Source organism: Euphorbia lathyris, chromosome 8 (assembly GCF_963576675.1).
Source record: "Euphorbia lathyris chromosome 8, ddEupLath1.1, whole genome shotgun sequence".
NCBI classification, from domain to species: Eukaryota; Viridiplantae; Streptophyta; class Magnoliopsida; order Malpighiales; family Euphorbiaceae; genus Euphorbia; species Euphorbia lathyris.
In genome coordinates, this window is record NC_088917.1 from 36,144,973 (window position 1) to 36,217,061 (window position 72,089).

At 39.8% G+C, this 72,089-nt stretch overlaps 2 protein-coding genes across 2 annotated transcripts; one reads left to right on the forward strand and one right to left on the reverse strand.

The window, feature by feature from the left end:
* Positions 1-11,220: 11,220 nt before the first annotated feature.
* Positions 11,221-23,650, reverse strand: LOC136202318 (omega-amidase, chloroplastic). Its single transcript, XM_065992863.1, has 10 exons — positions 23,325-23,650; positions 23,119-23,235; positions 22,607-22,831; positions 22,312-22,405; positions 21,447-21,521; positions 20,642-20,720; positions 20,175-20,190; positions 11,868-11,948; positions 11,699-11,781; positions 11,221-11,620 (listed from the first exon to the last, which is right to left on the reverse strand). The coding sequence occupies exons 1-10, from the start codon at positions 23,598-23,600 to the stop codon at positions 11,542-11,544; spliced, it is 1,125 nt and encodes a 374-aa protein (XP_065848935.1). The 5' UTR covers positions 23,601-23,650; the 3' UTR covers positions 11,221-11,541.
* A 23,649-nt stretch (positions 23,651-47,299) lies between these two features.
* On the forward strand, positions 47,300-48,840 carry LOC136204223 (uncharacterized). The gene is made up of 6 exons (XM_065995434.1): positions 47,300-47,674; positions 47,750-47,858; positions 47,939-48,120; positions 48,196-48,251; positions 48,326-48,475; positions 48,639-48,840. The coding sequence occupies exons 1-6, from the start codon at positions 47,326-47,328 to the stop codon at positions 48,792-48,794; spliced, it is 1,002 nt and encodes a 333-aa protein (XP_065851506.1). The 5' UTR covers positions 47,300-47,325; the 3' UTR covers positions 48,795-48,840.
* The last annotated feature ends 23,249 nt before the right edge of the window (positions 48,841-72,089 follow it).

Consider the following 72,089-nt stretch of genomic DNA (forward strand, 5'->3'; position numbering starts at 1 on the left):
TTATAATACTGCCACTTCTTATTTACAACCCATGCCACTCACTATTTACAATCATGCCACCCCTTTACCATTAACCCAATTTACCCTTTATCTTTATATTTTAATTAGTTATGTAATTTGCCCTTTTATGTAATTTGGCAACTAGGTTTTTGACATGATATAAATACATCTCTTTCCATTGTAATCTCTAACTTTTTATCAATCAATATTATATCTTCTTCCTTGTGAAGTTTGTTAAGGTTTTCACCTTCAACAATGGGGATTTCATTATTCCTATGGATTTAGTCCATAAATTGGGATTAACTCCTTCAAGTTTAGCTTGAGAAGAAATATCTTTATTAGTTTACGATTAAAACTAACACGTCCCGAAACCGATCTGTATCAGTTGGTATCAAAGCCGATCGTTTTCCTTAACGGAGACTTCTTTCGACTATGGTTCAACCAAATTCATCTCCAAGATATGAAGAAACCTTCAACAAGGGGTTGGAAAATCTCAAAGCCATGGTGAGAAGGTATCAAGCGAGTTCTAGGGAGGATTTTCGGGTGATCAACGAGCTAACGAGGAAGTTTGTGGCATCTTTGGAGAGTCGCAATCAAGGAGACCGAAATGATTCCCAATCCACCATAGAAGTTCCTCCTAAAGATCCATCACCAACCTTTTCTCCATCACACATGGTAAAGGTAAATCCCAAACTTCCAATTTCTAATGTTGAAGTTATGGATAGTCCTATTGTTAGGAAGAAATTGGATGTTGGTGATGTTGTTTGTGATGATGAAGTGGATTTAGATTCTTCTTGTGAATTTATTGATAATGAAATTGTGGAGGAGGATTTAGATTCATTTGTGGATAAGGAGGAAGGGATGCTTGTATGTGAGAACATGGGGGAGGTTGAATTTGTGTGTAGTAACATTGAGAAAACATGTCACACCCGACCCTAAACGACCTCAATCGGCATCGGGCGTGAAAATAGAAAGATCACAATCAACACTTAATAGTCTCCAAATATCATAAATATCACTTTTCTAGGTATTCCTCTTAAATGTATATTCTAAAAAAATCTGTATTTCTATTACATTAAAACCTCAACATATTTACCAACTTCATCATATTACAGTTAAATACTAAAGTTCTAATAATAATTCTAACAATAAGCAACTACTTCCGATCCTCGCCTAATCGGTCGGTAACCTTCTCTCTATCCTGCACTTTCTCACCTAAAAACATTAAAACATTTAAAAAGGTGAGACAGAAATCTCAGTAAGCAATTATCAACCACATAAAGTACTTATACTCAAAATAACTATATCTATAGTTTAAATATTCAAAATGCATCATATAAAATTCATATTCTTAAAAACGAACACTGTATGGATTAAACCATAATAAAACACTCAAAACAATGCTTTTAACCAAATATGCACTTTAAAATATCATAAGCTTGTTATAAGCATTATTTCTCAAATATCACACTTGGTAAAACTGTATTAAAATACTTAATACAAAACTTGTATTCAAAATAGCTATATATATTTATTTGTTTAAAATCTCAACTAAACAAAATCAATAGGTTTGCAATTAACCATTTACTCAAATCAACCGTAAATCAATAGATACTTCATAAACCGTATCTCAATAAATACTTCATAGTTGTATATCAATAAATATTCCACAAATCGCATATCAATAAATACTTCACAAACCGTATATCAACAAATACTTCATAAATCGTATATCATAAATACTTTATAGACCGTATCCATCCGAGAGATAATCCCTGTATGTATCAATCCTCACAATATAATAGAATCGAGATATCTCATAATTTGCCTATCCCGCATGGTCTTACTCAACACTTCTTTGCCATACCCGATAGGTCTTTCAACTGTGTACACAGACCGTATTTCTCACTAAATACGGACTTTAATTAAAGTCACCTATCCGGATTACTCTTGATGGATACTAAAAACATTATAATTTCATAATATAACTTAAAATCGGAAATATATCATAAATCAACATCATAAAGTTTCCAAGTACTTTTCTCAATCAATTTCTAAAATATTCAATCATACTTTATTATTGAACTAAAATCACCAATAAATAATTTCAAAATATATTTATCAATAATAACTTCAATTTCTTAAAACTAAAGACATAAAATCATCATATATATACTTTATTTCAATAAACCATAATTTCATCAAAGCTACTATTTTAACAATCTTTAATTAAAACTAAAATTTACTTTGAGAAATAAATTTATTGAAAATCACTTAATATATAGACATATACTTTTGTACATAAAGCAATTTCAATAAATTTTCTCAAAACTCTTTTCTTTAAATTCTACTCTTCAAAATATCAAATCTTACACAAATATTAATCAAATATATCAAGTTCATCAAAACAAAATCCAAATCATATATACATTAATATATATTATAGGTTAAAATTAACATGCAAATACATATATAATTACTTTGAACTTAACTTTAAACTCATGTTAAAAACTAATCCATAGAAACTCCAATTAATCAAATGCATATAAAAAATCACCACAAAAATTCAATTTTCTGGAAAATATAGAGTTATATATACATATATATACATAAAAACTCAAAAGGATAGTTGATAATTACTTACATTAGCTATAATTGAGAGAAAAACACTAAAAACACCACTTCTTCACTATGATTCTGCCTAGGACGAATCCCATGATAAAAATCTCCAAATCCAAATCACACCGTCTACAATGTGTATTAGGATGTCTAGAAGCTACTGTAAAAAAATCGGCTCAATCGGACCACGTAAACTCCGGATATCAAATGATCATTACAGCTGGGTAATTCTAAGATGAATGAAGAAAAATGAAGGATAATATGGAGATGGTTTATTGTTTTTTTTTTGGTGAATTAATCAAATTATCACCATTGAACCACGAAATTGCATGTCTTGGATGTTGGAATTTATGTTCCCAATAAGGAAAAATATCCCTTTTGATCCCTCGAAACTTTAGTTTCTTTTAAAACTTACCCTAAACTTTTAATTTTACACTTAAAGCATGAAATTAGTCTCCAAACTATATCCATAATACCCAATTAACTCTCCAATTAATAAATAAATATAATGTAACATAATGTTAGGGTATAATAACTAAAATTAGGGACACGGATGTGACAAAACCCATGTGGCTAGTGATGCTCTCCAAGTGTTTGATGAAATGCCTCTTAAGCATAACTTTACTTGTATGTGTGAGGAGAGTGGGGGTGTTATCCTTAAGGAAGGGGAGAGTGAGTTTGGACTTATCAATCTCTTTGTGGAGGATGAAGAAACCACTTGTTGTGTGGAGGTTGATGACTATGGAGATGGGAGAGATGTTGGTGGTTCAACCATGTTGGGTGGTTGCATGTCTTTTGAGTCAAGCGGCTTGGCACGTGAGTTAGTTGGCTTGAGCTATAGAGAGAAGCAAATGGGAACGAGAGGTCGTGGGAAGAGACAGATTCAGGACGAAGGGAAAAGCGAAATTGCATATGATCATGAAGAAGATGAGATAGAGAATGGAATTGAGCAGGATGAGCGCCGAAATGTTGAGTGGAACCGGTATGGGGCCGCTTATGAAGAAGACGAAGATAAAGTTTACTATGATGAGGGCTATGAGCATAATGTATACCTAGTGACAAGGGTGCTAATGCCTAGTAAGAAGAGGAAGACCACCTTGAGGGCTTGTCCAACTTGGAAGTTGAGTGAGAATGGGTGCCTTGGTCGCACCGAAGAAACATCGGTTTGCAATGACTTGGGTTTCGTGGATGATTTACCTAACCTTTCTCTTAATAAAGTTAAATCTAAGGAAGGGAATGAGGTTGAGAAGGAGAGGAGCCTCCAAGACATTGTGACAAATTGGTTTGATCAACTTCATCGAGATATTCCATTCGATGTCGGTCAGATATTAAGGCGAGCATTACGGGGGATAAGCACCGGGGGCAAGACACGAGTTGAGGTGTGGGGAGAGTTCATGAAGAGAAGGAGAAATCGACAACATATAGAGTGGATAGCACCTACCAAGCACCATTCTTGTTCTATAGTTGAGTTGGGGACCGACTCTTTTGAAGAAGAGGAGTATGATGAGGGCATTTGGCACTCATACGCGGGGCATAAGATAGAACACGCGGAGCGTGAATCCGGAGCCGAGAGAAAGGAAGAAAACCACGCGGAAGGGAGATCACTAGGGCATTCCACGTGGAGCGTGTTGTCCAGTACGCGGAGCGTGGATCGAGCCTTTGGGGAGAACCAGTTCCAGGAGGGCATATACGCGGGGCGTACACCCAAGGGCGCGGAGCGTGAAGACCACCTTCGAGAACCTTCAAGTCTAGAGATGCACTCACGCGTGGCTTGAGAAGATATACGCGGGGCGTGCCTTATCCGAAGAATACTTCCTCCCCAAGTTCTTCATGCTATGGACCACTCCTTATTTACAATACTGCCACTCCTTATTTACAACCCATGCCACTCACTATTTACAATCATGCCATCCCTTTACCATTAACCCAATTTACCCTTTATCTTTATATTTTAATTAGTTATGTAATTTGCCCTTTTATGTAATTTGGCAACTAGGTTTTTGACATGATATAAATACACCTCTTTCCATTGTAATCTCTAACTTTTTATCAATCAATATTATATCTTCTTCCTTGTGAAGTTTGTTAAGGTTTTCACCTTCAACAATGGGGATTTCATTATTCCTATGCATTTAGTCCATAAATTGGGATTAACTCCTTCAAGTTTAGCTTGAGAAGAAATATCTTTATTAGTTTACGATTAAAACTAACACGTCCCGAAATCTATCTGTATCAGTTTACGGTTTACTGTTCCGAAAAACATTATTGTTCTAATCGCGGTAGAAGGTGCGTAACTCACAAACCCTATTTTTGGCAGCCGTCTTTAGATATGGACCTCACCATCATGAATAGATATTTTAAAAAATCTCGACCGAGCAAACTGCGAGGGGATGAAACAGGTAGGAAGGCGACGCGTGGCATGCACGCACTGCCCTCAATCACAATGTGCGGAGATCTGCACTCACCAAGTGGCGCGTTGTGGTTGGTCTACATGCGGACGCCATATGGAACTGAAGTGGCGAGACACACCTTTAGGGCTAGAGGGAACAACAACTAATGTCCCAACAGTAGAAGTCTCAGCCACATCTAAAGCCACTAGAAATTTAACATTCATTCTTCCAGCCATCATAACTAATCGCTTCTATCTCATTTCATACAAGCACAAGGACTCAAATTAGAAGTCATGCTTACAACCAAAAACATAAACAGCGAGCGAAGTTAAAAAAAGGAATCACCTTCGAGAATATCTTTATAACGATCCTCTCCAATAATATAGACAGTTCCATCCTTATCTTTCACAACACAAAGTCACCTTTCTTTGATCAACTCTAGCATTTTTGTCTAGTCTAGAAGGTGGGAAAAGCAATGATTTCTTTAAGGGGTTCTCTTTCTCATGAGTTAAAGCCCCATTGACAGGGACTGTCTGGCGAGCCTTTCTTTGCCCCAAATGAAACCATTTTTGCTTGAAGTCTTTAATGTTGTCTACCTTGTCAGATAAAAGTGCGGATGTTCAATTCCCAAATGTCTAATAACAAACATCATCTCTCTTTCTTTTTGTGGGCTTCCAGAACCGGCGAAAGATTGGCCCGTTAGCACCAAATCCAAGTAGGCACAAAAAATTTCAGGGCCACAAGCTCCAGCCAAGCATTGGGGTATAATTGGTGAGGGCATAAGAGAAATTCATCCAAAATGTTGTCAATCAACGCTGGAAGGGGGAACCTCGTGTCATAAAGTAACAATTGAATGTCGACTTCGATGAAGTTGTTATAGTTGCCATCAATACATTGGCTGGGATGGGTAGGTGAATCTCCATCCCACCAAGTTTCGGGTAATCTCAAGCCAACTCCACCAACTATAGTTCCTTTAGGGACAATCCTCGTTCCCAGGCCTTAGAATTTTGTTACTTTTCAATAACCACCTTCTTGCTTTTACCTGTGTTCTTCTAGTTCTGCTTCTATTATGGGGCTTGGTCTCAGAATCACTGGATGGGGCTTGATCAATGATAATAAGTGTCTTCGGATTGTAAGAGTTCTCGCTTCTCAACACTTCCATACAATAAAGAAAGAACTAGGAGAAAAGTGAATTTGCAGATTTCTAGACAGTTATAATCAATGTTATCAGGCTCAGATCGGGCCGGTCGGTTCGACCAGTCAAATAGGAAACTGACGAAGCATCCGCTTTGAACCCCTCTGGTTTATTGAACCTTCAACAAACCAGAGAGACCCGGCGGTTCAGCCGGGAACTGGTGTGACCCCGAGTCTGAAAAATTAGACCTTAAATCAACACCCTCCAAAGTGCAACGGAGGACACTAAACTAGGCTATAGGCCTCAATGGTCTAGCTCAGCCTAGGTAAGTATGACTAAAGGTTGCACGAGGCTTCATATTTATAGCATGTTATTTTCTCTCTGACTTTGTATACAAACGATGTGGGATTTCAATTTCATTGTATAACATTAGTTTAACATTTTCCTCTCCTCCGCCCTTTTCTACCTTTCCAATATTCATATATTTATAGCATGTTATTTTCTCTCTGACTTTGTATACAAACGATGTGGGATTTCAATTTCATTGTATAACATTAGTTTAACATTTTCCTCTCCTCCGCCCTTTTCTACCTTTCCAATATTCATTATTGTTTTCTTTTAATTTTTTTAGTATTATATTTTTTTTACTACTTAAATCTCTTAGTTTTATTATTATTATTATTATTATTATTATTATTATTAAATCTTTTAGATTTTCTACATACAAATAATAATGTAGTTCATTAAGCTAAATTTGTCAGCAAATATATAAAACACCGAGGGATCTCATTTCGTCCACGTCTATTAAACCTCAAGTTGACAAAAAAATAACAAACCAAACGTTGTTTATAATTTGTTTTGGATATATAATTTATAAAAATAATTTTAAATTAATTATATATATTTAATATATATATATATATATATATATATTATTTATTTATTTATTACGTCATCCGGTCCGACCAAGTGATCCGTGGCCCATTTATAAATCTGGTTTGATGTCCGGTTCGGTTCTGATAACATTGGTTATAATGGATGAGAAGTCGAGAAGAAATTCAAAAGTGATGAAGAGAAAATGTGTTGTTTTTATTTTCCTTTTATAGATTTAGTTGGAAGGATGGAAAAACATTGCCTTCGGTAGGGATTTGTTATGGTGGTGCTTCTTGGAACTCACGAGTTTACTTATGAGTAGGGCACTTATGGATGCGTGTCATGTTTCTGGTGGAAATGAGAAACAACAAACATAAACACTTATAACATTAATGACATGCTTACTATGGGTGACTTCATTCTGAGGAAGCACGATGAGACGTCTCACCTACTAAGCAAATGGCAGAATCAAGTGCGGCGCCAGGAACACCATGTCATTTCGGTAAGAACACATAAAACTTAACATAAATAGTGAACCAAACCTTTCTCTAGAGCTTCAAAGGGCCGAACGAATCAACAGTGACCGCAACCCTAAAAGTGCTTTTGAAACAGGTACGGGGACATTTGATATCACAAGAATATATCACAAGTAGATGTGTCTTCATATGAAGCAAGGAGAGTTGTACGACGCAATGAGAACCTTCAAACCATATCATACTAAAATGGATAACCACTAGGGTATGTGGACCTATAAGTTGTCTTCCTAATCTGCTACAAAGAAGGGCGGGCCCTCGATTCACACCTAGATTTTAGGATTACAATTTTCTGTATTATTACAAACTGTCTAGATTATAACATCCAGTTAGGAGTCCATATTTGTACTCGAAGAAAGTTAGGACACACAACTTGCATTGATTACCAGATTTTCTCTTGACACCATATAAATAGAACGCAAGATTACAACCAATATACATACACACATCTATTGAAATTGTCATTCAATTGCTAAGTACTCTCTTCCTAAACTCTGTTAACTTCAACATCAGAATGAGGTCGTCGGTCAACGTTGTGGTCTTGATCCTTTTTCTGTCTTACTCCAAACGTAGAAAGGATTTTCAATGTTTTCGGAACACTCCATCCAGATTTAGTTGTATTAATTGTGACATCGGTTCTATTTATATGGTGCCACATTTGGTAATCAGTTTAAGGTGTACGTCCTAGTTCATTTTGAGGACAGATGTTGACTCGTAAATGATAAGTCTAGTGTAAGTAGTTTATAATATACCGAAACTTCAATCCTGAATTTCAGGCATGAATCAAGGGTCATTGTCTCGAGTGAATTTGGAAATTATTTTAGTGATTCATGGGTTCCGATGGTTATTCGCTCTAATACAGTACTCTTTTTGCTTTGTAAACTTTTGTTTTAGATAAAGACATATATTTTTCATATATTCTTATGATATCAAATAGTAAAAAAAAACGGGTTACATATGATGAATAATAGATCCGGATTTATTAAAATCTATAGTGAAGATTTAAAATATTCTAAAGCTTAAATTTAATAAATATGGATGAAACGGTGAATAACGAAAGATTTGTGTGAATACTGGCTATAGTGTAAAGACAAGTGATAAGATGGTGGAGATAGATATAGAGTAATGGAAAAACGTTGATATATTGTGTAGTAGAGACAGGTTGAAAAGAAAGAAGAGATTGTCTTAAGAAGCATGTTTAGGATCTAATCGGAAGGGAACATAGAGACAAACGTGGGCCGTACAGCTCAGCCCCGTCAGCTGGGTGGCACGTGAGAAAGAATGGGCAACACACCTGTCCTCATCCATCACCCTTTTCATGCAAATGTGGTCCTTATAGTATAGATGAACGGTTGGATTGGCATCCCAAAATGGTAAGAAAGAAAAGGGGTCAAAGCAAAGGAAAGGGGGAAGTATGGGATTTGAATTGAAGATCCCGAGAATTAATGAAGAAAGTAACATAAATTAAATATTTATAATTAAAATTAGAGTAAATTGCAAAATTAGGTCAAATGAGAGGTTCATTTATATATTTAACTCATTTACTCAACCTATTACATATCTAGACTGTTTTTGTGTGACTTTTTCATAATATTCTCGATATTTACGGGCGGCTGTCTTCCTCCGTCTGACTTCGCAGAAATTAGCATATGCGAAGCCTGCGAAGTAAATGTTTGGTTTAGTTGATGATTTTAATTAGCATATGCGAAGTCTGCGAAGCTAATGTTTGGTTTAGTTGATGATTTTAATTAGCATATGCGAAGCCTGCGAATTGAATGTTTGGTTTAGTTGATGATTTTAATTAGCATATGCGAAGTCTAAATGTGTTTTTAACAAAATTCGCTAAGTGGTATATAACAAAAAAGGGCAAACAACAACGGATTCTAACATTAAAATCATAACATTATCAAAATTTACAACAAAATTGCCACAATAACAACATTAAATATCACTCAAAGCCAAAATTAACATTAATCAGAAATGGATACTCTCTGTTTAAAAACGGGGATTCACGGTATTGCTCCGCCGATCTCCATCGGTGGATCTTTGGAGGCTCGTATAAACATATTGCATGTAAGTAAGTTGAATCGAGAGAAATCTACTGTGGCTGCCGCTCAGCCTCAGAAAGCGGCGTCTAAATTCTCTTTTAGGTATTCTTTGCAATCTTTATGGTCCGACGGAGGTAAAAGTAATAGGTTTAATGGATTGGCTGTAGACAACGTTGTTTTAGTCGAGAATGGAGAGAGAGAGGTGGGGAAAACGTGTTGAAGATTTTGTAGGTTAGATCCCCGTGGAAGAAGGAGGAGGAGGAGGAGGAGCCATTTTGGGTGAAGAGGAAACCGCAAGGAAGAGGAAGAGGAAGGGGAGGATGAAAGATTGGGGTATTATGAAAAAGTCACACAAAAACAGTCTATATGGTAGGTTGAGTAAATGAGTTAAATATGTAAATAAACCTTCTATTTGATTAGTTTTATAATTTACCCTTAAAATGAAAATGGTTTCAGTGTCTTCACTGACAATAGAACAGAGTCTGACTGAACCCACTTGCACTCTGTTCCATGTCTTGGGCTCTTACTTTCATCCATAGGATTTCCTCAAAAACACCTGCCAAATATATTTACTTCACGTTCATCTTATTATTCTTTTCTTTATTTCATTTATTCCTTGTCATCCTCATCTATTGCTTTGTACTAACATATTTCTCTTAATTTATTCAAATTAATTTTTTTTATTCATCAAGGTCATCTATTATTTAATACTCCCTTCCATTCCCTTCTACAAATTATTTTAGGATATTTTACCTAAATTAAAAAATTTAATTAATATAACATTGATTAAGTATAAAAAAGATTAGTATATTAAATTAAATAAATTGGATTAAAACAGCATTTATACCCACAACAAAAATCATGCTTTAAGTACTAAAATATTTATATCCACTAACATAAAAGCAAAAGCCATATTCAAAGGACTAAAACAGCATTTGTACCACTTAGTGATGAATTGGTTGTTGTATAAAAAAAAGTAATAAACTAAATTAAATTAAGTAACAAGTAGTCTAATGGTTACGGTTGGTTTTTACCGATTTTCATTTAGTAACAACGAAATCACACCTTCGTTTATTAATCTCATGTATTGTTTTGTAACATTCTTCTCTTAATTTATTCAGTATATTGGTCAGGTGGATTTTGTAATGTATTATTATTCAATACTCTCTCCCTCCGTTCCATAATATTTGTCTTTTTAGATTTTTTCTTTTGTTCCACATAGTTTAAGTTGGACAATTTAGCGGAACTGTTAACTTACCCCATATTAATTGAGATATAAGGAATCAGCAGGAAATAAATTCTTACTTATCAGCAAGGAGTTCAATTTCTAATTGGGTAATTTAGTTTGATTTTTTAGATAATTGGTAAATTCCAATAATAATAATAACAATACTTGGTAAAGGTCAATTAATATGCATAAAATGAAACAAAACGTCATGTATTATAGAACAAAAAAAATTCTATAGAAAGACATCTATTATGCTTTTAGTGTCTTTCCTGAGTTTAGAAACGAATGGACTGACCATAAACCATAACTTTAATTTATTTATCCCATAAAAAGGAAACTTAGAAAGGCCTGCTATTCACATCTTTCATTGTTGGAATGGGGAAGCAGACAAATCTGAATTCGGATATGCTTTGTGGATAATTGAACATTACTGAACAACACTTCTGCACATAAGTTCACAAACTACATAACACAGACCTTTGTTTGTTTGGTACTTTTACCTAGAAAATATTATGGGATAAATAACTATAGCAATTCACCTACCCCGCATTTTATTGCTGCAAGAATTGCAATGTTATGCTCCTCAAAAAGTTGAGGATACCAAATCTCAGTCATTAGCATAGATAGATGCATACATGTAAACATTGATGAACAAATATTCCAACATTTGACTGCTCCTTGCTCACCTAAAATCCACTGCACCATTCTTTCTTCATTACTGAGAGTTCAGCCTCTGGATATCCACTAATTGGTAAAGATCACCTCTTCTTTGCTTCGTCAAGGGGAGGCTTGTTCTGTTAAAATTACACAACATTTTAAGCTAATAACTTAACTTATGCATCAATATTTTTCACACAAATCTCCTATATTACCTTCTCAGCTCAATTAATGAATAATCAATCTCTGCTATTATTATGTCCTGCTCATGCTCAGTGGTAGCCACAACTTCTCCAAACTGTAATACAACCTCTTCTGTGAATTCTATCTCTTCAAATAATATAATAATGATATGAAAAATGCTACAATCAACGATTCACTCACTGGTCCTACTAGAGTGGAATGGCCCCATGCCACGTATCCAGCTCCAGCATCTCTAGCAGGTGAACAAGTTGCTACATATAACTGCCATTTCAAATCAATATGTTACAAACTCCTCATGCACCAAATGGATATGAAAATTGGAAAAATGAACTGTAATCAAAGATGCTTCATATCCATACAAATTGGAAAAAGTTATGCTACTACCAAATTATATGGTTACACAAGATCCAATACCTGACCAAGCTCAATTCCTCCTGCTTGCTCACTCCTAAATCTCCATCCACAAAAAAAAAAAAAAACAATTGGCATGCATGTGCAAAGCTATGTTGCACAGAAACTTTGATCTTGAAGAGTTTCTTGGTAACTTGTACGAAACTTTTCAGGGCACGTTTCCGTAATTCAAAAAAAAAAAAAGTAAATTCGTTTCTTAGAATTTGGAAACTGGTTTCCTAGAATGTAATAAGTATTCAGAAGTAGATCATGTTCAGCAAGTCCCTAATATATTCTAGATAATCTTCTACAAACTTTGAAAATGAAAAACCTCTACTTTTCCCTTTATTATGCGATACAAAAGTTAAGAACTAAACATTGTGGTATGTAAAAATGTAGGGAATAATAAATTGGTTACTTAATTTTTTTAATGCATGCAACAGTTTTTATGATTGTTAATTGTATATCTTGATTCAAAAGAATTACATGTATTTATAGTGGAGCATATTATTAGATATTAGATATTCTCAAGATTATATTGTTTAGTTATAAGATCACACTGTATCTAGTTAGTTAGTCATTCACTACAACGTGAACTCTACATTGTATTTATACTGAATTACACATCAATAATATCCAGTGATTCATACTCTATTATGGTATCAGAGACCTAATTTTCCTTCTTTCTCTCCAACCCTAACTCCTCCTCCTCTTCGCATTCTACCGAAACACTTCCATCCATTCCGCGCCGTCGACCTCATCACCGGCAGCCATGACAACCACCACCGGCCCCACTTCCGGCAACTCCCACAACACCCCTCCAAATTCCGGCAACTCCGCCACTCCTCCCAACTCCGGCCACTCCGCCTCCAACCCAAACCAAAACACCAACAGTCCGAATTCTCACCCAGCCCTAACCGTCTCAAACATTTCGACATTTATCAAAATCAATCTCGACATCGAGAAAGGCCAATACCCGACCTGGGCTGCCTTGTTCAAACTTCATGCCACGGCATTTCAAGTTCTTGACCATATTCTTCCTTCCCAAACCACCGATCCTTCCACTCCCTCCCTTCAAGACACAAACCCTGATCTCTGGAAACGCATTGACGCTGTTGTCCTCCAGTGGATATACAGTACTATTTCCCTTGACCTTTTACACACCATAATTGAAGCAGATTCGTCTGCGGCTCAGGCCTGGCAACAACTCCAGGATATTTTCTCAGACAATAAGAACTCCCGTACCCTCTTTCTCCAACAAGAATTCTCCAAAATCAAGCTTGAAAGCTTCTCTGATATTTCCTCCTACTGTCAACATCTCAAATCCCTGTCTGATCAGCTCTCCAATGTTGACTGTCCTGTTACTAATGACCAAATGGTTCTGCAACTTATTTCTGGCTTAACAGATGCCTATGACACTGTCGGCACCCAGATTCGCCATGGCGACCCCCTTCCGCCTTTTCACAAGGCCAGATCCATGCTTATTCTCGAAGAAACGGCACGGTAGCTCTCACCGCCGCTACTGACACCACCGACCCGCCATCCCACTACACACCATCTCGGCATGTGCCAAACCGATCGCACCACGCTCCTCGTGGCGGTCGGCATGGCGGTCGGCCATATCGCGGAAGAGGAGGGCGGCACAGCAATCGTCAGTCCAGCTCCTCCTACCGTCCGGTTTACCCGTGGGCCCCGTACTACCCCTGGGCACCGCAGCAACCTTGGGCCAGTCCGCCCTGTCCATACCCGACGGCACCCTGGCCTCAGCCGTCCCCTCATGGTCGCCCCCAATCACAGTCCGGCATCCTTGGCCCGCGACCTAACTTGCCGCAGGCACATCTCAACATGGCTGGCCCCTCATATGCTCCGACCGACATTGAACAAGCCATGCACACCATGTCCATCACACCTCCTGATCAATGGCACATGGACACCGGAGCTACATCACACATGACGGCTCATCAAGGTACACTCACTTCTTATTTTGATTCGCGCCTCAATGGTAATATTGTTGTTGGTAATGGTAATTGTGTACCCATTTTGGGCTCTGGTAATGCATATTTAGCCACTAAACACCAACCCCTCAAATTGAAAAATGTACTGCATGCCCCTCAATTAATCAAAAATCTCATTTCTGTCCGTCAATTTACTACTGATAACAAAGTTTCTGTTGAATTTGATCCTTTGGGTTTCTTTGTGAAGGATTTACAGGCGGGAAAGCGTATCATGAGATGTAATAGTACCGGGGATCTCTATCCAGTCGTGTCTAGTTCGTCTCCTTCACCTCCGTGTCTCTTCCGATGTTTGGCATCATCGTCTAGGACATCCAGGGTCCCCAATTTTGGACACCCTGATCAATAAACATTTTATTTCATGTAATAGGAGTAATAATAATGTTTCTGTTTGTCATCCTTGTGTTAATGGAAAACAGGTTAAATTACCGTTTCAGTCCTCCTACAATTCTGCTTGTATGCCATTTGATTTAATTCATAGTGATATATGGACGTCACCGATATCGAGTTCTAGTGGTCACCGATATTATGTTTTATTTCTTGACAATTACACAAATTTTCTTTGGACGTTCCCGTTAGCTAACAAATCCCAAGTCTATTCCGTGTTTCTCACCTTCCGTACGTTCATTCGAACTCAGTTCGAACGTGAAATCAAAACGTTTCAATGTGATAACGGTGGGGAATTTAACAAGAACTCATTTCGCCAATTTTGTAATACTCACGGAATGCAATTCCGCTTCTCCTGTCCGTATACCTCACCCCAAAATGGTAAATCTGAACAAACTATTCGAACCATTAATAATATCATTCGCACAATTATGAACCACGCGGCTGTTCCGTTTCAATTTTGGCACCATGCTCTTGCACTCGCCACTTATCTTCTCAACATCTATCCCTACAAAATTTTAGGTTACAACTCTCCCACACAGATACTCTACCTACGGGATCCCACATACTCTCATCTTCGAATCTTCGGATGCTTGTGTTTTCCCCTCATTCCATCGTCATCTCGTCACAAATTAGAGGCTCGCTCACGGCCGTGTGTCTTCCTAGGATATCCCCAAAATCATAGGGGATACATGTGCCTTGAGCTGTCCACAAATAAACTCATTGTTTCCCGTCACATGGTATTTGACGAGTCAGTATTCCCGTTTAAACACCAAAAATTCACTACATCGTCCGCTCCCCACCCTCCAAATCCAGTCGATGGTCTCCTGCCCATCACTCAATCCACGCCCGAAATTCATCCGTCCCCTTCTCCTTTGTCGGTTGCGTCCCCGTCCGTGTCGCCCTCGTCGTCATCGCCCGAAATTCAATCCACGTCGTCACCCTTGTCCCCCCCGTCCGTGTCGTCCCGCCTAGCGTCCCTGTCCTTCCCCGAATCGTCGTCACCTGTTGTGTCCTCTCGGTCCGTGTCATCTCCTGTCGAGTCGCCCTTATCCTCATCATCGTCCCCTCGAGTATCCCCGACTCCTGTCCTGTCCAATTCTCATTCTTCTACTAGCACGACCAGGGTCGATGCTTCTGCATTAACACCACATCCTATCACCGCAGACACCAATACTCACCCTATGACCACCCGAGCACAACACGTCATCTATAAACCACACCGTATGCTTAACTTATCCACTTCTGCACCACCCGCTATTTCCTCGTTGCCTAAAACACCAACCCATGCACTATCTGACCCAAATTGGACACAAACCATGACTGATGAATTTGAGGCTCTTATCCAAAATAAGACGTGGGTACTCGTACCTCGTCCTAAAAATGCTAATGTTATTCGTAGTTGGTGGATTTTCAGGCACAAAACCAAGTCAGATGGTTCCTTTGAACGCTACAAAGCAAGACTAGTGGGAAATGGTTCAGGCCAACTGGCGGGTATTGACTTTGGTGAGACATTCAGCCCTGTGGTAAAACCGGCAACAATCCGTGCAGTTCTCAGCATTGCTTTGTCCAAAAACTGGAATCTGTGTCAGTTAGATGTGAGGAATGCATTCCTTCACGGTGACCTTAATGAAACAGTGAACATGCATCAGCCACTGGGTTTCCGCGATCCTGAACATCCTGATCATGTCTGTCTCCTTCAGAAATCTTTGAACGGCTTGAAGCAAGCTCCTCGAGCCTGGTACAAACGCTTTGCAACCTATGTCATTAAGATGGGATTCACTAATAGTGTGTCAAATCAGTCCCTTTTTGTCTTTCGACAAGGCATAGACACAGCATTTCTGCTTCTATACGTCCATGATATTATTTTAGTAACTTCGTCTGACAAGCTGCAAAGTTCCATAATCTCTACTCTTAGCTCAGAATTTGCAATGAAGGACTTGGGTCCGTTGAATTATTTTTTGGGGATTTTTGTTACTCGCTCACATGGTTCTATGTTCTTATCTCAGCGGAAATATGCCAAGGAAATTATTGACAAAGCAGGGCTCGGGTCATGTAATGCGGCTGCCACTCTTGTCGACACCAAACAAAAGCTCAGTCTATCATCCGGCTCCGCTTATCATAATCCCACTAAGTACAGACAGCTAGCTGGAGCACTTCAATATCTGACACTCACACGGCCTGACATTTCTTATGCTGTTCAACAGGTGTGTCTGTTCATGCATGATCCGAAGACTACTCACATGGCTGCCCTCAAACGGATTTTGCGCTACATCCATGGCACCATCGATTTTGGCCTCAGCCTCATTAGAACATCTACGGAACAACTTACATCATACACCGACGCTGACTGGGCTGCTTGTCCAGACACACGTCGTTCTACGTCTGGGTACTGTGTTTTCCTCGGCGATAACCTTATCTCATGGTCGGCCAAGCGACAGCCCACCCTATCTCGGTCTAGCGCCGAAGCAGAATATCGTTGGGTAGCCAATGTTGTGTCCGAAACCTGCTACTTGAACTTGGCTGTCCGATTCAAAAATCAACCGTTGTATATTGTGATAATGTCAGCGCAATGTACCTTGCGGGCAATCCGGTTCAGCACCATCGAACCAAGCATGTTGAAATGGACATTCACTTTGTCCGTGAGAGAGTCGCCAAAGGTGAGGTCCGTGTACTGCATGTTCCATCCCGATACCAAATTGCTGACATCTTTACTAAAGGCCTGCCGTCTCCGCTGTTCGACGATTTCCGCAATAGTCTCAATGTTCGCCCTCCAAACTCTTCGACTACGGGGGAGTATTAGATATTAGATATTCTCAAGATTATATTGTTTAGTTATAAGATCACACTGTATCTAGTTAGTTAGTCATTCACTACAACGTGAACTCTACATTGTATTTATACTGAATTACACATCAATAATATTCAGTGATTCATACTCTATTACATATGACTAATTCACAACATTTCTCCTACAATTGCTCCTTGAATTGTTGCTGTAATTGCTCCTCTATTTTCTCGTATTGCAGCTTGGTATGTTCACTTCCACACTTCCCTCAAGCTGGTGAATAGGAATTTTCCATTCCCAGCTTGGATACAATATTCTCAAATATTGGGCTACTTAGCTTCTTAGTGAGAAAATCAACAAGTTGTCCATGTGCTGGCACATACAGAGTGCATAGTAAACCACCGTCTAATTTCTCCTTGATGAAATGTCTATCCACCTCGACGTGTTTTGTCGTTTCATGTTGAACTGGATTGTGGGCTATACTTATTACTGACTTGTTATCGCAGTAGAGTTTCGTAGGACCATTCCACTTGACCTTTAAATCTTCAAGGATAATTTTCAGTCGAACCAATTCACATATACCTTGTGCCATTGCTCGAAATTCTGCTTCAACACTTGGACGTGCTACCACCCCTTGTTTCTCTGCTTTCCTAGCTTAAGGCCTGACTCAATGGGTGCGCTAGCGGGTTCGCATGCAACTTTACTTGTCTCCTTGAGTAAATCAGTGAAGTGCTTATGTTCGGATATAAAAATCCCCTTTTCGGAATGTACCACCTCAATACCTAGAAAGTACAGTATGCCCAAAGCTTTAATCTCAAACTCCTTAGCCAAGCAATTACTCAAGACTTGTTGCTCCATCTTGTCATCCCTTGTTAGTATTATGTCATCGACAAATACTAGTAACATTGCAACTTCCCCCTATGGCCGAATGCTTAAAGAATGTGTGATTGCCTTGGCTTTATTTGTATCCAATGGCTAACATGACTCTTGAAAATCTCCCAAACCAGGCTCGACAAGATTGTTTCAATCCATACAAAGCTTTACTCAGCTTGCATACTGTATTTGTTATCACCTTTGTTTCATAGCCTGGTGGAACATCCATGTAGATCTCCTCTTCAAGATCAGCGTGCAAAAGTGCATTCTTTACATCAAATTATTATAGGTCCCAACCACGATTAGCAGCTAAAGATAAAATTATTCGGATTGTATTCATCTTAGCCACAAAACGTCTCTAGATAGTCAATCCCATATGTTTGAGTGTATCTTTTGATCCCAATCTCGCCTTGTACCTTACAATTGACCTATCAACTCTAAATTAAACTCCAAGTTTTATTTTTCCTTAATGCATGGATCTCCATATCCATGGCTTATTTCCATTTTTCATTAGACAATGCCTCAGATAAGATTTTAGGGATCGTTGTAGTAATGAGGATTACAAGGAAGGCTTTGAAGGTTGGTGAGAAGTTGAATTCATGGTTCCATTTTGTTTTTGGTTTTGGTTGGACCAAATCTGATTGGGTTTTGATTAAAGTAAGAAATCAAATTATGACGGTTCAAGGATGGGTTCCTTATCTTCCTTAACATTCTCTCCCTGAAAATATAGTTTGGATGAAGTAGGCTTCTTGCTCATTAAAGGTTACATCTCGAGACACATAAATCCTTTTTGAGAGAGGGTGATAAAAATTATACCCCTTTTGAGTTGATGTATAACCTACAAAGATGCACATTAATGCTCTAGGATCTAATTATCCATGGCCTTGGCTATGGATATGAACAAAGGCCACACCCAGATTGTTTTAGTTGACAGATTCGGGTAGAACAAAGAAAGCACCGCCATTGGACTTTTGAATCATAAGACTCTAGACCATAATCTGTTAATGAGATGAGTGGCTGTTAGAACTGCTTTCTCCCAAAAATATTTTGGTACAGTTTTCTAGAACAACAATGCTGAGTTTGGTCTAAAAGGTGTCCATTTTTCATCAGCAATACCATTCTGTTGTGGTATTTTGACACAAGATGGCTCTTGAATTATCCCCTGCTTTTGACAATAATAAGTGGGTTTGGTTGAAATAGTCTTTGGCATTGTCTAACCTGAGTCTTTTGATATTTACACCAAACTGGTTTTTTACCATAGAGAGGAAATTTGAGAACACAGAACTAGCATCTGACATCTGTTTGAGCAAGAAAACACAGGTAACTCAGGTACAAGCATCAATAAAAGTCACAAACCATCGTGCTCTCAACACATTTGAAACATTTGAGGGACCCCACATATTAGTATGAATAAGGTAAAAGGGATGAGTGCTTCTTTTATTGCTAATTGGGAAAGGTACACGCTTGTGTTTAGCAAGTTCGCACGTCTCACAATGAAGACTCTCAATATCTAGTTTTGAAAACAATGAAGGAAACAAAGATTTAATAATTCTAAATGATGGATGACCTAACCTTTAATGATATAGAAAAACCTTTTCTTTATTTGTTAACAAAGACCCAGACATGAACGAATATGGAGATTTGTTCTTGAACATGTTCGGCTAGTTTGATTCTTCAAGGTAATAAAGGCCATTCAATTCTCTAGCACTTCCAATCATTTTCCCTAAATCCTTCTCCTCAAATACACAGTGACTTGTGTGAAATATAACATTACAAAGTAAATCTTGTGAGAGTTTCTGTATGGATACTAGATTAGTGGACAACTTAGAGACATGAAGAACATTTCGCAAGGTTATGAGGCTAAATTGACACTGCTCCAAAAACCTTGAGACTATTTTGATACCGTATCCCTTTATTTTGACAAGAAAGCAGGAACTTTTTCCAATAACATAGAATTAAAAAATATTTCCAGTAAGTAGATTTAGAACACACAAAATGTTAAGCCTTTTTAGTAAAGCAAAACAAGGGAAGTTTTACCTGATTATCGGCAGCCCTGCACAACAAATAAAAAGGAACAAAACAGTAAGAAACTACAATGATGCCCATAAAAATTCAAGCACCAAACTTTCCATTTAAAATCATATGAACTTTTAAAGGAGGGAGGACTACTAGACTGAGGGAAGAGAACATCAAGTATACATAAGTCATTAGATTAACAACACAATGTCCTTTCAGGTAGTACCGTAATGCCTTTTGTGGTCCACAAATCTCAAGACAATGCGTTTAATCAAAATCCTTTCCAGATAATGCTAATAGCAGATGGAAACTCCTATTTTTGTCTGTTTGTTATACAGCTCAAACACTCAGTTTTTTCTTTGTAAAAACTAAAAACTAAAAAACTCTCAGAATAAAACTTTATAACACCAAGAAACACAGGACCTGACATTAGATAACTTAATAAAAGAAATTATTCTAGCATCTATAGAAACTGACATATAGCATACCTTGCTCTCTGTAACAACTCCCAATGTAATGGTCCAGTTGTCATGTTAAATGCCCCCGGGTAGCAAATCAAGTGAGCACCTGATTTTAACAATATGTAAATTTTCGGTTCATACAAAGCATAATCAATAGGCTTAGTGACTAAAAAAAATCTTAAATTGGTGTGTTTTTCAAATCTAATAAAAAACGTTTTTATTTTATTCATTGTTTTAGCAATTCTAGTATCCAACAAGAAACACAAGTGACAACAATCCTCCACTTCGAGCCATTTTTTTCCTATGGTGCATTATCATTACCACTTAATAACTACAAAGAAGATGTTATTTAGAAAACAGATGCTCTAAAAATAAGCTAAGCATGGTTGTCAATAACACCAACCCTAACTGCAATTGAAGATGCCTAAAAGATCAAACTTCCCATGAAACTTCTGATGCTGATACAGATTATCTGAATTCCACCCCTGACATATTCAACCTGATTACTAAGGTATGCTATAATTTGCTTAATTAACTTAAATATATCAATAATCATAGCCGACGCTTAAACCATGTGTCAATCTTCTCTATCCATAAGAGCTAGAACCTAAAGGCAGAATGAGGTTGGTATCCATTAAGATTGAAGCTTTTTTAAGTTGCAAGTGAACTAGTGGATGAATCTCATGTTTTAATCAAATGCAGAACTTTATTTGCTGGTAGAACCTTCTAAAATACAAATGTTGCTTACAAAATTCATTAATTAGCATGCCAAATAGGCAAGTATTACCAAAAACATTAACTGTGTTACAGACAATGAAAGGAAGAAACAAACCTCTTGCTGCATATATAGTTGCTAGTTCTTGGAACCTAATATCGTAACAGATGCCAATACCAATACGTCCAACTTCTGCACAAACAACTTCATGATAATTTCTCAAAATGGAAAAGGAGACACTTATACATACATAATTCTTGTATTTGTATCAAAAAGTCTAATGGCCCCTTGCACCTCTGGAGTGAACTATTAGACGCCTAACTTTTGCAATCCCCGCAATCAATGAATCAATTAACCCATGTACTTCTCAAATGACCTATTGTGTTCTTGAGCTAGCTATTATTAATTAGCCACACTCTTAACAAGATAAAAAATGACAAAAGAAAGAAGATAGGATAGGCACAACTATTTATTTTTGTTCCTCATGTGTCCCATGCAATTTGGTATAACAAGTACTGCCACAGTAAGAAGGGGTTATTTAATAAGAGAAGTTGTAATTACAGGTAGGCAATAGGTCATCTGGAAAATACACAAGCATACTTTTCAATACAAGCATTGAGACCATATTTTATGTGCGAATCTGAAAAGAAATAAAAATAAAGTACAAAGATAATCAGAAATAGGAAGAACAAGAATTTTTCTTAGAAAGCAAAGAAGAATATAACTTTTGCTCCTATTCTAATCTTTTTTTTTCCTAACCCAAAGAAAAACTGATTTACAACAGGTCTTGCATAAAAAATATTCTGTTCAAAGAGAAGCCAAAATCCAGAGTGCATGCACTGCATGGTTGTCAAATAAACCATATGCACACCAGAATTAGGTCATAGGTACTGCTATCTGAATGGCATGTATATCAAACATTGATTGCACAATAGAACAAAGAAGAAAACCCATTTGTGGCAAGGAGTTAGGCGTAACAAACCTGTGTCCACAATGGTTGGAGTTTCCCCTGCTGTTAAAGTCTTAGACTCGATAAATGTAATCTTCCCAGGAATATCAATATCAAAAAGGTGTATCTGTGGGTACACACAAAATATCAGAGAATTTACGTGAACCAACGAGAAAGAGAAGGTCATTATTGGATTATATCATACAGAGAGGAATCTGACTTACGATATCATTATTGATCATATCATACAGTTCGTTTCAAGAATTCAGTTATCAAGTTTAGAAGTAAGCATTAAAGTACTTGAGAAAAGCATGTGAATGATAAATACCTTACGGTGCTTGGCTATTAACTTTCCTTCAGTATTGAAGACACAACATGTATTATACAACCGATCCCCAGAGCGTTCCGGGATGGATCCACCAACTATGGTGATTCTCAAAAGACGAGCAACTTCAGAAAGCATGGCTGTTGAAGGGGATGCTTCGCTGCCTGCATCTATGTCTTCAGCATAAACTGGGAAACTATCATTGGAATATGGACTATTCCATATTTCCTGATATGGGCATAAAATAGTTCAATCAAATAATGGAAAGAATGGCTCGAAATTACAGCAAAACATGAATTTCAGCTTCTTTATCCATTTATTAATTAACAAAAAAAAAAAAAAAAAACACTTGAAAAATAATGTTTGATTAGGCAAAATGTAAACTTTTGTCTGAAACTATAAGTATATGCAGTAGAAACTTTACATTTTAGCCTTATCAAGCCTAATAATAATAAGAGCATGAACAGAAGCAAAACACAAAAACAGCCAGGAACGGCATAGGGGGATTAACTTACAGGCAATACAACAAGCTGGGCTCCCTTTCCAGCAGCCTCTTCGATTGCATTGCGAGCGTGCGAAATGTTTTTCTCTTTGTCCGCCGTAACCATCAACTGGCATAGCCCTATCTTGAACTGTAACCAAAGAGTTAAAATAAAAAGAATCGAACATCAATCATACTATATCTGCCTCATAAAAGGTTAAGTATAAAGAGAAAGCATGCCTTGGTGACGGGAGGAGTAGGCAAGGGGATGGCAGGAGGACTCCTGGATTGTTCAGGCTTGAAAGAGGAAGCCATTATTCGAGTAGATGAAGCGTGGAAGTTGAAGCTTTGGTTAAAATTGATGCGATTATTCTTATTGCATTTATGAGCGAGAGTAGAAGATAGAGTAGAGATCGATTTGGGGTGAAAAATGGGCGAGAGATTGTGAGAACGAGAGAAAAGGGAATGGTGGAAACTGAGATTTTTGGAGCTCAAACCAGATATTGCTGATTTCATTTTCACTCTTCCTCTCTTCCTACATGCCAATTACTCTTTTGACCGGCGAAGTAAAACGACAAGTCGCCTTTAATCGGCTCTAGTTTTGTAAATTCAAGTAACCACGGGCAAAATCTCGTCACCATTTTCGTATCCTTTTACACGTCTCTTTCAATTTATGATGTGTGCATAATAAAAAGATTACAGTACAATAACGATGTAGTGTCATAATGAATTCAGAATTTTGGGCAAAATACAAAGCCTACTCTACCTTTTATATTGCACAACAGTAGAACGGTAATAATAACATAATGGTCTTCTATTACTAATATACCCCTGGCTAATGTTAATTATAAAATTATTTCTAATAATCCTAATACGCCTCAAGCTGGACGGTCAAGATTGAGAAGTCATATTATTTTAAGTGGGTTACTAAACTCAGTCCCATATTCACACTTCCAGCCCCAAAAAACGACCTAACCGCCCTTTGAATAAAAACTGAAAATTTGAATCCCTCCCAAACTCTCTCAAAGTCTCCCAAATACATTTCCATCCGAATCAAAGACAACACGTTTGATGGAAGACAATCCGTTATCACCGAGAGTAGACGGGAGTGATGCTACGTCCGAATTCGAGGTATTTTTCCGATTTAACTTCCTTGCATTTCTGTAATTTAAATTGGAAAAAAAAAATCTGGTTCGGCACTCGGGCGTGTAAGCATCACGCCCCACCTCATGGTGGGGCGTATGAGTATCACGTCCCACCATGTGGTGGGGCGTGATAGCCACACGCCTCACCATGAGGTGGGGCGTGATGTTCATACGCCCCACCATGAGGTGGGGCGTGATGCTCACACGCCCGAGCATATTTGTGGCTGTTTTTCGGGTTTAGACACCGAAACGTTGTAGAAATGTCACGTTTTGGAATGTAATGTTCGTTATTTATCATTTACAAGAGGTTTCGTGGGAAGAATTTGACGGAAACGGCATAGATTACAGCTCGCAGTTTTTTCCCAAACAAACATTTCAAACATATCATGAAGTTGTTAACTGGGCAAAACAGACGGCAATTGGGATCGGGTTTGAGTTAACCACAGCGTCGCACAAGACGGGGCGCAAGTCAAAGTGGATATTGGTTAAATGTGCTCGTGGTGTTAAGAATTATAAAAGGAAAAAGGATATGGATATGGATGTTATACTACGGAAGAATACAAAAACAAAGTACTGTGGTTGCAAATTCCAGATAAATGTTATGGAAATTGCTGAATTGGGCGGTGAATGGGATTCCTGGAGATAGAGGACAACACTGTCATCAGTTGGCTGTATATCGTCAGGGCTACAGACAGATGAGCGGACTAAGCCCGGCTTCCAAAAAACTTGTTCGTGAAATGAGTTCAGCTCAAGCTAAGCCTTGTGCTATTTTTGCTGCAATCAAAGAAAAACATCCGGAGGATTGCCCGACACAAAGACATGTCTATAATTACAAGGAGAACATCAGGACTGAGAGCTTTGAGGGTCGGGATGTAATCGGTCAGTTTTATCGGCTTGCTATAGATAAGGACTACATACATTGGACGCAAGCGGTGCCGGGCAGCAATGTCGTGACTCACTTATTTATGGCACATCCAACATCGATCACACTGTTCCGATCTTATTACTTGTTTGTTGGTATGGATTCAACATATAAAACAAACAAGTATAAGATGTCATTCTTTGAAATCATTGGAATGACGCCTTCAAACAAAAACTTCTTGATCGCCTATGCAATCATGAAGGATGAAACTGAGGGTAGTTATATGTGGGTGTTACAAAAATTGAAGCTTTTGCTCCAACCTGATGTGCATCTGACAGCCATTACTACAGACTGGGAGTTAGGACTGATGCGGCCGGTTCGTGAGGTATTTCCTCATTCTCATCATTTATTGTGCACATGGCATATTAATAAAGATGTGGAGGATAAAGTTGGGAAGTTGAGTGGAATGAAGAAGTTTGGTGAAATTTTTAAGAATTCCAAATGGAAACGTATAATTGAAGCCCCGACAGAAGCCGAATATGAGGCGGCAGTGGTAGCCATGAAGAATACTACTGGCAACTGGCCTGGTGTGATTCAGTACGTGGAGACCACGTGGCTAGTGCATAAAGAGAAGTTTTGTCGAGCATGGACGAACAAGGTGTTGCACTTAGGAAACACCACAACCTGTCGAGTGGAGAGTTCACATGCACAGTTGAAACAGTGGTTGAATTCATCTACTGATGCACTCAATACAGTGTGGGAGAATGTGCACAAGGACATTGAGGCTCAGATCGAGGCAATCAAGTAAGACATTTATTTTGTTATTTGCTTTAATCTTTTAAAATTTAATACATTAGTTTTGTAATCCTTCATTGTATATAATCAGATACTCACTCGAGGACTCGAGAAGAAGATCTGCGGTGAATCACTGTGGAGAACCTTTCGCGTATCTCGACTTACACGTTTCACATTACTGTTTGGCTGTACTAAATGATGAGCTCAAGCGTATGCACGGATTGAGTATGGATGTGGTAAGTGAATGCGGATGCGTGTTGCCTATGACTCATGGCATTCCGTGCGCATGTGAGCTTAAAACATATATTGACACAAATGAATCGGTCCGTGTTGACCGCATCCATCCTTTTTGGAGATCTCTTACGTTTGAAGGGTTGAGTGACATACCAGTTACTGCTCCAGTATATGCTGACGGGTCTAAGGATCACCGATTTTTTCAATCTCTTGTAGAAAAGGTTCAAAAATTAGATCCTTCAATGGTGCGTAGCATATCGATGATGATTCATGATCAGATAAACCCGGAACAAAGTGGCTTTAAAGAACCTGAGGTCAAAGACACTGTTAGGGGTAGACCAAAGGGAAATTCATCAACAAAACGAAATCCGAGTGCATGGGAGTACAGTCAGTCACCACGAGATCGAGCATGGTCCTCAGGTTCGAGGAGTAGTCATAGTCGAGGCCGTTCCTCATCCACATTTGTGCATAACAGCCAGATGTCGGGTATATTTTATTTCATTTATATATATGTTGAAGTTAAAGTAAATATATTTTTATTGATAAATTTCATATATTATTATTTTCAGTCGGATTTGATGCGGATATCGCCGGTTACCACCATTTACATGGGGTTCAAGGTCTCATCGTACCATTTATTACTGGATTCCATGATGTTGTAGTAGATGGTAACTGTGGATTTCGTGTTTTAGCCGATGCCATCATTTTTAACCAAGAGGAGTGGAAGCTGATGAGAGTGCTCATAGAGAATGAGATGCGGGTGTTAGACAAGGTGTCGAACGGCCTCGCCCGGGCGGACCGGGGGGTGGACACCTCATGGCGACGTAAGCGGTGATTGGCGCCGAAAGCAACCAATCGTGGAATCAAGCTGCTCTGCAGGACCGAAGCTCGGAGTATGGAAGAGTCGCCACCCACGAATGGGAAAATGAACACCGATCCCTTGCGGGAGACCGGTGAGGGTTCGGGAAACTTAGGTACGAGTCGAGAAGGCTAGCTCCTTTCCGGAGAAAGGCTACTAGGCACCCCAACATCGCCCAGTTATGAACCACCGGCCTCCTACTCAGCGTGTTAGGCGATAACGGACTAATCGCATATTTCTTTAAGTTTAAAATTCATTTGAAACCTTTTCTTTCTCGCTTTGAAAACCGTTTTGAGCATGTTATTGAAAGCCATTTTAGTAAAGAATCACCCATTTTGCATAAATTTAAAGTATACAGGAGAGAGAGGGGGAGAAGAGAGAATTGATTTATTCACAGTGTGATTTTATGCTTTAGACTATACACTAACTCTAAGCTAATCTCACTCTCCAAAAAACGAGTTTATTTACATGGTTCGTACCTTAATCGCCGTTGGAACGATTTAGGTACATTTCAAAACCCTGTTAATTTACATGACATCGACTCGAATCGCCGTTGGAACGACTCGAGCGTTTGAAAACGTTTGAACAAGAAGTTTTAACCAAAAATGTGATTAAGCATACAAGTCCATTCATTTTGTATAAAACTGTTTAGTTAGGAAAACGATTCAAAACTTCATTATTTACAATGAAAAGAAACGATTTTAATTACAAGGTTCGCTTAATCCGTCGTTGGAACGAATTAAGGTTTTAAAACGTGATGTTTAGGAAGTGGTTTGAAATGATAGAAAAAACCTTTTATTTACTCTTTAGGAATATCTAGGAAAACTTTTAGTTTAAATAAGCAAATTAAACTCTCTTTTTGTGGTTTGTTTTCCCTTTTTTCACTCAATTAACCTCTAATCACAACAAGTAAGAAATTTAGTCTAAATCAACCCAAATATATTTATAGAATATATACATATAGAAAACCTAAAAGGAGAATAAATATACATATTTATACATATATACAAGAATGGTAAAAATAGTAATAATATATGTAGGTTAAATATATGGTAAGAAAAAATAATAGTACATATATATAAGTGAAAATAGAGATAATACTAATTAAAATACACTTTGATTTTGATTTAAGAAAGAATGTAAAAATAGAGAATAAAATCCATAAATAAGAAAGTTAAATTCATCCCAAAATAGTTTTACATAATAAATATATAGAAAATAACCCCCACCCTAAATAATGGCTAATATAACTCAAATAAACCAAAAACTATATATATGTATAAATATGTTACTTTACAAAACTAAATTGATGTAAATTAAGTTTAAAATATAAAGTAAATAGATAAATAATATGTAATTCATTTTTTTTAATAACATAATATGTAATTCATAGTTATATAACCCAAAATAATTTTCATAAATACATTATATAATTATACACATATATATACAAGGACCAAAAGTCTAAAAGTTGAGAAAGAGGGATCAAAACAGCATTTTTTACATTTCAGCAGCTTTACCGACGGAAAATCCGTCGGTAAACAGCCTTTAGTGACAGAAAATGGAAAGTTACAGAATCAGTCCAACAGTTTCCAGATTTATTCAAAAGCTTTAGATTAGATCTATTCTATCGTTTTGGGTCCCCGAAATACCAAAATTGGATCATAGTCTATAACGGAGATTCCTAAAACGATGTTTTATTTCAAAACGTTATTTAGAAATATTTTCAAAAACTTATAATTACAAATTTTTTTTTATCCCGAACTACCTTTGAATCGGATCACGGTTCGTATTGGGATATTAAAACGAGGTTTTTATTTCAAAACCAAAAACGAACATTTATTTAATACGGGACGAGAATTAAATAAATACGGGAGAATAAATAAACGTGATAAATAAATAAATAAAATAAAGACTAAAAATAAAAATAAATAAATAAAATAATTAAAATAAATAACACGAGTCTAGTCCTCGGATAATACCTCAAGTTCGGTATTGACAGTTGAAGTCCGTTGATTCCACGAATCGTGATTTTTCGGTGTTTTTTGTGGTTTCGGTAAAATTTTAACTTTTAGGAAATTCGGAATTTTTAGGAAAAAAAAATGTTTTTTCCCAAAAAATAACTTTCTCTCTCTAAAAAATGTTTTAGAGTGAGAAGCTCTCCAAAAATCCCCTCCCAAATGCATGGGGATCCGTGCCTTTTATAGGCACGGATCCCAAAAAAATTTGAGCGTAGCCCGACGGGCGTCAGGCTACGCCCAAAATATTTTGGGCCTACGCCCAAAATGTTGGGCGGACGCCCAACTTGCGTTGGGCGAACGCCCAACTTGGTTGGGCGAATGCCCAACTTTTGTTGGCCGTACGCCCAACTTCTGTTGGGTGCGCGCCCAACAGGCGTTGGGCGTTCGCCCAACGGACGTTTGGCGCTCGTCCCACCTACGTTGGGCGCTCGCCCAACGGCTGTCGGGCGCACGCGCCTAGCGGCCATCGGGCGTGCGCCCCACGCTGTCGGGCGCGCGTCCAACTGTCGTTGGGCGCGCGCCGACTGCCGCTAGGCGCTCGCACCACGTCGCTGAGCACTCACGAGCCGTCCACTCGATGACCGCAACTCCTACTGACCTCTCATTTTTTATTATATTTTTTTTGCTTTAAAACTCCCAGAACCAACCGCTTCAACCGTCTTGTTACAGGTTTTCGTCACAGGTCCTCCGACTCGGTGTCTACAGTTGCCCCTACTTTCCTATTTTGACAGTGATGTGTGTGTTTTGAAAACGTTTTTTGCTAACGCAACACATGCAATGTAAATATATTAAAGTAAAAGACACGTATAGAGTAGGAGGAAGAATACCTGATCTCTGCGCTGCGCGCTCTAGCTTCGTCTTCGATCCTCTCCGTCACTGCCTTCGAATCGGCTACCGGCGGACTTTTTTCTTAAGGATCCTAGCCTAAATCGACCGCGGGTAAACAGCTTTTTCTAGCGACCCTAGTCTCTAAATCGATCGCGGGTAAAAATGGCTCAAAAGCAACCTCGGTCGTGGACTAAAGGTAGGAAGGCTCACAAGCAACCTCGGTCGTGGACCGTAGGTAGGATGGCTCAAAAGCAACCTCGGTCGTGGACCGGAGGTAAGATGGCTCAAAAGCTACCTCGGTCATGGACCATAGGTAAGATGGCTCAAAAGCAACCTTGATCGTGGATCGAAGGTAAGATGGCTCAAAAGCAACCTCGGTCGTGGACCGTAGGTAAGATGGCTCAAAAGCAACCTCGGTCATGGACCGTAGGTAAGATGGCTCAAAAGCAACCTTGATCGTGGAGTGAAGGTAAGATGGCTCAAAAGCAACCTCGGTCGTGGACCGTAGGTAAGATGGCTCAAAAGTAACCTCGGTCATGGACCGTAGGTAAGATGGCTCAAAAGCAACCCCGGCCGTGGACCGTAGGTAAGACGGCTCAAAAGCAACCCCGGTCGTGGACCGTAGGTAAGATGGCTCAAAAGCAAAAAGGTTCTTTCTAGCAATTCTGAATTCTAAAACACTGTCATCTGTATTTTCACTAGAGCCATTGTCTCGGGTATTTGAGTTGTTTGATAGGAACGTCCTTATCTTTTCGTCTGGAACACTTCAGACTAAGGATTATTTTTCTATTGACTGTTGTCTGTATTTTGACCGGCGCCACTGGTAAAATATTTCGACTGTCTTCTATGATCGTCCCCTGATAGTTGCTACAGTTGATCATGAAGCGTAGGCTGAAATGGACTGCAGATTAGAGATTGGTGCGCTATCCTATAACCTAGATTTTCTGCATAGGGCGAGCGAATCATGCCCCTTGTGAGGATATTTGTTAGTCTTAATAATGAGGTGTAGTGATGCATGTAGATGGGTGGATGTAGCCTAATCTATGGATGCGTGTAAACACTTATGTGTGTGTATGCAGGTGACCGTGCGTGTGTTTGAATGTGCATACGTGTGGCCTATGCGTTTTGCTTTATATGGATGTATGGACACATGTGTATGCAAACTATGTATGCGTGGATGAAATGGTCGAATGGATTCCCTTTTTCATAGGCTGGAGGATTTCGGTAGCTTCAGATCGAGAAATGATGCTTCGGGCCATCCCCAAAGTGTGCAAGGATGAGGGTGAGGATAAGTTTGAAACCAAGGGTTGTAAGGATGGGGATTTGGTTTTGATGAACTTGTGTCAAGGGGAGGTATGTAGTGATGCATATAGATGGGTGGATGTAGCTTAATCTATGGATGCGTGTAAAACTTATGTGTGTGTATGCAGGTGACCGTGCGTGTGTTTGAATGTGCATATGCGTGGCCTATGCGTTTTGCTTTATATGGATGTATGGACACATGTGTATGCAAACTATGTATGTGTGGATGAGATGGTCGAATGGGTTCCCTTTTTCATAGGCTGGAGGATTTCGGTAGCTTCAGATCGAGAAATGATGCTTCGGGCCATCCCCAAAGTGTGCAAGGATGAGGGCGAGGATAAGTTTGAAACCAAGGGTTGTAAGGATGGGGATTTGGTTTTGATGAGCTTGTGTCAAGGGGCTCTCGCCTTTAGCCAGAGATTGACGCATTCATTTTTTTCCTAATTTTGCTTAAGCCGCCCTTTTCGGGTTTTCGACTCAACGGGATCTCTCTGATATTCTCTATCTCTCCTTTTGCATGAACTGCCCCTAGGGGTTTTCAATTCATCTTTTCTATATCTCACCGATTTTATTTATCTCTCCTTTTGCTTGGATCGCCTCTTTTGAGGTTTTCAATCCAACTTTTGTTCAGTTTTTTTTATTATTATTGTAAATGATACCGGATAGCACAGGGGGTTCATATCCACGGGCCACTTCTATGCTGAGCATTTGACGATGAGTTCATGCCCGATGCCTTTGTTAATGGAGAAGCTTCCGAAGTGAGATGGACGTTGATCTGATTGCAGGGTCGTGCTCCTGATTGAAGTTAACGTCTTGGTGTAGGTCAGAAGTTGATGAGGGCGCATGCCCCTACCAACTCGAGGTGAGATTTCACGTGCGCTCAAGCTAGGGATACTGCCGTTGGGAGTAGTTATGGAGCAAAAACGCTTCGGTCGAAGTTTGACTTTTGAGAGGACCACATAGAAGCAGAGGAACCAGACTTCATGGAGCATGGGAGAGAGGAATAGTCTCTTTTTTTAGTTTTTTCCTTTTTTTTTAGATTTTGGATCGGTTTATGGGAGTTGAGGTGATTTCAGTTGAGATGGGGTGTCTATTGATGCGGGTGTTTTCATTGCAAATGCAACCGTCTAGCTTAAATAAAGCACTTGGCGAACATACATTGAATTGTTTACTGCTCAGTTTATTAACCACTGTCACCAAAGTATGCCCTTTCGGGTTTTCACATTTCAGTTATTTTAACTCTCTCCTTTTATCCCCGGAATTTTCAAATAAGCGCCCCGTGGGGTTTTCACTTATTGGGGTGTCCCTTATTGTTGCATAGGCCGTCCTTTGCGGATTTTCAACCTATCGGGATTTTCTTTTTTTTTTTCTTTTTTTTTTAATTTTCATGAGAAGGATTCCACGATTCCCTCGAGATTGATTAAAGTTCTAAACTTTGTCGCCGCCTTCGTCTTCACTTGACTACGGATTTGATCTTTCTTCGTTAAAGTGAGCTTTTCTCGTACATTTGATTACACATTTGTTGGACAATGTCAACCGCTTTTGCCACCTTGACGCCTTTTGGCTGATCACGTCAGCTTTTGATTTATTTTCTTTTACTTCCGATTGACTTGACTTTGCCCCTGGGCCTTTTTAGCATCATCTTTTTTCTTTTTTTTTCTTCTTGTTAACTTTGAGTCATCATAGATCTAAACCCTTTCGTTGATCCTGGAACAAGGTACTTCCTCGCTGGTAGGTTAGTTGCCCCCGCCTCGTTCTGAATGGCGCACTCATGTATTTGTGTCCCCTTTGGGGGAGAAATTTTTGTCGGTGCCTCAGTGCTAGTATGGTTCTGAGGGCTTGTTGCTTGCTCCTTCTTTCCTTTTCTTTTTCTCTCTTTTCGGACTTTGTTGATTGTCGCTCAGTCTTCTTTTTGTCACAAGCCGGTGAGAACCCCTCGTTTGATGGGTCTATGCCTGACTTATCATTGTAGAGCCAGGGAATCGCTTCTCATGATTTATTTTGTTTTTCTTTTTTTTCACTTTTTTTTTACTCTCTTAATTTTCTCTCTTCAGTGGTTAAGTACTGAGCAATAAGTATATTCTAGAGCTTACGTCCATGCAATGATAGAAGCAGGAATATCTCAATTGAGTGAATATCGAATGTAAGTACGTATATTTGGGATAAAATTTGCGGAAACGAAATTTCATTGAATTCAAAAGGAACGTTTGATAACATCTTGTGGGATAGAAGATAAAATAAAAGACAAGGATAAAGACTACAAGTGCAATCCTTTCTCTCATGCTACCTCGGGAAGCTTCAGGTTCTTCCGCTTCATAAGTGCCCTCAATCTCGAGAACTTCTTCTTTCGCTTATCCTGATCCGTGGTAGACTTCACCATTCAAGGAACAAGTCGAAGACTTCATCCGCTGAGAAGGATCTGGATCACTTATCTTTCTAGCTTCGATGAGGTCTTAAATTTCATGCTTCAACCTCATGCAAGTACTTGTTTCGTGACCATATCTTTGGTGGAAGTGGCAGTAGCCCCTGCGTTTGGCTAACTCAGTGGTTGGACCTCCCGTGGCTGGTAGGGGATGAAGTATATCATGCATTCGTAGACCCTCCAACACTTCAAATAAGGGTTGAGTGAAAGTGGAGAACTCCCTTCTCTCCCCTCTATACTGAGTGAGTGATGGAGAGCGAACGACCCTGGCAATCTCATATCCCCGATGGTGTGGAGCTTGTCGTGAAACATGGTGTGAGGCTACCCTTATGGGAGTGAATGTTTGTGGGGTAGATTGTGATGCAAACTGGAACATAGGTTTTTCTACCGCAGCTTTCGGGATTTCCGCAACCAGTGACTCACTCAGGACCTCCCGGACCAACCTTTTCAGCTCTATCTTGAATTCATCTGAAGCAAGGACATCGGGAAGAACTCGCTCGATTTCTGCTCTGAGATTGAAATCTCCTATCGTCTCTTGGGAGCTTTCAACCCCATCATTCTTAGCGACCTCCGGATCATTAAGAGCATGTTTAAACTCATCAGAAAAGATGTATTTGGCTAAAGCCCCTTGCACACGGCTCTCAAGATTGTGGTTTGAATTGCTGGACTGGGCCATGAGTTGGGTTTCTAGTAAGGAAAGAGAAAGGATGGGTGAGTGGAGCTTTTTAGGCATTATGAATATTTGATGATGCGATGCACGTGTGATGCGAATGCCAGAGCTATCTACTTGTGCCTCCTATCGATGATGTATGATTTATGCATGATTCGTGGAGTGCACTTTATTCCTCACAACACGATTTCGAATAGAGCTAAACCCCCTTTTTTACCAGAGCCGTCGGCAGCGCTTCGATCGTCTGTGCTAACTTACCTGTTTGGAAGTGCGGATGCCCGAAACCATTTCAACTGTTATACCCACATTAGTATGAACCATATGAGTTTACTACGCAATGCTTTACAAGATGTACAATGTTCAATGACGCTCGACACGACTGACGCTTGTGAGATTGAGACGACCCTCATGATAAGCAAAATTCCTAGGACACTAGGTAGATGAGAGTGTACCCCGATGATACCCGTGACGTGTAGGTACGTTGGAGGGGTAGTGACACGAGTGGTGGGGAATGACATACTTTGTACAGTGACCCGACTCACGATCTAAAAGAAACAACATAAGCGACTATGCATGAGGCGTATAATAGGGATTGTCATCATCGGTAGTAATGACGTACTTCGAAGATAAGGGGTGTTACATGGGCTGATGTGATGCTCTTTGTACGTATCCGATAACGCGAGACTCGAATAGACCATGATGAAGACATGCGAGGTATGTGTCGAGGTTTTACTTGGTATCGACACTAATAGCAGGGGACCGCATTTCGGGAAAACACGAGCTTTCTGAAACAGGCCGACATAGAGGGTGTGTCCTAAACTAGGAGCAAGTGGGATGTGGCCACCCCACATGGGGCGTGGATCAATGGTTAGTAGGTGTACCAACGGGACCTTGGTGTGCTATGCAGAAGGTGGTAACACACGGGACATGCCCTAAACAGGTTAAGGCATAAGGGAGACGCGAGTTACATATGTGATGTGCGTCAATTGTCGGCTTCTCTCGGAAAGCAACTATTATAATGATAGGTATTATTTGACGGGATAATGAACGCGGCATACTCGATACTCGAGGTCCGAATAGGATGCATATGTCAACATACGAGGTATGTGCCAATTATTAACTCCTACTTGGCTCACTAGTATCATGACAGAGTGGTTTGAAACATGGTGCATTTAGGAAGTACGATGACGTACATGGTATGCCTTAGAGGTAGCCAAAAGGCATGATGGGAGTCACACTTGATGTGCCCCCACGATGGACTTATACGCAACTCACGAATGATGTGATGGCTTGATTTTGGGATTTTGACGTAGCGGGGGAAATCCAACATGCTAGGTACGAGACACGAATAGGGTACACATACAACACACGTATTATCTGACCAACTTTGGGCATAGATGAAGCACAGAGATGACTCAAGAGGTACCTCCTACAATATTAGAGGTGTCAGCTAGACACGATACCGACATGCAGGGTGCAGTCTAAGGATTAACTCAAGCTGGAGACATAAATACCTCGATGAATTTGTGGACATCGGTGCATCTGGTAGAATGAGAGGTGCCTTAATCCAATCGAGGTACCAACGAGACGAAAACAACGACTTACCTGGTAGGTCTCAAAGGTCAACTTGTTTCATAGCGCAAACTAGACGACGATATGTTTTGTGAGAGTCCCTAAAGATCTTACGTGGATATTTATGACGTATTTGGTCCATTACTGATATTTGAGATAACAGTAATGACACACAAGGTAGACGTCGATAGTCCGACTGGAACCTATCACTATGAACAATTTGAGGAGCAACGAAGGTACAAACCAAGACCTTAGAGGTAAGTGCCAAACGTTGGACTTAGACGCGGTACGAACAATTCGATACTACTGATACGAGCGAGACCCAAATAGCGACACATAGAGCATATGTCTCAGACTCGTGAATAGGGCAATTCGGAGTTTGGGGGCGCATGGACAACTGTACCAATGATGTAGGGGGAGCGTGTCGAGGATTTGACAATATAAACAAACCGCTGTTTGAGGCGTACTCAAGACATGAGTGACGATTTACGGGGCGTACGTCAAGAGTTTGATAGGAGCCTCACGACATGAACGACTCAGTGTGTCAAGGTATGAGCGGGATGCTCGGGACGGCCCATAGGGTACGTGCCCAAGGGTATGACTTGGACTCGACGACATGAATCACTCTATATGACAGGTACGTGCCAAAAGTTCAACTCGAACTTGAAGATACAAATGACTCGACATTGGAGATGTAAGCGAGATGCACGTGATGACATATATGAATTTGCCCCAGATTCGACTTGAACTCAATGACATGAATGACTCGACATTTGACCTGCGAACAGGACGTACCAAACCGCGTATGGGGGTGTGTGCCACAAGCTTAACCTTGACTGGATGGTATAAATGACTCAGCCTTTGATATGTGAGTAAGGCGTGAGGGATGACATACGGAACGCGTGTCAAAGGTCGATCTAGAATTGGATAGCCTAATGACTTATTCGTGGACTACGAATATTGACGATGACAAGGCGACATGTGGGGGCACGTTTTGACCAGGCCCAATGTATGACTAAAGCGCAAGCGGTGACATACGAGATATGCACCGAAAGTTAATACGTGCTCGAAGCACCAGTATCACATGTTTGGGATACTTACGTGTTACGGTATGTGGTGACACACCTGGTATGTCTCATATCGATTTGGCCGTTTTGAAGATGTGACGAGGTGTCTCAAGAAGGCCAAGGATGCACAGGTTACCTTAGTACAACGACGTGTCGATATACAAGGTACGATCGAGAGTACCAATGGGGCACGAGGATGACCTACCAGCTAGGAGGTTAGTACAATGACGCATGGATTTATTAGACGTGATGAGGTGACATATAAGACGCTAGTTAAAGTGCGGATGTGACACGATGAATTCGTGCGTTAGAGGGCTAATGTGAACCTGGGGTCCGGACAGTGGGACGATGTAAATACGAGGGGGCACCAGGACGACCCACGTGGCACACCTAAAGGTACGAATGGGAGGTGTGGTCAACACACGAGTTAAGGGTTCATTTCGAAGCTCAAGGTATTGCCCACAACTCTGAAATACGGAGGTGCTATGTATAGACTGCATCCCCCAGATGCGAAAGACGACAGGTAAGCGAGATTCGTGTGGAATAGTTGACTCGACCCTAAGGTAGTGATCGTGCCACCACCTAACTTTGGAGTATAGGTGCACGGTGCGTCGACGTGCGGGGCACGTCTTAGCGTACGAATGTCATGATGACAACTTACAAGATGGGAGGCACGGATGATATAATGACGTAATTCAGAATCACATGGGCATTATGTATAGCATGGCGACATACGTGGGTATGTCTTGAGATACGAAAGGGAGGTGACGACGACCTGTGAGATTATGGTTCCATTTGAGTCCAAGGTACCGGTCATAATCTTGAGATGTGTTGGCTAAGGAGTAGCGACATACATGATATGTCTTGAGGCATAAGTAGGACATGTACGAGACATGTGACGAATGGTTAATTCGAGTCTCGGGGGAACCGATGTCATGACAATGTTTCTTTTTTTTTTGAACTATCGATAAGTTGTAAGCGACGTGGCGACACACATAGTATGTCTCGAGTCAACCATGCGGAAAGTGAACGGAATTTGCCCCACTATGTGAATGTTAGGACAACGAGGTACGACCACCAAGCAGTTTGGTATTGTTAACCATGATAGAGGGAGGCGGAGTACGTCACGACACATGGGATATGTCTCCGGATGACTTAAACACGATGGCGAAGGTGCATGTGACAGGTCACGATGCAGGCGATACACCCCCTAATGGTATGAACGGGATGATAAAGATATGTCCGACCCATCCCACGCAAAGTATAACCTGGCGAAGACGTAGAGAACACCTCGGGGTCTAAAGGTAGACCACTTGATGGGTATGCAAGACCTGGTAAAGACGTGCGAGATTCATCACGACATACGGGGTATGTCTTTCATTAGGCACCTAACAAGGTGAGAACTCAAGTCGTGACATGTGGGGTATGGCTCTGGACTAGTGTATCTGATATGGACGACGCATTTGTGACCTATCGTGATGTACGACCTTGACAAGACCCGGAAGTACGTGGCGCATGGCGGCGCATCGAGAACATGTCCTGACTAGTGTATAACTGACGTGATGGAGACGCATGGGACACTTCACGATACGGAAGGTGGGACGAGATAAGGACGTATGGGATACGTCACGGCCCAAATGGTATACCTCTCCTCTAACGTACATAACCTGGTGAAAAGGCCCATGATACGCCATGACATATGGGGCACGAAGCTCATGTCCCTCGTTTGGTGTAAACGATGAGGCGAAGATGTACGGGATGTGTTATAACACACCTAGTACGCCTTCTGACCGGTGTGTAATGAAACGGTAGAGACACAAGGAATGGGTCACCATATACAAGACATGACGGGAAAAGACATATGGGATACGTCACGACATAATAGGTACGCCTCCTGATCGGTGTCTAAATGATTAACGAAGGATGCATGGGGTGCATTACGTCCTACGGGGTACGACCAAGTAAAGATGTAAGGAATACGTCACCACATGACCGGTGGGGCTCCTGACGGGTGGACGCGTGATGACACGATGCAGCAAGGACATAGGGGATACGTCACGAGAGAACAGTACGCCTCTTAACAGGGTAAAGGCATATTGGAGGTGCCCCGACATACGGGGTATGCCAAAACAAAGGCGTATGGGACACGCCATGACATAAGGGTTGTACCTTCCGACTAGTGCCTACGACACTGGAGAAACATACGAGGTACACTACCATGCATAAGGTATGCTAAGGCAAAGACGCATAGGATACGTCACGACATAATGGACATGCCTCCTAGCTAGCATACAAACGATACGGTGAAGACGTGCGAGACATGCCAAGGACGCATAGGATGCATCCCAACACATAGGTACGATAAGGCAAAGACGTATGGGATACGTCACGACATAACTAGTATGCCTCCTGAATGACACGCGACGCTGGGGTCGACTCTTTCTCACTTTCCTAATAAACACGTCCTAAATCTACGAAACCTAGAATGGCTGCACGCAATGCGGTTAGCATGCAACGCTCTATATGGTATGATTGCAATGATTCGTTAAGCATAAAACGCATTATAACTTAAATCTGACTCGACTGATGTACAACAAGATATAAATCTAAACAAACTAGTTAGCGAAAATCGTACATAAAGCATAATTAGATCGCAATAACATAAAGAAAATGTTAGATAACAATCACAATTGTCACCTCATCTCTCTTCCATCCTTATTCCTCCATATACTCGATGGTCCAAGTCTCTTTCCTAGAATTTTGGTTTGGGGCTCACATTGCGATCCAGGGGACGCGTGATGCCGACGATTATTGCGGAAAAATAAATCATCTATCAGACAATACAGTTCGTTTTGACGTATCAACGTTCAGTGACTAAGATATCGACCAAATGGATTGTCCTTCCGAATAACTCGTCTTTTGTTATTTTGCGAGACGCATTTGTTCGGGTTTTGATTCCCTTTTGAGCGTATCTCGGATTTAGACGCGGTACGAGTTATTCTTTTTAGTTCAATCGTTCGTTGTTGACAATGACTCGTTCCCTTTTATTCGTGTGGGTTCGTGTCTCGATTTTTGGATTACGACGGGATCTTTTGGATCTATCGAGAGACGCAACCACGTGTTTATTTAGTGATGAAATCACTTTTTGGATCTTATTTTAGGGAATAGACTCATCGCGTAATGTGTTTGTTTTTAGCGTCAAGAATCCGCTTGCTCGTTTTAGCTACTTGAAAAGACGGCGAGTCTTATTTGAGCGCACGATAATCTTTCGGCTAATAACAACTCTTTATTTCTTCCAATTTACGGGATATATCATCCTAGCGTGGTTATAGAAAGTCAACATTTCGTTTAATCGCATGCTTATTCGAAGCAGGGATATTACCGTTCTTTTTCATTTAGGCATGAGTTAAGCAAACACGCAGATCGGGCCATATTTCTTGTAGTTTCGGTAACGGTCGAAATGATCGAGCCATTAGTCAAGCCCACAGTCTCATCCATATGGCGCAATTATGCAGTTTAGCTTAATTCGGCTTTATGATTTTAAACGGCGTATATATCGGCTTGAGGCACGTATTTAACGGCATTGGTTCATTTTCTTTAACTACCCTCGAGATGGATATACATCGTAGATACAGAATGACTTTGGTCGTTTGTTTATTTTTGCTTTTCTTTTATTTTCTTAGTCACTTTTTGCGGATACGTCCATTTCTCTTTAGAACAACGCAAGGCATAACGTAAGAGCTTGTCTTTTATTCGGAAGGGACGGGCCATGTTTGCAAAACTCTTTACGTTACAATGGGGTCGTTCAAAACAGAAATGTTCTTTGTTTTCGTTTCGTCATAATTTCGTTTTATCTTAACGTATTTAAAGAATGTGAATAACGGCTATCGTTAATATAATCTTTTGAATCGAGATATAACTATCCTTAATACCCAACCGATTCATACTAATACGTGCTTATGTCATAACACATTTCCTGAACATGTGCCTTCTTCGGGACACGGAAAGGGACCAGGCAGGTCGCACAAGTTCATTCATACGAGATGACTAAGTCGTCTTTAGTTCGAATCGTTTCGATGTTTTGGGGTAGTTTGTATATCGGTTTAAGAGTATATATTAACGTATCATTTCATTTTCATGGCAATTTGAAAACACGAACTGATTCATTTATCACATCAAAAATAGTAACGGGTAATCCTCTAACAACTTCTAAGGCTACTATATGCTGACACGGCTGATCGCGGGACCTTACAGGACCGCATAAATTCGCCCCTAACGAATGGATGGGGACCCTTTGGCGCCTTACTGTAAGGGGGAACTTACACTAGCCTCTTTCGAGCGACGAATGGACTCTCGCTAGAGGTTTCACGAAAATTACCCAAAAGGTTTGCAATAATGCTTATGAATGCATACGAAAAGAAATAATACGATCCGTCCCCGTTAAGGGCTTAATACACGCCTTCCGGAATCAAATTTCTTGCTTCCCCAGCAGAGTCGCCACTTGTTAGACAAGGTGCCGAACGGCCTCGCCCGGGCGGACCAGGGGGTGGACACCTCATGGCGACGTAAGCGGTGATTGGCGCCGAAAGCAACCAATCGTGGAATCAAGCTGCTCGGCAGGACCGAAGCTCGGAGTATAGAAGAGTCGCCACCCACGAATGGGAAAATGAACACCGATCCCTTGCGGGAGACCGGTGAGGGTTCGAAAAACTTAGGTACTAGCCGAGAAGGCTAGCTCCTTTCCAGAGAAAGGCTACTAGGCACCCCCGACATCGCCCGGTTATAAACCACCGGCCTCCTACTCAGCGTGTTAGGCGATAACGGACTAATCGCATATTTCTTTAAGTTTAAAATTCATTTGAAACCTTTTCTTTCTCGCTTTGAAAACCGTTTTGAGCATGTTATTGAAAGCCATTTTAGTAAAGAATCACCCATTTTGCATAAATTTAAAGTATACAGGAGAGAGAGGGGGAGAAGAGAGAATTGATTTATTCACAGTGTGATTTTATGCTTTAGACTATACACTAACTCTAAGCTAATCTCACTCCCCAAAAAACGAGTTTATTTACATGGTTCGTACCTTAATCGCCGTTGGAACGATTTAGGTACGTTTCAAAACCCCGTTAATTTACATGACATCGACTCGAATCGCCGTTGGAACGACTCGAGCGTTTGAAAACGTTTGAACAAGAAGTTTTAACCAAAAACGTGATTAAGAATACAAGTCCATTCATTTTGTACAAAACTGTTTAGTTAGGAAAACGATTCAAAACTTCATTATTTACAATGAAAAGAAACGATTTTAATTACAAGGTTTGCTTAATCCGTCGTTGGAACGAATTAAGGTTTTAAAACGTGATGTTTAGGAAGTGGTTTGAAATGATAGAAAAAGCCTTTTATTTACTCTTTAGGAATATCTAGGAAAACTTTTAGTTTAAATAAGCAAATTAAACTCTCTTTTTGTGGTTTGTTTTCCCTTTTTTCACTCAATTAACCTCTAATCACAACAAGTAAGAAATTTAGTCTAAATCAACCCAAATATATTTATAGAATATATACATATAGAAAACCTAAAAGGAGAATAAATATACATATTTATACATATATACAAGAATGGTAAAAATAGTAATAATATATGTAGGTTAAATATATGGTAAGAAAAAATAATAGTACATATATATAAGTGAAAATGGAGATAATACTAATTAAAATACACTTTGATTTTGATTTAAGAAACAATGTAAAAATAGAGAATAAAATCCATAAATAAGAAAGTTAAATTCATCCCAAAATAGTTTTACATAATAAATATATAGAAAATAACCCCCACCCTAAATAATGGCTAATATAACTCAAATAAACCAAAAACTATATATATGTACAAATATGTTACTTTACAAAACTAAATTGATGTAAATTAAGTTTAAAATATAAAGTAAATAGATAAATAATATGTAATTCATTTTTTTTAATAACATAATATGTAATTCATAGTTATATAACCCAAAATAATTTTCATAAATACATTATATAATTATACACATATATATACAAGGACCAAAAGTCTAAAAGTTGAGAAAGAGGGATCAAAACAGCATTTTTTACATTTCAGCAGCTTTACCGACGGAAAATCCGTCGGTAAACAGCCTTTAGTGACAGAAAATGGAAAGTTACAGAATCAGTCCAACAGTTTCCAGATTTATTCAAAAGCTTTAGATTAGATCTATTCTATCGTTTTGGGTCCCCGAAATACCAAAATTGGATCATAGTCTATAACGGAGATTCCTAAAACGATGTTTTATTTCAAAACGTTATTTAGAAATATTTTCAAAAACTTATAATTACAACGTTTTTTTTTATCCCGAACTACCTTTGAATCGGATCACGGTTCGTATTGGGATATTAAAACGAGGTTTTTATTTCAAAACCAAAAACGAACATTTATTTAATACGGGACGAGAATTAAATAAATACGGGAGAATAAATAAATGTGATAAATAAATAAATAAAATAAAGACTAAAAATAAAAATAAATAATTAAAATAATTAAAATAAATAACACGAGTCTAGTCTTCGGATAATACCTCAAGTTCGGTATTGACAGTTGAAGTCCGTTAATTCCATGAATCGTGATTTTCCGATGTTTTGTGTGTTTTCGGTAAAATTTTAACTTTTAGGAAATTCGGAATTTTTAGGAAAAAAAAATGTTTTTTCCCAAAAAATAACTTTCTCTCTCTAAAAAATGTTTTAGAGTGAGAAGCTCTCCAAAAATCCCCTCCCAAATGCATGGGGATCCGTGCCTTTTATAGGCACGGATCCCAAAAAAATTTGAGCGTAGCCCGACGGGCGTCAGGCTACGCCCAAAATATTTTGGGCCTACGCCCAAAATGTTGGGCGGACGCCCAACTTGCGTTGGGCGAACGCCCAACTTGGTTGGGCGAATGCCCAACTTTTGTTGGCCGTACGCCCAACTTCTGTTGGGCGCGCGCCCAAGAGATGTTGGGCGCTCGCCCAACGGATGTTGGGCGTTCGCCCAACGGATGTTGAGCGTCCGCCCAACGGATGTTGAGCGTCCGCCCAACGGACGTTGGGCGCTCGCCCCATCTACGTTGGGCGCTCGCCCAACGGCTGCCGCGCGCGCGCGCGCCCAGCGGCCGTCGGGCGTGCGTCCCGCGCTGTCAGGCGCGCGTCCAACTGTCGTTGAGCGCGCGCCGACTACCGCTAGGCGCTCGCACCATGTCGCTGAGCACTCACGAGTCGTCCACTCGACGACCGCAACTCCTACTGACCTCTCATTTTTTTTTTTTTTTTTTTGCTTTAAAACTCCCAGAACCAACCGCTTCAACCGTCTTGTTACAGGTTTTCGTCACAGGTCCTCCGACTCGGTGTCTACAGCGGGCAAACCGTGATCTGTATGTGCCAGTGTATGGGAACGGATTTGATGCTGCCCTCACACGTATTAAATGGGCAGGAGCGGGTTGTGGTGAGTCCCACTGGATGGTGAGTCCGGATGACTTATTTGCTGCTGCATCTGTATTGAACGCAGTAATTTTCCTCTTTACTACACAACAATTAGGATGTTGCACTATACTGCCAATGCGTTAGGACGATGGAAGACCACCAGAGCGAGAGATTGTGATTTGTCATTTGGGGAGTTATCGTCACTACATACGTCTTTATTTACATCCTGCGTTTCCAGTGCCTACCATTGCCACCCAATGGCGATTATTTTGTCATCAGAGTGTTCGTCACTTGGAGAATCTATACGCTGAAAGGAGAGAGGCTTGGACTAGATTATATTAGTTTTATATGTTGTGATTATTAATATTTATTAATTAACTTATATTATTTTTTGGTTTTAAGTACAATTCTGTAGTTACGGGTTTAACGGCCTATTTACGGGTTTAACGGACTATTTACGGGTTTAACGAACTATTTACGGGATAAAAAAGCTATTTTTTTTACCAATCCGACACGCGGACGTGTGGCTATCACGCCACACCGTGTGGTGGGACGTGATATCCTCACGCCTCACCGCGTGGTCGGACGTGACAACCACATGCCCGACCTTGCGGTGAGGCGTGAGGCTATCACGTCCCACCACACGGTGAGGCGTGATATCTATACGCCCGACCACGAGGTGAGGCGTGATGGCCATACGCCCGCGTGTCGGATTGGCAAAAAAAATAGAAATTCCCCTCCCAAAACCCATGAAAGGGCATTTTCGTCCTTTCACGGGGCTAGAGGTGGGAATTTGGGGCTGGGTTTAACAACACCCTATTTTAAGCATATTTTAAAATGATGTCTGTAAATTGTTGTTGTGTTTTAACTTGCATCAATCAAATAACACCAGCTTGGATTTTTTTCTCGTAGGAAATGATTGCCGATCTCAATGTGTTTCGTCCTCTTGTGAAAGTTAGAATTGTGACCTAAGTAAACAATAAATTTATTATCACATTATAATATTGCTGCAACTTCTGCTAATAAATAAGTTAGCTACTGAATTTCATAAGATCTATAAGTTAAGGCTATATATTATGTTTCCGTAGAACTCCGAAAAATGACTGTTTGTTGACTCTTTCGGGAAATCAAATGATCTCCTAAAAAAATTGCATATCAGGTACTGAAACGCCTTGTGTCTGGACACTTTGTCCAGTCTGAATCACTAAAGCCTTTTAGAGTAAGTGTTGATGAAAAAGGAAAGATTAGACCTTGAGCTAGTGTAGCTTTAATATATTTGAGAACTTTGATATCAACATGTGTCAATGTACCTCAATCGGACAATCCAGAAACTGGCTTAATTGATTCACAACATATGTAATATCAGGCCTTGTAGTAATCAAATAAACCCAAACCCAAACCAATCTCATGTATGTTGTTTTATCTTGAAGAACATAACATATTGCTTTAGATAAACAAGTATTATAGGAATGAATAAATGTTTACATACTAACAAACGCGCATCTAAAATAAAGGTGCTTTCTATGATTACTTTGTTTTTGACAAAGTAAGTTTTACTTTGTTTTTTTCTACCATTGGATGGGCTTACTTTGTCAAAGTTTATCATCATCCAATGGTGGAAAAAACAAAGCAATGCTTAGTTTGTAAAAAAAACAAAGTAAGCATAGTCTAACCCTTAAAATCAATTCAAAAGCATATTTAATGTCTCCTATTAAATTAGACACTTTCAAATTTAATTTTTCCGAAATACCTTTAGTATATATTATCACTTAACGTATTTTGTGCGATTTTTGCTGTCTTTTTTTCTACGATTTTGGGGTTTAGTTTTTCTAGTGATTTAAGACATTATTAGGGTTAGAGTTATGTTAGAAACTTATTTGGGATGTACTTACATGTTTGAATGTTAGGAATCCTTTTATTTCAACAATGATCAAGAAGATCATTTCGCAGTCACGAAAACCTTGTGCAGTGGAAGCACTGCAAAGTAAATTCATATAAGTGATTTGAATTTCGTTCGGAGGTGCTTCCATTGCGAAAGGATTGCAGGAATTGAAGACAATTGTTTTCGCAGTTTTATCATTTGTTTCGCAGTTGCTTCAACTGCGAAACAAATTCATATAAAGTCATTTGAATTTCCTCTATAGTTGCTTTATAGGAACTGCAAAGATAATTTTGCCTTCGCAGTTGCGAAGTATTTTAACCTTATTTTGTTTCGCAGTGTAAATGATTTTATAACTGCGAAGTAGTTTTATTTTCGTATTTCCTTTATACCTTTCGACCTTTGCCATTGAATCGCACCAAAATCGCAAAAAAAAAAAAAAAAAAAAAAAATTGCACCAAAATCGCTGAAATAAGAGGATTTCTAACATTCAAACACGCAAATATACCTAAATAAGTTTCTAACGTAACTCTAATCCTAATAAAGTCTTAAATCACTAGAAAAACTAAACCCCAAAATTGTACAAAATATGTTAAGTGATAATATATGTTAAAAGTATTTAAGAAAAATTAACTTTAAAGTGTCTAGTTTATTAAAAGGTGTTATAATAGGTCTAAATATGTAAACGAACCTCTTCATTGAGATTGTTTTGTAATTTATCCTTTACAGTTTTATATTTGTAGATTGCAAATTTGAGATTTATAGTAATTTGGAGAAAAAATTGTTGACTTTTTATTCTTTAGGTTGACAGTTGCTCTCAACAAGACCATTAAACGACATCGAATTTGTGAAATCTAACCAGACCCACAATCAAAACTAAAGATCATAGTGCAGTGAATTACAACTCCTTTACACTTTTTCAGAATTCCCAACCGCTTAATCACAACGGTAATTAACTGTCTCTGGCGCCTTGGAAATCCCAGTCTGTGTCCTTGTTCATCATATTGTCGAATTCCTCAACTTGTTCTCTCAAAGCACCAGAGTGCTCTTCTGGTTATGGTGCTTGAGAGCACTACTTCTTTCCCATTTATACCAAAACTGATCCAACTCTTTTGGTGTCAGACATGGGGGACCCCAATTCTTACTATTCCTTAGATAGCCCCATTAACTATGATTTCCTCGATGATTCTAATCCCAATCTCGCTAATATATTTCCCCCCAATCCTCTCGGAGATCCAATAACCAATATTCCTCGCAATGATGATCCAATCGTTTCGGATCATCATAATTATAACAACAGGCCCAATCAATCTCAAGAAGCAGGGTCGTCACGCGGAAGAGAATCGGAGAATTCTCAGGCAACGTTTTTAGATAACAGTCGGGATACTATTCCTCCTCCAGTTTGGCCGCCGGGAGTATCCCCCTTGCAGTGTAGTTGCTGTCAAGTTCTCAGAGAAATTATCCACAATGATAGTTCGTGCACTGCGCACTATCTGTTTGTTTTTAATCTTATTGTTTATTTTATGTTTGCACTAATTTTATATATAGTGGCAGGCAACACCGCTACGAAACTAGAAATTCATGGAACATTAGGAATGATAAGCCATGCGATACTTGAAATTAGGGATCCTTCTGCATCTCAGTTTCACATGATTGAGTGAGTTTTATTCAAATCTGCCTTTTCTCTAAATCCAAATTCTAAACAAGTAAATTGATTAATGGTTTTATTATGAACAGTTTTTGCAGGAAAAGCATAGAGAAAGTGAAGGAATATTTGCAACAGTACTTCAATGACCGGACGAGTGCTGGATTAATTTTGGTAGAAGAACCTCTCTCAATTTTCTACCAAGCTTTATGCGTTGGAATTCAGTGGGATGAATATATAAACAATGATGATGATGATGAACAAAATTTTTCAGGTGATGCTCTGTTATATTAACAAGGATGAATTAATAAAGTATGTATGTTTCTAATTCTGAAATTGGAATGATTAGGAGGAGAAGAAGTAAGATCGGAAGAAAGAAGGTCTAGAAGAAATCTAGCACAACAGGTTTAATACTAAAATTTTGTAGGCATTGTTTAGTTGTTGTTGTTTGTGGTTCTTACATGAGTAGTGTAGTGCAGAGGGAGAGAGCAAGGAGGATGACACTTGATGATTTCAAAGATTATTTTCATCTTCCGATGGGACAGGCTTCTAGACAAATGAACTTATGTATCACAGTTCTTAAGAAGATATGCAGGAAATATGGTTTGTATCGATGGCCTTATAGAAAGGTACCATTCTCTGCGCCATCTGAAATAACCAATTTTGATCACATGAATCTTATTACTGTTCATTATTAAATCTAAGTTTGTTAGAATAGAAAAGTGAATGTGTTTATCTTTATTTTTTCTGCCTATTTTATTATGATTTTTATTTGATTTGATTTGATTTTAGATCAAACCCCTGCGAAGACAAATATTAGAGCTTAGGACCATTTTGAGTTCAAATGATGCGGAGGAAAGGGCTAAAGCAGAAGCAGAAGCCGAGATTCATAAGCTTGAACAAGAAATATCCCATATTTGTGGAGGAGGAGGAGGAGGCAACAATTAATTATTAACTTTTTTTTACTACAATTGTGTATATATAACATTAATTAAACTACCTGATTTATAAATAGTGGATTATATTTATTTTCTTTATTATGTTTTGAGTAGGACCATCAATTTTGTGTATCTCATGACAAAAATGACAAAACAATTGATTCTATGAATCCGTTTATTTTATCTACTATTTGTTATTTGCTGTTGCTGTTTACTGTTATGGTTTGCTGTTGGAAAAATCTACTTTTCTAAAAAGTTGAGATTCTCTGTTTTTGTAAAATGCTGTTTTTCGGGTGTAAAAGGCAAACATGAGATTACTAACCAAACCCCTAATGTTGCTTTTCAGATGTAAAAAGCAAACAGGACTAACCAAACACTTAAAACTCTCCATGTTAAAATGAAAAGGCAAAAAGGAATATGAAAATGAGCAACCAAACACCTCCAAATATCTGTATAGTTGAGGGGTATTAGGAATTTTCTCAACTTCTTATAATTTAGGATAAAATAGTTCAGATTTAATCATATTGTTTTCAAGTAAGATTAATTTTAACTCTATAATATCAAAAATTTGAAAAGATTGGGTTGAATCCCAAAAATTTGAAAAGATTGGTTTGAATCGATTATATCTAAAAGATTTAATTTGTTATTAATACGGTTACAAAAAAAAACTCATTAAAATGCTATCAACTAAGTCTGTCACATATAAGTTAATCACATTATTTTTTTTGTTAATATCTAATGGTTTAGTGTGTTTCTAATACAATTACAAATAACTAATAAAAAAAAGTAATTGTTTCAGTTTATCGATAAACTTGTTTGGAGAATCCGGCGTACAATGAAATAACAATCAAACCAATTTTTTCTAATTTTCAGTAACGTATCATTAAAATTGACATTGTTTAGAAATTTTAAAATTAAATTTACATAATTTCATATGTCAAGGGATACCTTCCAATGATGTCAAATTTGATCATTATCCTATAATTTATATTATGAATTAATAAGAAAAAGATCTATATAATTATGGGCATTTCAGTCGAGTAATATGTTATTTTTCAATATGAATTGATAGTAAAAGAAAAAGGAAACGAGCAATATAATTTTTTTTTTCTAAATTAATGGTGTAATTTCAATCCTCCATCTCAACCCAATTTTCACCAAACATACTATTAAAGATTTTACTACTAATGACCTTTAAAAATAATAAAAAAAAGAAAATTACAACATTTACATATTTAACCCATTTACTCAACATCTTACATATCTAGACTTTTTTGTGTGACTTTCCCATAATACCCCAATCTTTCCTCTTCCTCTTTCCTCTTCACCCAAAATATGGTACGGCGAGGGCGACTCAAATGCAGCAGAAGTATTCTTCTGCGATTTCAAATCCTTATAAAACTTCTTGATAAAAGCTTCCGCCGCCACATCCACCTGAGTATCGCCGTCGTCTTTCAACGGAAAAGGAGAGTCGGTTATTCGCAACTGCCTCACCATTGGACTCTTTCCGAACCCGGGGAAAACCATCGGCGACGCCTCCACGGCTTCATTGTTCAACATCTCCAGCATCCTCGCGGAGATACGAAAGAGAGAGCGTCGTTGTAAGATTTAGGGAAATGGAGGTGTTTCCGTTTGTGGTGGAAAACCGGGCTGTTACTGCAACTGAATTCGTATTCTCGCGGAGATACGAAAGAGAGAGCGTCGTCGGATCTGCAACTGAAGGAGGAATGATTGTGGTTGTAGATGAGATTGCCGATCGCTTTTCCGGCGAGTTTGTTTCCTCTTTTGAACATCAGATTGAAATCCTCCATTATTTTGCTCTTTGATATGCCTTTTCTTAGCATGAAGAAGACTACTCGCACTATATGCCATAGTTTTTTGGCTACTTCTGGAGTTTTTGCTTCCATCTCCATTTTTCAATTTTGTTTTCTTCTCTTCTTCTCAGAGATTTTCTTTGTTTGGAGAGAGAGAGATTAGAGAGAAGAGGGGTTGTTGGTTTGCAAATACAGTACCTTATGCTAACTAAAATCATCGATTAAACCAAATATTAGCTTCGCAGACTTCGCATATGCCAACTAAAATCATCAACTAAACCGAACATTAGCTTCGCAGGCTTCACATATGCTAACTAAAATCATCAACTAAACCAAACATTAGCTTCGCAGGCTTTGTATATTTAGCTTCGCAGGGTTCGCATTATGCTAACCTGGGTTCGCATTATGCTAACCTCTGCGAAGTCAGACGGGAGGAAGACATACATGCTTAAATATTGAGGGTATTATGGGAAAGTCACACAAAATCAGTCTAGATATGTAGTAGGTTGAGTAAATGGGTTAAATATGTAAATGGACCTTCCATTTGACCTATTTTTGTAATTAACCCATAAAAAAAACTTTAATTTTACCTCAATCCTCTACTTACTAAAAATAACTTAATATTGCATAAGCTAGAATTTTGAAAAAATTAATTTCCCAGTTATAGTTATTTTTTTTTAAACCAATATGCAAAACTTCATTAATGGGTAGGATTGCTAATGCGTACAAAGAGATACCGCCTATAATAATGCTTTGCGGAGTGCTAATGCTTCCGCTATCTTAGTCTCATGGGTTCTTGTTACAATTTCATTTCAGCAATGCTATAAACTCTCCTTTCTGCTTATGCAAAACAATACCAATACCGCACATGTCTGATGCATTAAAGACATTGATATACGTTGCATTTGCAAATTCCTTCTCTCGGTGTTATCCATCGAGTCCTCTGTCCCATTGCCACCATGCGACGTCTTAACTCGACTCTGCTGCCAATCCCAGATTAACCTATAAACAAACCAAATTGCTTTCGCCGAGCACAGGATACGGTTATTCCATATCAGATTGTTCCTTTGCCGCCATATGCCGTACAGTACCCTCGAGATAATAATCAACGTCTGTCCGTACCATACCCCCAATTATGGTTACTTTATTGGAATAGTTTAACGAGTAAATGGAAACAAAATAACTAATAATAATATTATTATGGGTCCAACCCATATTTAAGGTCCATTTAATATTAATTTTGTCTTCTTAGAGAAGCTAAGTTAATATGTATTTAAGTGTATGAGTTGTCATTTATTGAGATAAGTGAAGGAAGAAGAAAAGACACACAAAAGAAGATTTTCGGTTTTGGCCTTTCTCTCATTAGGTCAGTTGACGTTTTTGTCGATTCCCGGAGATTGAACCGTCGGATCGTCACGATTTTTGGACAGGAGCTTCTAGACATATTGTTCCTTGTTCTTACCGTTGTGATTGTCATTCGGAGGTCTGAAAGGTCTGTTCGGAGTTGGGGCAGATTGTAGACTGATTCTTCTCTTTTGTGGTATTTGTTTTCTTCTTATGATCTCTTATTGTTCATGATTGTTGTTGGTGGGTTATAAACCTTTTGTAAGAACTTTGTTGAGTTTATTTTGCCCTTAATTTTATCATAATAAGAGAAGAAGGGTGGACTCCTCAAAGGTCCCGTGGTTTTTACTCTTCACACCGAAGAGGTTTTCCACGTATAAATCTCGTGTTGTTGATTGTGGTTTAGATTTCCATTCTTATGGTTATTGTTGCTGTTTTGATTTGGAACTTGGGTTGTGCTTTGGTTGATTGTTTGTGAGATAGATCCTTGTGGTGTTGTTATTGGTATTCCGCGTGTTATTGGTAACCCGTCTTTTTGGTCCTTCAATTGGTATCAGAGCAAGGTTAATTTTGAAGTTATCTATGGAGTCTAATAGCAATAATAGTTCCATGGTTAAGTTGACATCAACCAACTATTCTATATGGAGACCTATGATGGAAGATTTGTTATTTTGCAAAGATTTATATGACCCAATTGATGTAAAAACCAAAGAGGATGGTAGTGTGTCTAAACTGGTTAAACCTGAAAAGATGGAAGATAGAGAATGGGAAAAATTGAAAAGAAAGACATTGGGGACTATCAGACAATGGGTTGATATTAGCATTTTCAACCATGTTTCTCAAGAGTCCGACCCATATGATTTGTGGAAGAAATTAGAAAGTCTTTATGAAAGAAAGACTGCTCATAATAAGGCTTCCTTGATTAAGAGACTTGTTAATTTGAAGTTGAAAAGTGGGAAGTCAGTTTCTGAACATCTTAGTGATTTTCAAGATATAATCAACAAACTTACCACTATGAAGATTAGTCTTGATGATGAGTTGCAGGCTTTATTTCTGTTGAGTTCATTGCTAGATAGTTGGGAAACTCTTGTTGTGACTATTAGTAACTCTGCTCTAGATGGTGTACTTTCTTTGGATGTGATCAAAGAGAGTATGTTTAATGAAGAGATAAGAAGAAAGGAGATAGGAGTTGATAATTCACAAGCTCTTGTTATTGAGAACAGAGGTAGAGGCAAGAGTAAAGGTCCAAAGAGGCGTGGTAACTCAAGAGGTAGGTCTAAGTCTAGAGATGGGAAAGAGCCTATGGTATGTCATCACTGCAACAAACCGGGTGTAGGTGCCGCGGCCTCGCCCGGAAGACCCGGGGGGTGGACACCGTTGACGACAAATGCTGTGATTGGCGCCGAAAGCAACCAATCGAGGAATCAAGCTTCTCGGCAGGACCGGAGCTCGGAGTATGGAAGAGTCGCCACCCACGAATGGGAAATGAACACCGATCCCTTGCGGGAGACCGGTGAGGGTTTGGAAAATTTGTGTACGAGCCGAGAAGGCTAGATCCTTTCCGGGGAAAGGCTACTAGGCACCCCGACATCGCCCGGTTCTGAACCACCGGCCTCCTACTTAGCATGTTAGGCGCTAACGGACTAATCGCATATTTCTTTAAGTTTAAAATTCATTTGAGACCTTTTCTTTCTCGTTTTGAAAACCGTTTTAAGCATATATTATGGAAAGCCATTTTAGTAAAGAATCACCCATTTACATGAATTTAGAGTATATAGAAAAAGGAGGGAGATATGAGAATTGATTAATTACAACATGAAATATACTTTAAGCTATACATTAAGTCTAAACTAATCTTCACTCCCCAAAGACGTGTTTATTTACATGGTTCGTGCCTCAATCGCCGTTGGAACGATTTAGGCACGTTTCAAAACCCCGTTAATTTACATGCTTTTCGCTTAAGTCGTCGTTGGAACGACTTAAGCGCTTTAAAACGTGAAGTAAAAATTTATTGAATAAACGTGGTTAGACATACAAGTCATTTATTTTGTGCAAATTCCTTTTGATAGAAATCGAGTTAAAACTCCATTATTTACAAAAAAAAAAAATGTTTTTAATTACAAGGTTTGCTTAACCCGTCGTTGGAATGGATTAAGGTTTCAAAACGTGATACTTTTAGAAACCGCTTGAATTGGAACACAAAATTAAAACATCTTATTTACGTTTTTAAAGTATTTGAATACCTTTAATTTAAATGTCAAATTAAAAACTCTTTTTTTGTGATTTATTCCTCCATTTGGGATTGGACCCCTCTTTATCTAATTAAACCCCACTAACATATATAACACATTAGACCCACTAACCACCTAATCTATAATTACCCAAAAATATATACATATAGTAAAAAAAGAATAAAATAAAATAAAAGTAATTAGTAAATATATACATATAGAAAATAATTGATATAACTATATGGTGTAAAGGGAGAAAATATAGTCAAAATACCCCCAACCTATATAATATACATATACATAATAAATAAACAAATATACCCTACCCCTAATACGTACGGGTACAAAAAAGAAGAAAAATCAAAAAATATGGCAAATGTCTGAACCAGTCCCTAGTCAATCTAAAACGTTAGAAAAGACCTCACAAATACCAACCCCCACATATACAATACCCATTATGTACCTTAATATATATATCCAAAATATAAAATAGAATCATCTGTCCTCACCTAAATCCATACGGACGCGGATACATACGTATATAAGTGGGAAAAAGTGGAACAATATCAGATTAGTCCATGATTTGCGTTAAAGAACTCAGAAAAAGACCCCAAAAATCAGGGCGGATTTAGGGGGGTCACAGGGGGCATTTGCCCCCCCCCCCCCCCCCACATCTGGGAAAATTTTTTTTTCACCAAAACACCCTTCATCCGGGGGAAATTTTTTACCAAAACGACGTCGTTTTGGTTTATGGTTTATTTTAAAAAAGAACAGAAAGCACGCGTGAGTCACGGCCTCTTCTCTTCTCCAGAAACGCACCTCTTCTCTTCTCTCTCGCGTTCCTTTCCTCGCCGATCTCGCAAAGCATAAGCATCGCCTCACCTCCTCGTCTCCAGCAAACGCACGCGGCACCATCTCTTCCTCTTTCAGATGGTATGAATCTCTCAAAAATCTATAATTTTCATGGCTTATTTAGTTATAGATCCTTGAGCAACGACAAAGTCTAGTCCTAAGTAGGGATGGCAACGGGTAGTGTACCCGCGGGTACCCGGCACTACCCGACCCTAATGAGACTACCCGTACCCTGTCTAAATCGACCGCGGGTATATAGCTCTTTCTAGCGACCCTAGTCTAAATCGACCGCAGGTATATAGATCTTTCTAGCGACCCTAGTCTAAATCGACCGCAGGTATATAGCTCTTTCTAGCGACCCTAGTCTAAATCGACCGCAGGTATATAGCTCTTTCTAGCGACCATAGTCTTTACGTCGACCGCAGGTATATAGCTCTTTCTAGCGACCCTAGTCTTTACATCGACCGTAGGTATGTAGCTCTTTCTAGCGACCCTAGTCTTTACGTCGACCGCAGGTATATAGATCTTTCTAGCGACCCTAGTCTTTACCTCGACCGCGGGCGTTCTTTCATTTTGCATATCTCCAAATCAACCGTTCAACCCTAATCTCTACATCGATCACAGACGTTCTTTGTTGATGATAGCTGGGCTTTATCACTCGTCCGAGAGTTTTTGACTACAGTCGCTTTGATATTTGGGCTTTATCACTTGTCCGAGAGTTTTTTACCGCAGTCGCTTTGATATTTGGACTTTATCACTCGTCCGAGAGTTTTTTACCGCAATCGCTTGATGCCTTAGACCGGAGTCCGCATCGGGACATGTGCCCATTGATAATGTCGTAGACCGCAGTCCATAGCGGGGCCTGTGCCCATTGATAATGTCGTAGACCGCAATCCGTAGCGGGGCCTGTGCCCTTAGATCGGATTTTAATTTGCCTATCGAAGCTTGCCTAGACTTGCACAAATTTCACGGAGCTATCCGAGTATTTCTGCATGCGGCTTGACTTGAGTCACGCCCACTACCTGGTGAGTATTTTTATTGTATAACCTAGTGTAGTGATATGTATGCACATGATTATGAATGAATGTATATATATTTTTCTCTCTTTTTTTACATTGCTTCCCTCTTATTTTTCTTTACAGGGAGACCTCCATTCTATTGACCGGAGAGTACAAGAGAGCGTGGTGGTCAGGCGAGAGGATTCACTGCGGGATGATGATGATCAGATCGGACGTCGTTATCGGGATATGGAGGATGAGCGCTCCAGCGGGGAGGAGCGAGGCCGAGGAGAGGAGCCGTGTGGATATAGAGGCCCGGTGAGCTGCTGAGGATAGTTTGCGGATTGCGGTGGAGAGCCGCCCTAGTTTTGGATGAGGGTTGGCGGGCAGCTATGGATGCCTGTCGAGTTGCCTATGAGGCCTTAGCTGAGGAGCGGGCTACTTACTTCAGAGATTTTGATCCGTTAGGGCACTTTTGGGATCTCGGATTTCCTCCGCGTTGTTATGACTGTCATTGTTTTGCCTTATATCATCCTGATGTATAACTTGTATATATGGAAAGGAGTGGATATCGGTGTAGGCTTTTTATCTCGTAGTTAGAGAAAGGGAATGTATAACTCATGATTTATAATACAATGCATTCAGTCGATTATAACTATTCCAATCATTCTCTTCAAATATATGCATGCCTTTATTTATTTACAAACAACAGAAATACTTAGCCAATTATACATTATTTTTGTAATTGCTCAAGACATAACTACTGTTACCAGGACCCACCTTTTTTCGGTTTTCAGATCCCAGCGATTTTTCAACTCTCCTTTTATTATTTCGGAATTTTCAAATGAGCGCCCTTTTGGATTTTCACTCATTGGGATGTCCCTTATTGTTGCATAGATCGCCCTTTGCGGGTTTTTAACCTATCGGGAATTTTTATTTCTCTTTTTTTTACGAAAAGTATTTCTTAAGCCTATCCAGATTGGTAGGCTCGGAGAACTCAATGCCATCCATCGTGGTTAGTTTCACCACCCCTTTGCTTAGCATCTTCTTCATGAGAAATGGTCCTTCCCAGTTTGGCCTAAACTTGCCCCTAGGGTCAGTGTGCGTCATTGGGATCTGCTTCAGCACCATGTCCCCCTCCTTAATAGGACTGACATTAACCCTTTTGTTGAAGGCTCGGGACATCCTCCTTTGATATAGCTGTACGTGGTAAAGGGCCTCCATCCTTTTCTCGTCTACCAATGCCAGCTGCTCATAGCGCTTCTTCATCCATTCCGCTTCAGGAATCTCAGTTTCTACCGCGACTCTCAGCTATCGCTTCTCGATCTCAATTGGCAGAACTGCTTTTGCCCCATATACCAAGGAGAACGGCGTTGCCCCAGTAGATGTTCTAATGGTCGTGGGATAGGCCCACAAAGCAATTGAACTCTGCTCGTGCCAATTCCAGTGCGACTCCACTGTCTTTACGAGAATCCTCTTAAGGTTCTTATTAGCCGCCTCCACTGCCCCATTAGCTTGAGGATGGTATGGGGAAGATCTGTGATGCTCAATACCGTATTCCTGGAAGAGACTTTTCACTTCTCCCTGAAACTGAACCCCATTATCCGTGATCATGTGGTCAGGCACCCCGAACCTGGTGATTAGATGCTTTTCAATAAACTTCCTCATTTGCTTCGATCCTAGCTCGCTAAACGATTCTTCCTCTACCCACTTGGTGAAGTAATCAATGGAAACTGCGATGAACTTATGTCTATTTGATGCATTAGGCCTCACCTCGCTGATGATATCAATGCCCCATGCTGCAAACGGCCAAACGGGTGCCAACACATGTAGTTCCATAGCTGGCAGGTGACTGTAATCCCCGTGGATTTGACAATCATGGCATTTCTTCGCATATTCGTTGCAATCTCTTTCCATGGTGAGCCAATAGAAGCCTTGCCTTACGATTTTCTTTGCTAACACTGCTCCTCCCATGTGGGCTCCACAAATTCCTGAGTGCACTGACTCCATCGCTTCACGGGCTTCTCCCTCGTCTAAACATCTCAATTGTAATCCATCGGCATGCCTTTTGTAGAGCAAGTCATTATGGATGACGAACTGCTGGGCTAACCTTCTGATCACGGCCTGATCCCTAAGCTCTGATTCTGCCGGATAAGTTCCGTTTTTCATGAAATTCACAATGTCGAAGTACCAAGGCTTCTCATCCACTCCTAATAACATCACATCTTCGTAGCACGTTTTGTGAGACCTCCTCAACACCAGCGTCTTTGAGGCAAGGTTCCGAGGATTATCCCACACCGACACCAAAGTGGCCAACGCATCGGCCGCTAGGTTCTGTGCTCGAGGAATATGATAAAACCGGCATTCATTGAACCTCAGTGCCAATCCTCTTAGCTGGTCTAAGTACGGGCGCAACCTTTCTTCTCTTACTTACCAATTTCCCTAGGCTTGTTCGATGATTAACTTTGAATTGCCCTAGATTTCGACATACGATACTCCGAGCATTGCTAACGATTCCAACCCATAGATGCATGCTTAATACTCGGCCATATTGTTGGTGAGAGGAAACGACAACTTCTTTACCATAGGGATCCTTTCCCCTTCTGGTGAGATAAGTAACACTCCTACCCCGGCTCCATTCGAGTTAACCGCTCCATCAAAGAACATTTTCCATGGTATAACTTCTATCGCATTCAGATGTTCGTCGGAGAAGTCATAGTTTATCTCCTCTTCTTCCACACTTAGGGGTTGATTGGCCAAAAATTCTGCTACAGCTCTCCCCTTGATAACCCTCTTTGTCACATATTCGATGTCGAATTCTGATAGAAGTAACAACCATCGGGCTAGCTTTCCGGTTAAGGACGGAGTCCGGTAGAGATACTTCACGGGGTCTATCAGGGAGATGATGATCACTTTGTAAGATTGAAAATAGTGCCGTAACTTTTTCGTTAGCCATACTACTGCTACGCACGTCTTTTCGATCATTTTATACTTGAGCTCGTATTCGAGAAACTTTTTACTCAGATAGTACACCGCATGCTCAACCACTGTGTCCCCTTCTTGGGCCAACATTGCCCCAATTGATCGCTCCTCAATCGTTACATACAGGAGAAGCGGTTTTCCGAGCTTGGGTGGTCGCAAAACCGGTGGATTAGTCAGATAAGTCCGGATGCTTTCCAACGCTTGCTGGCATTTGTCATTCCAAACCGTCGGTTGATCTTTCTGTAACAGTTTAAAGATTGGCTCACATATCGTGGTGAGTCGTGCTATGAACCGACTGATATACTGAACCTGCCCCAGGAACCCTCTCATTTCTTTCTCATTCTTCAGTGCCGGCATTTCCTGTATGGCCTTTACTTTGTCGGGATCCATTATTACTTATCATATAGCCCATGATTTTCCCTGATGAAACGCCAAAGAAGCACTTCTTCGGGTGATAGCTCCCATTTATATAGGGTTTTTAGGATTAATTTAGTTTGTTTTCCCTTTGTTTCTATTTAATTTCAGTATCGTTTTATTACTTTTTCGTTAAAATTAGTAATTTCCTTTATTTATGGTATTTTTGGTGTTTTCAGGGATTTTCAGGGACCTTTCGTGCATTTCCGAACCAGACCCAAGCCTATTGGAGCATTTCCGGATCATTCAGGGACCATCAGAGCACTTTTGGGATTCGTCAGGGACCATTAGAGCACTTTTCGGAAGCCCAAGGACCTAAACAAATAAAAGCCGGAGCCACAGTTCCTCAAATGGGACCTGTCTCGGTGAGACATCACCTGTCTCGTCGAGACAGACCCTCGTCTCGTCGAGACAGGCCTTGTCTCGACGAGACGAGGGAAGGCGCACCTGCGCCTTCCCCTTTGCTGAAATTCGCGGATCAAGGCCCTAAAAGCCCATTTAACACTTTGTAAATGCCATTTTTACCCCTGAGGCATTAGGGTTTCCTTCCTAATTCTATAAATAGGGAGCTAAACCTAATCTTTCAGGGGGGATTAGCCAACGAATAAATCGGAGAGCCGCTAGGGCTTTCTCTCCTCCATAATGTAGTTTTATTTCTTTTTAGATTAGATTTTCCTGCTTTCTAGGTTAGATTTATTTCCTGTTTTTATTTCTTTCAAGAACAATTGATGGGAGAAGTTCCTCGTCTTCTATTTCTGTAGTTGGAATCGGCAAAACGGGTTTTGGATTTCTATCTCTTTCCCTTTTATCTTTTGCGATTATATTTAATTGAAGCTTTTTCCGTTATTAATGATTTCCTCCTATTTTGATTAGTTTTTCTATGAACCGATCCCCATCCAATTTGGGATGGGGATGAAATTGATTGTATGAATATGTATGATTAGAGATCTAGGACCTTTGATTGATCAGTTTATGCATGCTTAATGCCTAGATATTGTTAGGAACAGGATTTATGCTAGAATGAACATTGATAATGATCAACTAGCCTGTTTATGTATATAATGTGCCTAATACCTGTTACCCTGACATTAAATAGGATTATAGATAGATGAGAACCTGACCACGGAATCGTCTATACCGAACTTGTGTAAATCTGACTTCGCTAGAGACCACTAGGAATGAGGCTTTGTGGCTGGGCTACGACTTTAGCCTTAATTGTCAATAAACCTAATGCTTTGCATGACCTAGGGTATATGCCTAATCAAGCCGTCACCCGAATGCATGTGAATAGGAAGGACAATACTGATCATATTAGTCTTTCACTTAGGGCAATTACCTTCAATCATTGGTAAAACACAAATCTGAACTCCCTAAACCCATACATAGGATTTAATCAAAGGATTCCTCAGCCTAGGTTGTGTCATCCATGAATTCACCTTCTACCCTATCAATTGTTCACTTTATTTTGTTATGTTTATTGCTTTTAATTCAATTAGTTAGTTATTCAAAAACCCAACATTTATCCAACCCTCTAAACAATTAGATCATCCTAGGTAGATTTGCTAGTTATAACGAATAGTCCTTGTGGTTCGATCTCGTGCTTAGCACTTTATTACTTGTTGCGATAGGATACACTTGTCCTATTAACTGATATATACTTTACGAGCATCATCGGGTTCAACCTTAGCTTGAACTCTTCGATTCAGGCCAAAAACTTCTCAAGTGCCACGAAATGCCCCTCTCTTGTATCTGATTTGACCATCATGTCATCCACATAGACCTCCACCTCTTTGTGTATCATATCGTGGAACAACGCCGTAGCCATTTGCTGGTAGGTTGCCCTGGCGTTTTTCAAACCAAACGGCATAACCCTATAGCAGTACGTCCCCCACTCAGTAGTGAACGAGGTTTTTTCTTTGTGCTTCTCGGCCATCTGAACCTGCATGTAGCCCATAAAACCATCCACATTTGTGTGTAAGACACTTGATGTTGCACTGTCAATCAATACGTTGATGTGAGGCAACGCAAACTCGTCTTTGGGGCAAGCCTTGTTAAGATCTCTATAATCAACACACATTCGCACCTTGCCGTCTTTCTTCGCGATTGGCACTACATTTGCCACCCACGGAGGATAGTTGATTACTTCGATAAAACCTGCCTCTAACTATTTCTTCACCTCCTCTCTGATCTTATCTGCCCACTCTGGCCTCATGCGTCGGAGCTTTTGCTTTACGGGCTTAGCATCGGGGTATGTTGGAATACGGTGAGCTACGATGGATTTATCAATTCCTGACATGTCCTTGTATGTCCAAGCAAACACTATTTCGTATTTTTTGATTATTCTCTCAAATTCTTTCCTCTCTTCAGTAGTTAATTCTTTAGCAATTTGTATAAGTTTAGGATTTTCATCTGTGCCAAGATTGAAAGTTGACATTTCTATTGTATTAATTTCAAATGTAGGCATGTTATATAAATGAGAATGCATGGAATGATCAGAATCAACATCAAGCAAGTAAGCAAAATCAGAATTCATTTCATTGACAGTTTTGGCGAGTACATCGTCAGATTCAAACAAAGCGGTAATATAGTTGTCATCATCGGGGTTCTCGGGGTTCTCATGGGCCTTGGAGGTGCTTGGTTCATCCACCGCTCCCACGGTTGCCTCTGCGGTGATAACTTGCTCCTCGGCGTTTAGGTCGAGCATCATGATCTCCTCTATGAAGCAGCTGGCCTTTCCTTTGCCCCAATCGGTAACATCATTGAAGATCTCAAAGCCCGGCAGAATCTTTCCCTCGGTGCTAGTCCACGACTCAAGAGTTCCGGAATAAAAAATTTCGTGGCCCTCATTCACAAAACACTTCTTTAGGCCCACCTTCCCCTCGCAGCCTTTGTTGGACGTGCCACCCAACTCATATCCCAAACCCCTCCGGGTGTTCTAACTCTTGAAGTCCGGTGATTCTGGCAATCCCTGATGGTGCGCGCCCAAGCCCATGCCGGGGATGAAACCCCCTTTCATCATTTTTATCACATCGGTGGTCATGCTGGACTCGTAGATCCCTAAAACCTGGAACCCGGAGAAAAGCTGAGGATCAATCCCTAACGCAGTCACTGAACTCAACTTCTCAGCTCTGATCGTCACTATCTCCTCCCCGTAGGGGAATTTGATCATTTGGTGGAGCGTGGAGGGCACACCTCCCAACTTATGGAACCACAGGCGGCCTAGTAGTACATCAAAAGTCACCGGTATGTCTAGCACTGTGAACTCAGTTTCTTCCTCATGCGGCCCCACTTTCAGCTTAGCCTTAAAAACTCCATCGATGTGACGGTGACTATCATCATAAGCTCGAATCACAGTCTCCGAGGTGGTCAAATCTCCCCTTTCCACTCCCAACTTGGACAAAAGTTTCAGCGGGCATACATTGATAGCCAATCCATCATCGACCATAGCAGCGGAAATATAAAAAATTTTAACCTATTTCCATTAACCCCAAGATCCGTTAATCGTTATTTCATATAAAGAAGGATAAAATAAATACCTTTCAGAAGTTCTATCTACCGTTACAAACGAAGTGCCCACAACTCTTATTTCGAGTTCCCGAGCACAAAACAAAACAATGGAAGATCAAGTTAGAATCAACCGTTTATAACAACCAAAGTAGATTGTCTCTAATTAATCAACACAAGATCAGGGATAAAGAGAAAGAGATGAAAATCAATTGAACGGAAGGAAGCGGTAGAAAATCTCATCCTCGAGCAAGGGGGTCGAAATTCTCTCTCTTGAATTGCTTAGGGTATTTTGAAAATAGCATGTGGGGGGGTATTTATAATCTCTTGTATTTAATCCCTAGTTAGATAGAATTAGGTTACTGAATAAGAATTTAATTCGGAATAGAATTCTTAATTATTATCTATTAATATATCTAAATATAAAAAAGATAATAATAATAACCTTATTGGATAATAATGGGAGTAATTTAATCTAATTAAAACTCCTAACTTATTTATCCTTTAATTAATTTAATTCATAATCCCAATCTAATTAGAATTGATAAAATAAAATTAATTATTTATGTATCTAATATACATAAAAATCGCCCCCCCCCCCCTAATAATTGGGCCTTATTGGGCTCAGTTGGGCTTCCGTCAATTAATTAACATTTGTCTCTCTTTTGGGTTCCAAGTCTTATGTGTGACCCATTAGGTTCTTATCGCTTCTAGCCGTATGCAACTATTAAATTAATTTTCAAAGAATTATATTTAATCTTTGCATAACGGAATGATGTACAAAGTATGTGATTAGCAAGTCCGTAATCATTCCCCCAAAGCTATAAGAAGATAGGTTGATTCTGTCGTTGACCTTTCCGTATTAGTTACGGTATAATTCGATCCTTTATCAACTACATCCTTGAACTGAATCTTATGACTATGGATAATGTCAAGTCACATATAGCGAGACGTTCGTTTTACTTGTACAGGCCGAGTCAACTCCAATTAGATAGGTTAAGAGAAATCTGCATTTCAATCTTAAGCTATCACCTTGCAAGGATTTAGAGTCAAGACTTCCACAAGCGATCCATGGACATATCTGTTGAAACACCTTTCCACATAATTTTGATTTGACAAAATTGTTTAAGTACAATATATATACATATTCTAAACACACTAAAGTTTAAATGCTTTGATTTAATTCTACTAATGTGTTTGTTCAATGTTGAGTTGACATATTATAAGACATAAGAATCGAAAGGCCCAAGCCCATTGCGGAAGCCAAGGCCCAAGTCAAACAACTCAGTACACTCGGCCCGCGTATGTCAAGACGTTGCCGTTTTTGTTCAAAACGCAACTCAGCAATCGGAAGGATCTAGAAGACCTTCGGGAACAACTTCAAGATGAAGCTGCTGAGTAGTCTCGACAAAGCGTACAAGACAGCAGCTGGCAAAGGAAAACTTCCAGACAAAGTGTTTCCTCTTTTGGCAAAGTTCAGACGACACATTATGCTGTCCAGATGACTTTACCATAAAAGGAGAGACCATCTGCTGTGCTGACCGAGGACAGAAGATACACGATTGTGATTGGCCGAGAGCTCTGTGCAAGTCAGGATGACAACGACACATAGCCGTTTCCCTCCAACGGTTATTTCGAAATTCGAAATGACCGAATGACCAGACGTCTCTATAAATAGTGCCATCACAAGCTTCACAAGATACAGAACTTCATCAAGCCATTACGCTGACCAAATCTCTACAAGTTCTGCAAGCAAGAAGCAAAGCAAAATTCTTACACTACATTTTCATATATGTGTAAAAGTCTAGAGTGATTGTAAATCGTCTAAAGTGTCTTAGCACATCTTTGTATTAGGACAAAAACACTTATCATTTCTAGAGATAGAAAGGAGAGGCTGAGTACTCGGTTTTAAGTACTCAGCGGAGAGATTAGGATTGAGTAGAAGTATAGAGGAAGGTACTCTTGTCATACTCAATTGCTGATATTGTAAAAGGTTTGAGGCTCTACCTTTAAAGAGCTCAGTAGAGGATTCGAAATCTCGGACGTGTTCCGGGGACAGGACGTAGGCTTAGAAGAAGCCGAACCTGGATAAATCTGCTGAGTGAAGTATTTCTAAACCTTTGACTCCTTATTTATATTGCTTGCTTAAACAATCAAAACTGACCAAGTCAAGAGGTCAAGTTGAGTTGTGCGCATTAAAACGTAGGAGCTCAGGAATAGACTCTAAGTGCTATCTCCTGACTCAAGCTAAGAAACTGACCTAGTCACCAACTGACTAAGCCAGTATCTTGCTGTTTACTCAGCGCCGCTGTTCAAACCTTTTCTTTAGTAAAAGAAGTCTGCCTAAATTGCGAAAAAGTTTAAATAGTTCCTAACCCCCCCTTGGAACTATACTTGCAACTAAATAAGGGACCAACAAGTGGTATCAGAGCTTAAAAGCTCACTGTAAAAGGTCTAACAACCTTGAGCTGATCCCTACCATGGCCGAAAACAGCACTCGGTTTCTCCCTAGAAACCAAACAACTCAAATACTGCCTGAGGGGCTGTCCATTACTAGGCCTCCCCTATTCTTCGGGTCAAACTATACCTTCTGGAAGAATAGGATGAAAAACTTCATTCAGGCTACAAACATGAGTGCCTGGCTATCTATAGTCCAAGGGCCGTTTGTACCTGTTGAGGTTGTGGCTGGCCAAACAGTTATAAAAGCTGAGGCCAAATGGACAGAGGATGATCTTAAGAAGCTTCAAAACCATGCTTCGGCTATCAATATGCTTCACTATGCGCTCGATGCTGCAGAATATAACAAAATCTCAGGTTGTGAGTCGGCACAAGAGATCTGGAAGAAGCTGGAAGTCACCTACGAGGGAACAAACAAAGTAAAAGAATCCAAGGTGAATCAGCAGATGAGACTGTACGAGCTGTTCGAGATGAACAATGATGAGGGCATTTCAGACATGAACACAAGGTTCACCAACATCATTAATGAGCTCAAGAGACTTGGGAAAATCTTCACTGAGGAAGAACAAGTCAAAAAGATACTCAGGAGTCTTCCAAAAGACTGGCAAGCAAAGAAGACAGCAGTTGAGGAAGCTCAGGATTTAACCACCTACAAATATGACGAACTCATCGGTTCATTGCTGACCCATGAGATATCCATGAAAAACTTTGAGGTGAAGGAAAAATCTGATGACAAGAAGCAGAAGTCACTTGTCATGAAGGCTGACTCCACTGACGAGAGTTCAACTGATGATGAGGAGATGGCCATGTTCACAAGAAAGATGAAGAGGCTGTTCAGGAAGAACGACAAATATTCTAAAAAGCCTTACAAAAAGTTTGATAAGTATAAGGCTGACTCAAGCGACAGCAAATACAAAAAGGACAGCTCAAAGCCCATTACATGCTTTGAGTGCCATCAAGCTGGCCATATTAAGTCAAACTGCCCCACGCTGAGGAAAGACAAGAAGAGTGGGAAGAAGGCAATGGTGGCTACTTGGAGTGACAGTGATGAATCTTCATCAACAGAAACTGAGGCCACCGAGTCAGCGAAGATATGCTTTATGGCTGACGAACTTGCTGAGCCATGCGTCTCTGAGCATGCTGACCCATCCATCGCATCAGATGATGAAGAGCAATCAAATGAGGTAATTTCTCTTCCCCAGCTCAGAAACGATATGGTTAATGCCCTGAGTGATCTCTATACACTTGTTAAGAAGTGTAATAAAAAGGTTAGAGCACTCAGCAGGCGCTGTGACGAAGTAGAAGAGGTCAAACTGAGTGACCTCAGATACCTTCTTCAGGACAATTCGACTCTGCATGATAACATGAAGATCATGCATGAGTATGTGTCTGAAGTCCAGTCAGTTTCAAAGAAACTGAGGAAGGACGTCACAACCATCCAGAACCAACTAAAGGTTCCTAAGAAAAATAACATTCCTCTGAGAACTCAGTACCAAGGTACTCAGCAGAGATGGAATCCCCGGCGAAAAGTCCAGTGTGACTTTTGTGGGAAGTTAGGACACACTACTAAAGTGTGCTGGCACGCTCAGCACTGGGGTGCTGACAAGTCAGTAAAAAATCCTAAACAGAAGGTCAGTTGTGACTTCTGTGGAAAGAATGGCCATACTGTCCATGTATGTCGCCATAAAATAAAATATGATGCTATACCTGTTGCACCTAACAAGTCAGGACCCAAAAAGAATTGGGTACCTAAAAGTAACTAGTTACCATGCAGGTAAGCCTGAGATGTGCCGAGAAGTCAAAGATGTGGTATATTGACAGCGCATGCTCAATGCATATGACGGCTGATGAAACTCAGTTCATCACGTTTGAACGTAAACGAGGAGGGAGTGTAAGTTTTGGAGACAACAAGAAGGGTAAGATAGTAGGCTCAGGAACCATCGGAGGTAATCCTACTATTGAATCTGTCTCCCTAGTCAGCGGACTCAAATATAACTTACTCAGCGTAGCTCAGCTATGTGACAATGGGAGAAAAGTTATATTTGATGCTACTGGATGTAAAATATACGAGGGTAAAACTAATGAGTTAATTTTAACTGCCCCTCGGATAGATAATGTCTTTATGCTAGACTTAGAGAAAAAGTTTTCAAAAACTGTGTGCTTAGTAACAAAGGAAGAAAATTCCTGGCTATGGCACAGGAGACTTGGTCATGTAAGCATGGACCTCCTGGCCAAACTAGCAAGAAAGCAATTGGTTGAGGGACTGCCTGAACTTAAATTTCAAAAAGATCAATTATGCCACGCTTGCCAAGCTGGAAAACAAACCAAACAATCTTTTCACAGTAAAAACATTGTCTCAACTAAACGTCCGTTAGAATTACTACACTTGGATCTCTTTGGTCCAGTCCAGCCGCTGAGTCTGGGTGGAAGAAGATTTTCCTTGGTCATTGTAGATGATTTCTCTCGGTATACGTGGGTTATCTTGCTGACCAGCAAGGATGAGACCTTTGAGACATTTTCAAATTTGGTTAGAAAAATTGAAAATGAAAAAGACCTAAAATTAGCTCATATCCGTAGTGATAACGGTGGAGAATTCAAAAACCAAAAGTTTGTTGAATTCTGTGAAGCCAGCGGCATTGACCACAATTTTTCTGCTCCTAGAACACCTCAGCAAAATGGGGTTGTAGAAAGGAAGAACAGAACTCTGGTTGAAATAGCCAGGACAATGTTGGATGAGCATAGGCTTCCAAAGTATTTTTGGGGAGAGGCTGTTAACACAGCATGCTACATTCTTAATAGGGCTCTAGTTAGACCTATACTCAAGAAAACCCCCTATGAACTTTGGAAAGGACGAAAGCCCAATATTGGATACTTTCGTGTCTTTGGTTGTAGATGTTTTATTTTAAATACCAAAGATAGCTTAGCAAAGTTTGATTCAAAAGCTGATGAAGCTATCTTTCTGGGCTACTCAACAAACAGCCAAGCATACAGAGTTTTTAATAAGCGAACTCAAGTTTTAGAAGAGTCAATACATGTAGAGTTCGATGAAACTGACCCTGCAGGTAGATACCAGCCGCTGACCGAAGATGATCCAAACTCAGTAACCATCGCTGACTCAGAACCAGCTACTGAGTCATTCACGAAAAGGCTGATCAAGAGTAAGAGTGAACCTAAGATTACTTTTACTGACCCATCTACTTCTGCAGAGATTGTTGAAACAGGAACAGCACAAGACATGAATCTACCCAAAGAAATAAGGATTCCAAGAGGGCACTCCGAAAGTGCAATCCTTGATTCTGCTGGGAATACCCTGATGATGAGGAATCAACTCAGGAAGTACCTCAGCAATGTTGCTTTCGTCTCAATACAAGAATCGAAGAATTTCGCTGAAGCTGAGTACGATGAATTCTGGATGAACGCAATGCAAGAGGAGCTCGATCAATTTCGAAGAAATGATGTATGGGAGTTAGTGCCTCATCCAAAGAGTCAAAAGACCATCGGAACAAGATGGGTCTTCAGGAACAAGATGGACGAACAAGGAAACATAGTCAGGAACAAAGCAAGGCTTGTAGCTCAGGGCTACAGTCAGCAAGAAGGTATAGACTACGGTGAGACCTTTGCCCCAATGGCAAGGCTAGAGGCAATTAGAATATTATGTGCATATGCATCTTACATGAATTTTAAATTATTCCAAATGGATGTCAAAAGTGCATTTCTTAATGGAGTTATAAACGAGGAGGTTTATGTAAATCAACCTCCAGGTTTTGAGGACCCTAAGTTCCCAAACCATGTTTACAAACTCAAAAAGGCTCTGTACGGCCTCAAGCAAGCACCACGTGCTTGGTACGAGAGGCTGACCAGTTTCCTGCTTACTAGAAATTACGTCAGGGGCAAAGCTGATACAACCTTATTCATTAAGAAAAAGGGTAAAGATACCCTGCTGGCCCAAATTTATGTTGATGATATAATATTTGGTGCAACTAACGAATCAATGTGCAAGGAGTTTAGCAAACAAATGCAGACTGAGTTTGAAATGTCTATGATGGGAGAACTCAACTTCTTCCTCGGTCTTCAAATTAAACAAGGAAAGAATGGCATCTTCATCAGTCAAGCCAAATATGCCAAGGAGATCTTAAAGAAATATGACTTGGAAAATTGCAAGCCAATATCCACTCCTATGGGCACTGACACTGTCCTCTGCGCTGATGAGAATGGTAAGTCAGTAGACAGCAAGTTATATCGAGGTATGATAGGCTCTCTACTTTACTTAACAACCAGTAGACCGGACATTCAGTTTTCAGTATGCTACTGTGCTAGATATCAATCTAACCCTAAGGAATCTCACTACATTGCTGTAAAAAGAATCCTTAGATATTTGCAAAGCTCAGTGAACGCAGGTTTGTGGTATCCAAATACTCATGATTTTACACTTATCGGATACACTGACGCTGACTATGGACGAGATAAGCTGGAACGTAAAAGCACCTCTGGAGGATGCCACTTCTTAGGAAGCTGTCTTGTATCCTGGTTCAGCAAAAAGCAGACGTCAGTAGCCTTGTCCACCACTGAAGCTGAGTACATTGCTGCTGGTCATTGTGTTGCTCAAGTCCTATGGATCAAGCAACAACTTGAAGATTATGGTGTTCAAACGAAGACAATTGAGGTCAAATGTGACAACAAAAGTGCAATTGATCTGTCCAAGAACCCAATTCAACACAGCAGAATGAAGCATGTCAGCATCAGACATCACTTCATTAGAGACCATGTACTCAAGGGTGAGATCAAGCTGACCTTTGTCCCAACGGACGAACAGCTTGCGGATATCTTCACGAAGCCACTGGCTCGTGAGCAGTTCAGCATACTGAGAGAAGCAATTGGTATGTTTAATCCTCTTCAGTGAATTCCTGTGCTAAATGAATATGAATGCTGAGTGAATTACATACTGAATGATTTATTGTTTGTTGAGTTACTCATCAGAACTTTCTGAATATACAATAACTGAGTAAAACTTGCATACTGAGTAAATTAGTTTAGAACTTGAACTTAACATCATCCATAAATACTGCACTGACCACTCAAAATATCAAACGCTTGACATTCTAAATACTGAGTGATTAATCCGTTAGCATAAATGCAAAGCACGCGTATAGCCTAGGATGACGTATTCGCCGTAATGTGTCATAAATGCCAGGATCGTTGTCGGTACATGATCCCAAGGCAAAACTGACACATGGATTCGATTAAGATCCACACCGTTCAATTCGTCTATAAATTATGGGTATTTCCCCATCTTTTACTCTTTACGCTTAATCAATTCTTAAGGCAAAGAAATCACTTAGAACTTCTTTTCTCTCAAATTCCTCTAATTCCTCCATCTTCGAAGAATGACTAAGTTATCTTTCAAAGTCTCCGGTGCCGGCCACCAAAAGTCCAGCTCCGATGAACCTTCACAAAACCCTTCTACACCGAGCAAGGGTAAAACTGGCCAAACTTCTGGCAAAGAGAAAGCTGTTAAGATCAGGACCTACTCCAAGGTCTTCGACAATATATCTGAATGGAAGGTAGAACCCTCCAGATGGGTTTCGGAGCACTTTGTACAGAACGAACAGCCATTTGCCGAATGGATAGCAAAGAACGAATGGACTGGGCTGTTCTCGGTCAGGGATGAGACCTATCCTGACCTAGTAAGAGAATTTTACCACAACCTCAAGGTTGCCAGTGACTCCGTCGACTACCTAAGCACTGAAGTAAAAGGGAAAACCATCTTCATCAACCCTCTGTACATAGGAAATCTCCTCCAGCTCAAAACTGAGGGAGTAAGGATGAGGAAGTCAGGAGATCAGGACAAAACCAACTACGTCCATACCTTCTGCAAACCTGAGGGTCACTCAGGCGAGATCTCAGCATCTTCAATGGGACAGCACCAGAAGATGGCTCACTACCTGCTAAGCTATTTCATTTACCCAAAGATCAACTGCACTACATCAGCAACCAACTTTGAACAGTGCTTCATATGGCACATGCTGACGTACACCGCCATCAACATGCCGGTCTTCCTAGTTGCTGGGTTCCTACGCAGCACGGGTACACTGAGGTTGGGATCAATCATCACCAGGATCCTCATCGACCACAAGATTGACCTCGAAGGTGAGGAATCTTTCAGAGGAACTGAAATCACAGCTGCCTCGCTGAGTGCACTGAAATATGGGCAGCCCTTGAAGAAAGGAAAAGCTGCTGCTGCTGGCCAAGCTGGCCAAACCGAGGAAACTGTTGCTGAGCCTAAGAAAGGACGAAGAACTAAGGCCCCAGCTTCTCGCAAGAGGAAGTCTGCTGAGACTCCTTCATCGAATGTTGAGTCTCCTGCAAAGAAGCAGAAGTCAGCTGGAAAGTCAACTGAAAAGAGACACAGGCAAGATGAGCCTGTAACTGAGAAAGCTGTTGAGCTACCTCAAAAGAAGCAAAAGACTTCAACACTGGCACCTCTGGACGTTGTACCAACCGACTTTATTGTACCGAGTGATTCTCATTTCACTCACTGCCAGGGTACTGATGCTGAGGAAACAGAGGTCCAGTTAGATGACCACTTCATCTCCCAAGTTGAGGAAGAACTTGATGGAGCCAGCGGTCAGTATGACGCTGAGGAGTCTGAAGAGTATGACAACGAAATCGAGGTTGAAAATGCTAACACTGGGTTAGAGTGTGGAGCTGT

Bases quoted from the DNA above. Each gene is read 5' to 3' on its own strand.
- LOC136202318 (XM_065992863.1), bottom strand. From the start codon at position 23,600: ATGAAATCAGCAATATCTGGTTTGAGCTCCAAAAATCTCAGTTTCCAC. The intron at 22,406-22,606 runs GTATTTATCATT...GTGTACCCACAG, and splicing joins TAATAGCCAAGCACCGTAAG to ATACACCTTTTTGATATTGA. The intron at 21,522-22,311 runs GTTTGTTACGCC...TTGTTTGTGCAG, and splicing joins TCCAACCATTGTGGACACAG to AAGTTGGACGTATTGGTATT.
- LOC136204223 (XM_065995434.1), top strand. From the start codon at position 47,326: ATGGGGGACCCCAATTCTTACTATTCCTTAGATAGCCCCATTAACTAT. The intron at 48,121-48,195 runs GTGATGCTCTGT...TGGAATGATTAG, and splicing joins TGATGAACAAAATTTTTCAG to GAGGAGAAGAAGTAAGATCG. The intron at 48,476-48,638 runs GTACCATTCTCT...ATTTGATTTTAG, and splicing joins ATCGATGGCCTTATAGAAAG to ATCAAACCCCTGCGAAGACA.